Consider the following 72089-nt stretch of genomic DNA (forward strand, 5'->3'; position numbering starts at 1 on the left):
TCCATGTGAAAGGACCGCATTCCTAGGCGGGGAGCGCGGCCCTCCCCATTCACACCGGGGACCACACAGAGCGCCTCTCGCGCCGAATGCTGGAAGGTTCGTTTCAGCTTTTCTTTTGACCCGGGCGATGCATACGAAATGTAGATATTTCCCTAAACGCAGGCTTTGACATTTAATGCGTTCCTAAGTAGTCTGAAATGTGGACAGGATTAGGAGGAGGCTGGGGGCCCACCGGGACACTCTGGCAAATCCCCCTAAATCCTCCAAGACAATTGTGTGTCACCACACGGATTCGCTTTGCCCCAAATGAGGGAGCTAATGAACTTCACTGCATCCTCCCGTGGCAGCCCACTCGTACCCGGCCCGGGACGTTGCTCCCCTCCAGCTTTGTGTCAGCTTGTTTACCTTAGGCCGGGCCAGCTGGCCTCGCAGGATCCAGTCCCACCACTAACGAACCTATCCTGGGCCTTTGTTCAACCCTCACTCACAAGATCCTGAGGCCCCTTGAACCTTGGGGCTCTTATAGGCCACCCCATTTCAGGCTCCTTGTAAAACTGCCAGGCGCAGAAAGAAAAATACCATATTATTTTATTTTATAGGTCTGAGTGTTTTGCCTGTGTGTTGTGTCCATGGAGGCCAGAAGAGGGCGCTGGATCCGGGAAACGAGCTACAGGTGATGTTGAGCCACCATGTGACTTCTGGGACTCGAACCCGGGTACTCTGAATGGACAAAGGCTCTAAGCCATATAGCCATCCTTACAAACCTCCCCCCCTCCTCCCACTTTCTCACCCCACCCCCTATTTGAGACAGAGTTTCATTATGAATACCTGGCTGACCTGGAACTTGGCATGTAGACCAGGCTGGCTTCAATCTCCCAGATTTCAATCTCACTCAGATTTCAAGGCTTGTGCACCACACAGCAAATTTTTCTTAAAAGAAAAAAAAAAGTTATTTCAGCAAGGTGGTACACACCTTTAATCCCAGAACCTGGGAGGCAGAGATAGGTGTATCTGTCAGTTTGAAGCTATTCTGGTCTACATGATGAGTTCCAGGACAGCTGGAATACAGAGAGACCCTGTTTCAAAGAAAACACCACCACTGTTCTGGTTTAAGTAAAATGCTGCGGATCCCCAAGAGGCTGCAGTGGGCCATGAGAACATGCTGCAAGTCCCCAAAGTGGTGTCAGGCAGCGGGTCCCGAGAGCAGCCAGTCCCAGGCAGGGATGGCACAGAGTGGCTGAAGCAGGCCACGAGTCCCAGGCAGTGAGCTGCGTGGTGGGTGAGAGACCTCAATGGGGCAGCGAGTCCCACGAGGAGAGACAGATAGGCACTCCAGGAGACCACACCACAGGTCTCCCAAGGTGGTTGGTCCTGGGCCTGGAGCCATGCGGCAGGCAAGAGACAGACAACAGACAGGCACGCCATAGAGGGTGAAGTTAGAGATTTATTTAGTGGGTTATGGAAGGGAAGAAGAGAAGGGGAAGAGAGGAGAGAGAGAGAGAGAGAGAGAGAGAGAGAGAGAGAGAGAGAGAGAGAGAGAGAGAGAGAGAGAGAGAATAAGGGGAAGGAGAGAAGTGGGAAGAAGGGAGAGACAGAAGCTGACTCTTCCAGAGAGATGGACTCAGGCTGGAAGCTGAAAATCAACTGGATGGGGAGGGAGTGGGCGTGGCTTGTCTTAAAGGGACAGAGCAGACCATTACAACCACCACCACCCAAAAAAACAAAAACAAAAAACAAAGCAAAATTTCCTTGGGGAGGTGAGATGTCTGGGGTTTGATTCCCAATACTGTGAAAAACAAAATGTGCTATAGACTTCTGTAGTCCCAACAGAAAACCTTACTGAATGAAAATGGGTGAAAAGAGAAAAATTTATTCCAAACTGCCAAGACAGTCTCTATTGTGAGCTGGGGTGGGGCTTGTGAGCAGGGACTGGTGGAGCCAAGAGGCTAGCATTGACCTTGATGAGCTAAAAGGCACCACAGCCCTGTTAATGAAGGGCCACAGGTTCCTCTTGCCAGAGATAAAGAGAATGACTTCCTTTTTAGCAAGCAGAAACATTCTTCAAGGCCCTGAGGGAATGGTGGTTTTTGTTTTAGGGGACCAGACACTTTCCAGCACTGGATGTCCTCAGGGAGAACCCCCAAGAGAAAGAGGCTTTGGGGGCTGGAAGGGTGAATGAAGAACACTATATACCGAAACTGTAAGGGTCAATTCTAGCAACTGAGTGGCCCAAGGCATCACCCTTAAAGGGAAATGAGAAACTCTTTCTGGGGGGAGGAAGAAAAGTGGGGGGACTGAAGCTGGAAGCTTATAAGCTCAGCATTTAGGAGGTGGAGACCAAAGGGTCACAGCTCAGTGGTACCCTCTAACTGGAAGATGCAAGGGATAGTTTCAATCTCCACTGCTGTGGTGTTTTGCAAAAGAATGGCCGCCATAGGCTCATATATTTGAATGCTTGGCTATCAGAAATGGCACTCTTTGAGAGGGATTAGGAGGTGTGGCCTTGTTGGAAGAAGTGTCACTGGAGGTGGGCTTTTGAGTCCCCAAGGGCCAAAGCCAGGCCCAGTCTCTCTCTTTGCCTAAGGATCAGGATGTAGCTATCAGCCACATCCTGTCCCCAGCACCACCTCTGCCTGCCTGCCATTGTGTTCCCCTACCATAAAGATAATGATAAAAACTCTGAAACTAAGCCAGCCCCAGTTAAATGCTTGCATGTATAACAGTTTCTGTGCTCATGGTGTCTCTTTACAGTCACAGAACAGTGGCTAAGCAGCTATCACAACATAGCTAAGAAAATGAGGTTTGCTTGCTGAACTTCCAGTGAACCATAGTTGCCAGCACTAAGGGATAACTCTGCTCCGAGGGATTCAATGTTGTCTTCTGGCTTCCCTGGCCACTTCTATGCGTGTGCACATATACACAAAAATAAAGGATTACAGACCCTGTGAAAGCTGGGGCACAAAAAATAGGAACAGTAACAACAGCCAGGCCTGCAGCCTCTTTCCAACCTCTGGACTAGTTTGTCTGCTCTTGCTGTGACCAACACCATGACAAACACCAAAACCAAAGCAACTTGGGGAAGAAAGGGCCTGTTTTGTCTTTGGATTCCTAGTCAGTCCATCACTGAATGATGTCAGGGCGGGAGTTCAAGCAGGAACAGGGGCAGGAGACATGGAGAAACAGTTTTGTGCTTGCTCCCAGACTCAAGTTGACTCAAGTTTTTCTGTTGTTTTTTTTTTTCCAAGACAGGTTTCTCTGTGCAGCCCTGACTGTGCTGGAACTCACTCTGTAGACCAGGCTGGCCTCGGACTCACAGAGATCTGCCTGCCTCTGCCTTCCGAGTGCTGGGATGAAAAGTGTGTGCCACCGCTGTCTGGCCTATATTCCTTGCCCAGCAGTGGTAACAGCCACAATGGGCTGGCTCCTCTCACATCAATCAACAATCAAAAGATGGGGACATTTCCTCAAGCAAGGTTCCCTCTTCCCAGAGGACTGGTTTGTGTGGAGTTGACAAACACCAACCAGCACAGGTCATTTTCTTCCACGGTGTGGAAAGACCAAGGTACCCATGCCACAGTCACCAAAACTCAGGCACAAAACCAAAATTGCCTGAGAAGTGGTGGCGCATGCCTTTAATCCCAGTACTCAGGAGGCAGAGGCAGAGGATTTTTGTGAGTTCTAGGCCAGCAGCCAGGGCTACACAAAGATATACCCTGTCTTGAAAAACAAAACAAAGGGGCTGGAGAGCTGACTCAGTGGTTAAGAGCACTGGCTGCTCTTCCAGTGGACCCAGGTTCAATTCCCAGCACCCACATGACAGCTCGTTGCTGTCTGCAACTCCAGTTCCAGGAGGCTCGACACTCTCACAGAGACATACAAGCAGGCAAAACACCAATGCACATAAAATAAAAATAAATGTAAAAAAGGAAAACAAAACAAAAAAGACAGCCAGGCTATAGAGAGAAACCCCACCCTGGATGGGGAGTGGAGATGGTAGGGAGAACCTGGTTCCAGGTAAAGCCTGTCTCACCAAGAGAATCAAGACCTCAAGCCAAAGACTGACTCGGAGGTCCATGACATCATCAGTTGCTTTTTTTCTGGTGGCTTCTAAGAACAAGGGTTCAGAGGCAGCAGAGGGTGAATGGATTCATCTAGTCTGTGGGCCAGACTTCCCTGCACTGTGATGTCATTGTATTTTAATTATTTATTTTTATTTTTTTACTTACATTTTTTTTTTTTTTACATTTATTTGTGTGCTGTACTTATGCCACAGCACAGGTGTCCACAGAACAGTCTGCAGCACTTGGTTCTCTCCTCCCACTACATAGGACCTCAGGGCTAACATCAGGGTCTCTGGTTTGTTGGTAAATGCCTTTTACCACTGAACCATTTCATCTGCCCCTTTTTTTGTTTTGTTTTGTTTTTTTTCTCAAGACAGGGTTTCTCTGTGTAGCTTTGGAGCCAGCCCATCCTGGCACTTGCTCTGTAGACCAGGCTGGCCTTGAATTTACAGAGATCTGCCTACCTCTGCCTCCAGAGTGCTGGAATTAAATGCCTGCCCCACCACTGCCTGGCTCATCAGCCTTTTCAAAGACATGGGGGCTCATGTAGCCCAGTTTGGCTTGTAATTCCTTAGCTTCATGTCTCTACCTCCTGCATGCTGGCATTATATACCATTATAGTGGGTTTTCCCGGGGGGCATGAGGAGCGAGAGCATTCTCTACCCCCTGAGTCACAACACTGCCCAAGGATTGAACTTTAATCCTCACACTGGGTGCTAAGAGAAGGCCCTTCCGCTTTACAAATAGTGGTAGACACCTGTAATCTTAGAGGCTGAGGAAGGAGGAATACCTATCGTTTTAGGCCAGCCTGGAGTTCACAGTGAGACCCTGTCTCAAAAAGACAAAAAACATGGGGGTGGGGCTGGAGAGCTGGCTCAGAGGTTAAGAACATTGTTGGAGTAGGGTGTAGGGGCACAAGCCTTTAATCCCAGGACAAAACAAATTGTTAAATCAGGTTTCTCTTTCCCCACCTTCCGAGTAGTGGATTAACCCCAGGGCTCCATCCATGCTTGACAAGAGCGACATTAGTGTTTTATCCATAGAGAGGTGACGCGCACTCACTATTTCAGGGCATCTGTACATGGGAAGTGAACCCGAAGTGCCCAAGAGAAGTGAGGTTGTCTGGAAGCCACTTCTTGAGGTGTGCTGTCAAAGGAGTGCATAAAAATTTATCTTTTCAGTGCAGCTTTTATTGTTTCTATGGTGTCTGTGTGGGTGTACACACACGTGTGTTAACCCACGCCACAGAGCCCATGTGGAGAGCAGAGGACAACAACTTTCAGAAATCCATTTCCTTTCCCCCATGGGTTCTGGGGGTCAACCCCAGATCACCAGGCTTGCACACGGCAAGTTCTTTATCCCAGTGACCACACATAGCATTTTATTTTAGACTTTCACATGGCTGTCCCTCATCTCTGTTTTCACATCCATCCTCTAGGACACCAGTCATAGCTAAGCCCAGAACACAGAGGCTCAAGCCCTCTGCTGAGGCTGTGGCATGGAGAAGACCCCAGATTGAGTGGGGCAGGCTCAGGAGGGCAGTGGTGGCACACGCCTTTAATCCCAGCACTCAGGAGGCAGAGGCAGGCGGATCTCTGTGAGTTTGAGGCCAGCCTGGTCTACAAGAGCTAGTTCCAGGACAGGCTCCAAAGCTACAGAGAAACCCTGTATCAAAAAACAAACAAACAAACAAAAAAACCCCAACCCCCCCAAAACAAAACAAAACAAAACAAAAAACCCCCAAAACCCCCCAAACCCAAAAAACAAAACAACAAAAAAAAAAACAATCTCCTGGAACTGGAGCTTCAGAGGCCCTCTTCTAGGCTTCTGTAGACACCCCCCCCAGTCACATAAAAAACAACACACACACAAAACTAAATCCCAGCCCACAATCCCTAGGGCAGTCTAGCTCTGTAGTGCTCCCTACCTGCAGGAGACCCACTCAGAGAAAGCTGTAGGCACCCTGTGTTTGCCCACTAGCCTTTGCAGGATGACAGTGAGACACATCTGCTCCTGGTGGCACCAGTCTACTTCAGAGATGATGGGCATTGAAAACTCTATATGGAGTTTGTTTCCTTTATGACAAAAGCTAGCCATATGGGCAAAGAAACTGCCCTTGCCTCAGCTGTTGATAGTATACTGTCCAAATTGGACAAGCAGAACGCAAAAGAAAGTGACTGCCAAACTTTGTTAAGCCAAGAAGAGACAGTCCTTCAAAATGCCCTGCTTTTCAGAAAAGTCTCTCAGATAGACCAGGCCTGTAGGCCAAAGTTGGATGCCCCAATGTTACAGAACTCTGGGTGACTGTCCAGGCAGACAGATGGCCCTGTCCTTAGGTAACATTTCATGCTTCTGGGATCTTTGATGGAGTTAAGACTAAACAGTTATAGTGAAAGTTTTCCTTAGTTATGATTAAAGGCAAATTAGGTATAAAACTTTAGAGTCGGGTGCTGGAGAGATGGGTCAGCAGTTAAGAACACTGACTGCTCTTCCAGAGGTCCTGAGTTCAATTCCCAGCAACCACATGGTGGCTCACAGCCATCTGTAATGAGATCTGGTGCCCTCTTCTGGCATACAGGCAGGATATTGTATAAGTAAGTAAATAAATCTTATTAAAAAATAAAACTTTAGAGTCACAAAGATAAAATGCATAAAAGAATTTTTCCTCTTATTTTGCCAAATACAAATGAACTAGATATTGTAACTGTAATTCTTACTTGATAACGGTTTTTGTTGTACATAATCTTACTATGTTAAAGTTAAAATGTGGGGGAGGTAAATGTGGAATATTCCTTTACACTGTGTGAATATACGTTGCTGTGACTTGTTTAATAGAGAAGCTGACCGGCCAATAGCTAATAGTTCAGGTGGAAGAGCCAAACAGATTGATGGGAAAAAGAAGAGCAGAGTCAGAGACACAAGCAGACACAGAGAGAAGCAAGACAGGCATGCTGTACTGAGAAAAGGTATTAAGCCACATTACAAAGCAGGTAAGAAATACAGGTTAATTTAAATGTAAGAGTTAGCTAGTTAACAAGCCTGAGCTATTGGCAAAGCATCTACAATTAATATATGCCTCTGTGTTTATTTGGGAGATGCTTGTGGGATTGAAGCTTCCACCTACCAGCCTCTGACTGGACCTGAGAAGCCAGCAAGCATGGCTGTGGTGACTTGCACGAGAACAATCCCTCAGGTTCATACTAAGTAGAGCTGCTTGGGAAGAACCAGGTGTGGCCATGGTGGATGATTTGTGGGCAGAGGTTTCAGATGCTCTCTGCCTTTGCTTGTGGATTAAGACATGAGCTCTCAGCTGTTGCTTCAGCACCATGGCCACCACCATGATGACCATGAACTCTAACCCTCTGAAACTGTAAGCCTCAAATACGTTGACAGCAGCTGGTATATCTACCGCCCATGCCAAGCTGGTCTCCACCCAGGGCCTGAGGAGAGGGAAGACACCAAGAAAGAACCCTAGAAGAAAAACACTGAGAAACAACTTGTCAACGGTTGGGGCAACTCACTTTCTCTAAAGCATATCTACATTTTCCAGTTTAGTGTGTGGCCTATCAAATTCTTGGGACAGCAATCTTACAACATGCACACCTGATATTGTGTGAAAAAACTTTTAAATTCTTCTTCTTTTTCCAAGTAGCCCTGGCTGTCCTGGAAACTGGAACTGACTCTGTAAACCAGGTGGTCCTCGAACTCACTTCCCTGAGTGCTGGGAAAGGCAGGTGACACTATGCCCAGGTATTTCTTTCTTTATGTGCACGTGAGTTCTGAATGAATGTGGACTCTGTCTATGCAGATGCCTGTAGAGGCTACAAGATGGTGTTAGATACTCCTGGAACTGGAGAGCTCCTGGAAGCTGAGTGTGTGGGTGTGAAGAACAGAACCCTGATTCCTGGAAGACCAGTGAGTGCTCTTAACCACTGAACCATCTCTCCAACCCCACTGCCATTAATTTTTCAGTGAATGATTCCAAGTGTATTAGTCATCTCCTTTAAACCCAATTATACCCTGTGGTGGTTTGGATGAGATTAGCCCCCAAAGGCTCATAGATTTCAATGCTTAGTCACTAGGGAGTGGAACTATTTGAAAGGATTAGGAGGTATGGCTTTGTGGAAGGAAGTGTGACACTGGGGGTGGACTTTGAGGTTTTAAAAGCCTATACCAAGACCAGAGTTTCTCTCTTGGTCTATTGACCCAGATGTAGCTCTCAGCTCCAGCGTCACAAGTGCCCCCTGCTCCCTGCCATGACAATAACAGAATTACCTCTGAAACTGTAAGAGAGCACCCAAGTAAGCACTTTTTCTTTTCTAAAAAAAAAAAATTATTTATTTGTTATGATACAATATTCTGTCTGTGTGTATGCCTGCAGGTCAGAAGAGGGCACCAGACCCCATTACAGATGGTTGTGAGCCACCATGTGATTGCTGGGAATTGAACTCAGGACATTTGGAAGAGTAAGCAATGCTCTTAACCTCTGAGCCATCTCTCCAGCCCAACACTTTCTTAAGCTGCCTTGGTCATGGCATCTCTTCACAACAACAGAACAGTGACTAAGACAGACCCTGCAGGTGAGCATGAATTTACTCTATCTCCTTCACCCCAGGGTCAGTTTCTGGACTGACTAGAGCTGATGTTCTGTTCTGTTGGTCTTTTTTTTTTTTTTTTTTTTTTTTTTTTTTTTTTACACAGTTCTGACATTACCTCTCACTAGATAATTTCAACGGCGGAAAGAAAGATGACAACAGCGTTCTGAGAAGAACATTTTTAATGCCTGGACACAGATATACCACAGAATGGGACACAAGTAAAAGTCTCGCAAATAAAAACAGAAAGTAGGTTTATTAGTCCTTAATTTTAAGTAAACCTCTGGCAAAAATTCCAGTGGGTGTACAACAGTCTCAAACTGTTTTCAAAGCCAGCACCTTTCCCACCTGTTTTCTTTATTGGCTTTCCTGTAGGACAACCGAGAGGCCACTGACCACGCCCCGGGCCTCAGGTAACAGTTCCCCCAAAGCAAGCTCTCACTTCCTCTGCACGGTGGTGAATGAGGGCATCTGGATGGGTTGGATGGGGTGCACAGGCTGGAACACGGGCTTCTTCCTCACGTCGGAGTGGGCCTTCACTGTGGGGAGCAGCTGGTTCCGCTTGATCATCTGCAGGGCCAGCTGTGTGTTGCCTAGAAAAACACTGCCCATTAAAGAAAACCAAGCACACACACTACCAACGCACAGACTAGACCACTAGCACCCTGCAAAGGAGGCGAAGGAGGCCTAGACAAGGAGGTCTCCCTGTGCACATGACAAAGAGCCACTGCGCAGGCCGCACATTCCCACTTAAGTGATGTGCAGTGTGTCTCTTGTGCTGGGGTTTAAACACAGATCCTGAGTGTGTTTACTGCTCTACTACAGCACTAGGCCAGCAACAGGATTTCAAAAAAGTTCCCCAAGGATTCTAAGGCATACCCAGGCAGACAACTTGCTATAATACAGGTGGGCTGTATAAAGAAGGGGTTCAAGGGATTCAGGACCACAAACTCATTCAAGGCTTGGCTTTTAGTCAGTCAAGACTATTGGAGTGCCAAGGACTTAATGTCTCTTCAGCTACAAAAACAAGATGTTAGAGAAATGCCTCAGAGGTTAAGAGCACTGGTTGTTCTTCCAGAGAACCTACCTAGGTTTGATTCCTAAGAGATTTGCTTTGATTTGTTTTGACAGTTCTAGTAAAAGTGGGCCAGAAGTGGTGGCATTTATCTTTACCCAGTAGTCAGAGGTAGAGAGGCAAGAGGATTTTGGAGTTTGAGGCCAGCCTGGTCTACATAGTGAATTCCAGACCAACCAGGGTAACAAAGTGAGACCCTGCTTCTAAAAACAAAAGAATAAAAATACAAACAAAACTATGCAGCCCAAGAATGCAGCATTGTGATTCCTGTTCTCAAGAGTTAGTCAGCTGTCCAAGAAAGCTGAATGTTCAGACACCGATTTTAAGGGATAGAAGTTAAAACTTCATTTTCAGACGAAAAGGAGTATTTTAATTTGTGGGCAGGAATCTGTAAGACACCAAAACCTTGCTAACTAACTACTCTTTCCATCTCCCCCGTCCTCTGCGCAGTGCCATGAACAGAACCCAGGCCAGCACTCTATTGCTAAGCTCCAGTTTAGGCCCTTGGTGTGTGTGTGTGCTGGCATGTATATGGAGGTCAGAGGACAATTTTGTGATTCAAGCTCAGGTCAGCAGGCGCAAATGCCCTTTACCTGCTGAGCCACGGTGCTGTCCCCTTAGTTGCATTTTCTACTTAGAAAACCGGGTGGGTCATGTTCTCAAGGACTGTGCAGCTTTAACCTTTATTGTTTTGGGGGATACACCAGTCTGGATCACATGACCCTCCTTCCTCTGCCTCACAAATGCTTTAATTAGAGACACAAACCAACATGCCTGGTACCAAAAGTCGTGAGCATTTTGACGGACAGCACCCTAATGAGAATCACTATCACTCACCGTTCTGCAGTTCAAGGTAGACTGCCAGCAGGATGGCTTCAGGGGGCACCTCTTTAGGATGGATCATTGAAGCCGCCTGTGTGAGAGAGAGAGACAGAGAGAGGAGAGAAAGAGAGAGAGAGAGAGAGATTCATGAAAGCAAAGTCCTCAGTGAGTCTCCATGAGAAGCTGGCACTGACTCAGGGTGTAGATGGAATGGCGGGCTGCGTCCCGCCACCCGGCTAGCTTTACACAAAATAATTTCATGGAAACTGTATTCATTTAAACACTGCCTGGCCCATTAGCTCTAGCCTCTTACTGGCTAATTCTCACATCTTGCTTTAACCCATATTTAGTAATCTGTGTAGCACCACGAGGGGTGGCTTACCAGGAAGGATCTTAGCCTGCGTCCATCTTGGAGAGGAGAGGCATGGCGTCTGCCTGAAGCGTCTGCCTGACTCGGCTTTCTTTCTCCCACAATTCTGTTCTGTCTACTCTGCCTACCTAATTTTCTGTCCTATTAAAGGGCCAAGGCAGTTTCTTTATTAACCAATGAAAGTAACACAGACAGATGACTCCCCTCCATCACCAGGGCTCACGGTCACAGCGCCCCTCAGCGCCTCTGCTGTTTCCTCCTGTAGCCCAGGACAGCCTCACTGAGTGCCCAGTGCTGGGAGCTATTATGCTTGGTTATCCGTGGCAAATGAGGATGCCAGGCCTTGAACACATGGTGCTGTCCTGCCTCATCCTCTGAGCATAGGGTAGAGAATATGCTACCTCACCCAACATTCCCTTATCTTGATACCTATTAAACTCAATATGATTATTTTTCCTCATGTATGGCATAAAATGTAGTTTTCCCAGCTTCTACCCATATTTCCTCAACCCTAATTCTGGCTTTCTTTCTCCTTTTTTATTTTTTGAGACAGCAACCCCAAGGATTACCTTGAATTTCTAACCCTGACCTCTACCTCCCTCCTCAGTGGTGGAGAGTATAGGACTGTATGACTATACATGTTTTCAAAATAAAAAAAAAATTTGTAGATGGATTTATTTTTATGTACATTTTCCCTGTATTTATCTATGTGAACCACACATGCCTGAGGAGGTCAGAGCCCTTGGAACTAGAGTTGTAAATGCTTGTGAGCCAGCAAGTGGGGGCTGGGAACCAAACCTGGGTCCTCTACAAGAACAAGTGCTTTTTTTTTTCTTTTTTTGGGTTTCTTAAGACAGGGTTTTGCTGTGTAGCCCTGGATGTCCTGAACTTGTTCTGTAGACCAGGCTGGCCTTTAACTCAGAGATCCACCCGCCTCTGCCTCCCAAGGGCTGGTATTAAGGTGTGTGTCACCACTGCCCACTGGACAAGTGCTCTTAGTAGCTGAGCCATCACTGAGTGTGGTGGCACACCCTTTTGATCCCAGCAGGTGCATCTGTGTTTGAAGCCAGCCTGGTCTACAGAGTGAGTTCTAGGACAGCTGGGGCTATACAGAGAAACCTTGTTTCATAAAACCAAACCAACAGTTGAGCCATCTCTCTAGTCACTAATATTATTTATTCACTTATATTTGTGTGTGTACGTGGGAAAAGAGGGGTGTGTGCATGCCACAGTGCACATGTGGAAATCAGAGGACAACTTTTTTTTTTTTTTTTTTTTTTTTTTTTTTGAGACAGGGCTCCTCTGTAGTTTTGGAGCCTGTCCTGGAACTAGCTCTTATAAACCAGGCTGGCCTTGAACTCACAGAGATCCACCTGCCTCTGCCTCCCAAGTGCTGGAATTAAAGGCGTGCGCGTGCGCCACCACCGCCCAGCCCAGAGGACAACTTCTACATGTTGCTTTAACCATGTGGTCCTTAGGGACTTGAATTCAGGCCATCAGGCTTTATAGCAAGTACTATCAGCTGAATCATCTTACTGGTCCTGTGTTCCTGCAGACCCCCAGAGCTGGAGCCACAGATGACTGACAGCCACCTAACATGGATGATGGGAACTGAACTTAGGTGTTCCAGATGTTCCTAGCTGCTCAGCTATATCTGTAGTTCCATGAGTTTTACTTTTTATTTTACCTTTCCTTTTTTTTTTTTTTTTTTTTTTGGTTTTTCGAGACAGGGTTTCTCTGTGGCTTTGGAGCCTGTCCTGGAACTAGCTCTTGTAGACCAGGCTGGTCTCGAACTCAAAGAGATCCGCCTGCCTCTGCCTCCCGAGTGCTGGGATTAAAGGCGTGCGCCACCACCGCCCAGCCTTTCCTTTTTTCTTTTTCCTTTTTTAAAGAAAGGGTCTCTGTGTAGGCCTGGATTGTCTGGAACTTGCTATATCGACTATGCTGTTCTTAAATTCAGAGAGCTATCCACCTCCGCCTCGCATTAAAGGCGTTGTGACACCACATCTGGCTTCTTGCTGTTCTGAGATGCTTGGTCATGAAGTTGTCCAAGCTAACCCTAACGTTTCAATCCCCTTGCTTCAGTTTCCCCAAGGGAGGGATTGGATTACAGGGCTATACCACCAGACCCATCTTTCTCCTCTCCAGGGAGTTCTGTATCTGCCTTCCTGGACAACACTGAGTCTACACTCCAGTCATAGGACCAAGTCCAGTGTTGTCACTTCAGGACCGGTAACAGTTGTATTTACAATACCATTTATGTGATGATGGACAAGCCAGGTGGAGGTTCCACCCCAGAACAAAGGAGGCAACACCAGGAAGATCACAAGTTTGAGGTTAGTCTTGGCTACAAAGTCAGACTCTGTTTCAACAAACACACCACACGCTTTCTTTCTTAAGTGAAGCCATTTAAGCAAAAGCAGCCACTGAATGTGGGTCAGGGCCGAACGCCCAGCAGTCTCTTCTGATGTTACTATAAAGGGAAGTCTGGTGGCTAAGATGATAGGTGTGTTTCCTGTCTGTCCCCAGGCGTCAATCCTCAGGCGCTTTCTCTCTCTGCCTCACCCTTTGCTTCGTAAGCAAACGGGGGAGAACGTTCCTGCGCAAACACTTGCACTCTCCTCAGCTTTTTGAGGTAAGTAGCCCACGCTGCTCTGGAACTCACTATGAGTTCACCAAGCTGCCCTTAAAACTTAAAAGGTGTGCCGGGTGGTGGCGCAGGCCTTTAATCCCAGCACTCGGGAGGCAGAGGCAGGCGGATCTCTGAGTTTGAGGCCAGCCTGGTCTACAAGAGCTAGTTCCAGGACAGGCTCTAGAAACTACAGGGAAACCCTGTCTCGAAAAAAACAAAACAAAACAAAAATCAAAAAACAACTTAAAAGGTGTGCCCCACCACCCCCAAGCCTGGCCTTAAAACTTCTGGAAAGACTACCTGAGATTACTGGTGTGTGCCACTATGCCCAAATAGGACAGGAGCCTCCCTGAGGATAAACAAGTGAGCACATAATTTATTCAGGTTTACTGAAGTGGAAGAGAGGCAGGCGAACATATGTGAAAATGGGCTAAAAAGTTTCTCTGAGAGCTCTGCAGGGTAGACACCTAACTGATGGGCAGAAAATGGGCACAATGATACGGAAGGCTGAGAGGGAGGGAATGCAGATTCTGGGGCCTCTCACCCAGAGCCTGTGTAGCCCTGGCTATCTGCATCTCACTTTTTAGAGAAGGTTGGCCTCAAACTCAGAGATCTGCCTGCCTCTGCCTCCAAGTGCTGGAATTAAGGGTATGTGCCACCACTGCCCTGCACAGCTCACGCTCTCAAGATATGCCCCATGAGCAGGGTGGGCAGCTTTTCCCTCTCACATCACAGAGGTCTAACAACAGCTAGGCCTAGAAACTGAAAATTCTGTACTTACAGGTCTACCTTCATGTGGGGAAGGGCATCACTCTACTACTTTGTAGACATTAAGATTTTTTGGGTGTGTGTGTTAAGATGGATCAGTGGGTAAAGGAAATAACTAACTCCCCCAGTCACTCACACACACACACACACACACACACACACACACACACACACACACACACCCGCTGTTGTTCTTTGCATCAACCACAGTCTACACAGCTTTTTATAAAATACAGAATTTCTGAGACTTAATGGCATTTGGCTGCTAACTACTCAGAATCATGGTTGGGGGGGTGATTTGGAAACATCAGCTCAGAGCCCTTTCTGACTCTCCAAATCATTGTTCTGCCCTCCTAGACAGGGTGGGCCTCCCAATTAACAAAGACCCACCACTGGATTAACCCAAAGAACAGAGACCAAAACAAACCAGAGACCCCGAACCAGGACTGACCTCATCTGTCTCTTCTCGCATGGCTCAGCCGCGGCCATCTGCAGCACGAGAACCTGAGCTGGGCTGGCCCAGGCCATCAGAAGGGCTGCTGACTACAGTTCCATCACTGAAAGCACTAAAACATGTCACCTCCTGCAGTTCAGCTCACAGCTCACGTGCGTGCTCTGGTTCCCCAGAGAGCTCAGTATCGATTTTCTGATTTTGCACTAGAAGTGTCCAGTGCAGACGCTAAGGTGACTACAGCTTATGGATGGTTATTTTCCAGGATAGAAGCCCCAACACTTTAGACCCATCAAGGTCACCTGCGTAAGCAGACAGTATATGGAGGCTGTGATGTCCCCAGAGTCCAATCAGTTTCAGTGCCAGTCTCCCCAACAGGTGAGAACACAGGTGGTTCTCTCAGGATGTCCTTTTCTTGGGTTTAGTTTGCCTTTTCTTTTCTTTTTGAGATAGGCTGTCTTAGTTAGTGTTTCTATTGCTGTGACAAACACCATGAACAAAATCAGTTTGGGGAGGAAAAGTTTTCTTCCCACTTACAGTTTACAATCCATAACTCAGGGATGTCAGGATAGGAATTCATGGACAGAGCAGGAAGCTGGAGGCAAGAGTTGATGCAGAGGCCATGAAGAATGCTGCTTACTGGCTTGCTTCCACCTGCTTTTTACAGCACCCTCCCCCATCAATCACTAATTAAGAAAATGCACCAGGCTGTGGTAGTGGTGGTGGTGGCTGCGGCAGGCAGATTTCTGAGTTTGAGGTCAGCCTGGCCTACAGAGAAAATTCCAGGATAACCAAGGCTACACAGAGAAACCATGTCAAACAACATCAACAACAGAAAGAAGGAAATGCACCATAGACATGCCTACAGGCCAATTTTAGGGAGGCATTTTCTCAACTGAAGAGTCCCTTTTCCCAAGGACTCTATAGCTTCTTTAAAGCTAACATAAAACTAGCCAGCACACAGGACCTTACTATGTAGCTCAGGGTAGCCTGGAACTCTCTTTGTAGGCCATGCTGGCCTCAAACTTACAGAGAACCACTTGTCTCTACCTCTTGAATGCTGGAACAAAAGGTATGCCCTGCCATGTTCTCAAGAACATTCAATCCAATTTAATTATTTATTTTTTGGTTTTTTTTTTTTTGAGACAGGATTTTTTTTTCTTTTTTTAAATATTTATTTGTTTATTATGTATACAGTATTCTTCCTGCAGGCCTCATTACAGATGGTTGTGAGCCACCATGTGGTTGCTTGGAATTGAACTCAGGACCTTTGGAAGAGCAGGCGATGCTCTTAACCGCTGAGCCATCTCTCCAGCCCCGAGACAGGATTTTTCTGTGTAGCTTTGGAGCCTGTCCTGAAACTAGCTCTTGTAGACCAGGCTGGCCTTGAACTCAGAGATCCGACTGCCTCTGCCTCCAGAGTGCTGGGATTAAAAGTGTGCGTCACCACCACCCAGCTCAAGAATATTTTAAATCTGGAAAAATATTTCAGGTGTTTAATAAATTGACCATAAACCTCAAATAAAATCACAAACCCTATACACTCTCAGGTCCTTTACTGTACATGGCCAGCTGCCCTTCCCATGCCCTCTTACCTGGTGCAGACACTTCCGGGCTTTGTCATACTCGCTCCTCAGGCAGTAGGCACTGCCCAGGTTGAAGAGCATCACAGTCCGGGCAGAGCTGACAGAACTGGGGTAGCACTGAGGGGCGCGCTTGCCGGCTGAGGAGAAAGTGTAGACACTGGTGAAGGGGCTGTGCAGAGGACGCGGGAGCTCCACTCCACCGCTGAGCACTTGGAACAAAGCACTGTTCCTCAGGCTGACAGATACACGAAGGACACAAGAGACGCAGGGTCTAAGTCTTTGGGATGCAGGCCAGGCTACTTAAGGATTTACAAAACTTCTTACTTACAGGATTCCATTGCTTCATTTTCACCCTTGTCTGATCCTACAAATACATGAAAATAAATCTGAGGGCAGGACAACAGCACATCTTCTAAACACCTAAGTTTCTTACCAAGTAGGAACTTAACGTATGGTAGTATTTGCTTTTGGTGTTGTGGAGGCTTTGTTAAAGGTGTCAGGATGCAACCTCACCACCACCCCACGTGAGCTAGCCACGAAGAGAGGGGACCACATAGCCTCAGAAACTTAAGCGTGACTGAAAATTGTTTGAAAACCACACTTCCACTCCCTCTTGCATGGAGGAATCAGTTAAAAGGAATAAAAAATTGTATCAGAACCAAACCAAAATGCATCCTCTTAAGGCAGGTGAGCTGGCACAATGTCTGTCATCCTAGCACTGAAAAAGTCCAGCCAGGCTGGAGGATGGCATGAGCCCAGGAGTTTGAAGCCTGCCTGGGCAAACAGTGAGGTTATGCCTCTTAAAAAAACAGGGGTGGGGGAGTGGGTGAGGTGAGCAGCGGAAAGGAAGGAAGGAGGGAGGGAAGGAAGGAAGGAAGAAAGGAAGTGAGGAGGGAATGGAAGGGAAGGGAAGAATCCTAACATATCAGCCTTTGAGTGAGAATTTAGGCCAAGTGACAATCAGTTCCCAGGCTTACTTAGCAAACAATTACTAGATTGCCATAAACATGGAGCGCTGACTTCAATCTTCCTTCCCTTCACAACCATGCCCTAAGGTCTCTACATATCCTGAATTACAAAAGGAAGGAAGTGGCAACAATGACCAGTTTTATCAAATGTGTCCTCATTAACCTTGGTCCTGCTCATTTGAGGAGATCCCTAAGGAGACATCAGTGACATTCTCTGGGTTCAGGTGTGTAATGGCATCGGATATTCTGTCAAGGGAGATGAGGGCTTCTGCAGCATATAAATGGCCCAAAAACCTGAAATGAAATTGCAGATTTTAGTCTGAGGAGCAGATCATAACAGAAATGCTTAGTGTACAGTAACACAGGGCACGTGATTCACATACTTCATGTACCTGACCTGAAACCTAAGCTTATTAGGTTGTTCTAATCCAGCAAGAATCAGTGGGTAAAGTCATTTGCTACCAAATCTTACATGCCTAGTTCAATCCCCGGGACTCATGTGCTAGAAGGACGGAACTAACTCTTGCAAGCTGTTTTCTGACGGCCACATGTATACTATGACATGTACCTTACCAATCTCCATTTGCACAAACATTACAAATAAACAAACAATTCAAAAACAAAACAAAACAAAATCCCAATAACAAAAACATTGTAGGAGGAAATGGAGAGACGGCTCCCAGATTAAGAGCACTGATTGCTTTTTCGGAGGAACTGGGTTCACTTCCCAGTGGCCCAGAACTGGCTGTTGATTCTCGTTCCAGGGTACCCAATGCCTTCTTCTGGCCTCCACAGGCACTGCACACATGTGGTGTACAGATCGACATGCAGACAAGACACCAATACACAGGAAGTCTCAGAGCCCCCACTCCCTGGCATGAAAGAAGCTGGTGAGCTGGGTTCAGTAGGTAAAAGGTGCTTGACAAGGCAAGCCTGCAGAGCTCAGCTCAGTCCCATAGGGTTGGGAACAGAGAACTAGTTCAAACAGAGCTGTCCTCTAAGCTCCATGAGCACCATGTTGCTCGACAGTGGCACAGTGCACAGTGGCAGAAGCGTCAGGAGATACTGGCTCCAGAAGGAGGAATGTCAACTGCCTCTCAAGAGTTGTCCTGACTTCCAGAGTGTGGGGCACATACTGTGGCACCTGCACAGCTACGCTCAACATATACTAATAATAAATTAAATTTACCACCCACATCATAAGCCAGACAAGGTGGAGCTACATAGTGAAGTGCCGCCGGGATTAAAGGTGTGCACCACCCCCACCTGGCTAACCCTTTACCTTCTGATCCTCTTGCTGGGATTATCTGCACAAGTGGTACATGTTATGTGGATGCTGCAACTGAGCCCAGGGCTCCACGCATGTTGAGGTGAGCACACTATCAACCTAACCACATTTGTGGCATGCTTTATACTTTGTTTTTAAAGACAGCCCTGGTTGCTTTGAACACAAAGCAACTAATCCTCCTGTCTTAACTCCTGAGTTCTGGGGTTATGGTTATGAGCTATCATTGCCTGCCTGTCTTCCCTCCCTTCTTCCCTTCCTTTAACTTGAGACAGGGTCTTAAGTAGCTCAGGATAGCCTTTAACTTGGTATGCACCTGAGAACTGGCTCTGAATTCCTGATCCTCCTGCACCCACCTCCAAGGTCCTGGGATAACAGTCATATATCATCACACCCATTTGCTTTCCTTACCAACACATATCCCACTGGAGAAGAAAAGTAAGCCAAGTCAAGAGAACCCAGCATCCTGGAAACAATCGTGAGTGCAGATGAAGTCACACTTACTTAAGAGAGCCTGACAGCTTGGGCTGCTGGAGGAGCTGGTCTGCATGATTCAAAGCCATGAGGTTATCACCTAAGGCTAGAGCCACGTAAGCACTGCAAGCAAGGATGGAGCACCTACAACAGAAGAGAGGAGGTAAGAACCCGAGTTACAGATGTGACAGTCTCAGGACAGCCAGGACTGTTTCAGAGAGAAACCTGGTATCAAAAAACAAAAAAACAAAACAAAACATCCAGATGTAACAGTATCTTGGCCAAATACCAAGTGGTTAGCCCTGAAACAAGCAACAAGAACTAAGCAGGTTATATTCCTATATTTAGGAATGCATGCACACACTTAATAGTAAAGGAAAAGTACGTGAATTTGAGAGCAAGAGGGGAATACATGGAGAGGCTATAGGAACGGAAAGGGGGAAGAATAATATAGTTATTCTGTAATCTAAAAAAATAAAATTATTAAAAAAATACAGGGAGAATAAATGAAATACAAAGGTTAGAGTGGGAAGCTACATGTAGGATATGTGTCTCCAAATAACAATTTAAAAGATGTATATATCTATTTCCATGCTTTCCAGGGATAGGAGGATCTCAAGTCTGAGGCAGTCCGGGCTGCACGGTGAGCTAGACCAGGGTCTTACCCACTTGTGAAAAATGGCTCCTCTTTTTTTTTTTTTTTTTTTTTTAGTTTTTCAAGACAGGGTTTCTCTGTGTAACAGCCCTGGCTGTCCTGGAACTAGCTCTTGTAGACCAGGCTGGCCTCAGACTCAGAGATACGCCTGCCTCTGCCTCCTGAGTGCTGGGATTAAAGGCGTATACCACTACCCTATTCTATATATATAAATTATTCATATATATGTATATATATATATATATATATATATATTATTCATGTATTTGAGTGTTCTGTTTTCATGTACACCAGAAGATAGAACCTGATCCCATTACAAATGGTTGTGAGCCACCATGTGGTTGCTGGGGATTGAACTCAGGACCATTGAAAAAAAACAAACAAAACCCACCCCACAACAACAAAAGCAAAAATTTCAGTAGGTACACTCAGACCACTGCTCCTTTCCTCGGCTCCCACAGCCAGAGGTTGTCCCTGCAAGCTGCAGTGCTACGAGCCCAGAACAGGACCACCTCAGGAAGGCTCACTGGGAAACACCGGCCCCAGCCTCTCCTGACGGTAGGTGGGCTATTACTACTTCAGCCCACTGTCACGCTCACTTTGGGTCCAGAAACCAGTCATGTAAGCACTGGTGCAGGGCAGTTTTCCAGCAAGCCCACATCAAACCCATGCGTAAGAAAGTGAATGTTTCCCTAACTTTTACCCTAAGGTTCTATTAGTAAAATCAGCCCCACTAAAATATTAAATATGTCAATATAAAACTTGGGCCACGGATGGCTCAGCAGTCAGAGACCTTGGCTAACACGACTTGGTTCAGTCCTCAGCAAAGCACAACAACATATGTGGCTGGGATCCTGATCAAGGGCCACGGAATTAAGGCAGTTTCACTGCCCTGAACCGCCACACTCCTCCTGAAGCCTGATAATTCACCCCAGGTCACTTCTCAGTGCCCTCTCCACTCAGTTTCCTGTTAGAAAACGCGATCTCCCGCAGGCTCTGCACAGCACAAAGAGACAAGCATGGCTCTACCTACCAGGCCCTTGCAGAAAAATCATTCTACTTTTGATCCTTAAAGCACCCGTCCCCAACACACACTGCACCCTGGAGCCACTGTCCGATCCGTTTTACCTGACGCTCAGTGGATCTGACAGCTCACTGAACTAGAAGATGAAGAGGCAAGGGCAGAGACACTCTAGCTTCTGCCCCCTGTGGAGAATCTGACAAAACCCTCACTCCATCCACATCCTGAGGAGCTAGCTAAGTCCTCAGACAACCACAGAAAGGGAAGAAAGGAAGGAGAGGCGAAGGGGGATCCTCCTTAAACATTAAAATCAGCCGCAGAAGACAGGCATTGAAAACAGTTGAAGAGATATCCTGGGGACTAAGGAATGCAGTTCAGATACCTCAAACTTTAACCACCAGCAAAGAAGCTGACACGGCCAAAATCAATGAGTCACCATTTATCAAAATGAAACACATTTACAGTGAAATTCCACAACAAATATCATTTGAAAAATTGGCTAACAAAATCAACGCACAACAAATTGGAAAAGGTAAAATTTCAAAGAAATATATATGTATGTATGTATATGTATGTATGTGTATATATATATATATGTGTGTGTGTGTATATATATATATATATCAAGAGCCCCCAAAACACCAAGCTTATTCCACTTCTCTACAAGTAATTTAGAAAAAAATGAAACCTGTCCACTACCAGCTGACCCCTGATTCTCCTGCCTCCATCTCCAAAGTCTAAGGCTTACAGGCATGCACCATATCCTCTATGCTGTGGTGGGGAACAAACTTGAGGGCTTTGTACTTGCTAGGCAGCCACTCTACCAAATGAGCTACATATGCAGCCCTAGGAGGCTCCTCCCATATTGAGATAGAGCTCTGCTAAAGTAGCCTCAGCTAGCCTCTCAATTCTTGTCCCTCACTCTCCTAGATTATAGATTACAGAGGTGGGCCTTATGCCTGGATAATCCCCACCCCTACTCTCATAGGAGACTATGTAGCCCTGGCTGGCCTGAGACCTGTTAAGTAGTCCAGGCTAGTCTTGAACTCACAGAATCCGCCTGCCTCTGCTGAGATAAAAGGCAAATACCACCACATTCTTTCTTTCTTTTTGCCTGTTTTGCTTTTTCTTTAAAACAACAACAAGAACAAACTATGGGTGTTCTGCTGCTTGTGTAGGAACCACTTGTGTGTCTAAGGAGGCCAGAAGAGGGTGAAAATCTGAAACTAGAGTTACTGATAGATGGGAGTGAGCCATATGTGGTGCTGGGAACCAAACCCAGGTCCTCTAAACCATGAGCCATCTCTCCGGCGCATTCTGCTTTATGTAAAAAGCTCCTTTTATCTTTAGTAAATGTAGTATCACCAGAGCTGGTCATACCCTAGGCAGCAAATCAAACGAATACTGTCTGGCTGGAGAGATGGCTCAATAGCTGAAAGCAAGTACCGCTTTTGTGGAGGATGAGTCTGAGCCCCAGCACGATCCACAGCTCCAGGGGATCCTGTGCCTCCAGCTTCCAGTCACAAGCCCTCACATACACACGCCCTCCCCAGTCACAGCTCTCACATACACACGCCCTCCCCAGTCACAGCTCTCACATACACACGCCCTCCCTAGTCACAGCTCTCACATACACATGCCCTCCCCAGTCACATCACTTGTCCTCACACCCCCTCCCACAACACAACTAAAAGTAAAATGAATCTTTTTTATAAAGCTGAAAGTCCTGGAGATCCAGCATTTTATATAAACAGAACTGCGACGTTACATAACCCAATTCTAACCCGCGACCTGACAGAGAGTGAGGTGCAGAGGAGCAGAGCAGTGAGAAATCACTGTGACAGCGTGGGGACAGTCGTCAGGCCTAAGGGCGCTCTGGGGAGGCACACGGGACCCTGCTGACGTGGACACAGTGCAGATGCCATGTAGGTCCTGGGCACGATCCTCTGGAGAACTGACAGCATAGGCAGGCTTCAGCAGGACCACACTCAAGTCGTAAGATGCCTGAACCTCAGCACTGGGGATGCTGAGGCAGGAGGATCACTGTGGTTTACATAGGATGACTATGTATCATGTAGCTATGCCTCAAATAGGAACAAAACAAAACAAAAAACCCCCAAACTCAACGGAAATGGGGACAGGTATGGGCCTTGAGGAGGCAGTACAAAGGGCGAAGATCAGCTGAGGTACGCCAAGCGGCAGGTCTCACCTACTCCAACTCTGCCCCAGGACAAGACTCAAACAAGCAGAACCCTTACACAAGCTGAGTCTTCTGCGGTATGCATGTGATCAGTCCATTGTTGGACTCCTTAAAACCAACCCTTGGGGATCCTCTGAATCCACGGAGGAAGAACTCAAAGGTGCCAGGTTAGGATCTAAGGAATTACCTCACCTGTACAACACTGGGCCTAATTATCTTTGTCCTAAACATGTCCTGTTATCCATTTTGAGGCCTCCTAACAAAAAAGACAAATTAAAATTCATTTTCACTTTGTGTGCTTTAATTTCCCATACAGAAAGAAGTCCCCCATACTGGTCCCGATGTTTTTTCCTACACCTCCCTAGTACTGCTCTAATCTTTCCAGATTCTGGAATCCTCTAGCTTATCCAAGATTTATGCAACCTTAAATTATGTGTATGTATGTACCTAAGTACCCATGCACATGCAAATAAAAAAGGATCTTGGGTTCAAAGTTTTGTTTTGTTTTTAAAGACAGGGTTTCCTGTATTCTAGGTTAGCTTCAAATTCACTACGTAACTGAGGGTAACCTTGACTTCTGACATCCCAGTCTCTCCCTTCAGTGCTGAAACTACAGGAATATATCACCACATCTCACCTTTTTTTTGGAGACAGGGTTTCTCTGTGTAGCCCTGGTTGTGCGGGAACTCACTCTGTGTACCAGGTTGGCTTCGAATTCACAGAGATCTGCCAGCCTTTGCCTTCTGAGTGCTGGGATTAAAGGTGTGTGCCACCATTGCCCGACTCTCTTATTCATTTTTAACATCGAATAAATTTTTAGAGGTGCTAGGATAGAACACAAGGCCTAGGACAACCAAAGCTGGAAGATGGTGCTATGGAGAGGTCTCCTACAGTGGTGCAGGCATGTGGTCCTGCATGTGACAGTGTTGTAACACTGGTGAAAGCCAGTGTGCTCACCTCAGAGGATGCTCACCGCGTCAGATACTCACTTTAGGCTTTCTAATTCCTGCTTCCTCAGCGGAGAAGAAGGTGGAGCTGGAATGAACTTATCTCCATCATGGCTTTTACTGCTGAAATACAGAAAGACTCAGATATAAAAAGAAACAAACCAGTGTGAAATTTGTTCTCTTATACCTACCACCCCAATGCAGTTTCTTCAAGTGTGTGAGTCGGAGCAACTAATGAACAGAGGCCTGCAGTATGTTCACACTCACTCGGTACTGCGCACTACTGCAGTGTCCCGAGCACACAAGAGCACCTCTACGAAATCTCCAGCTGCAAACATCACTACTATAGAAGTATCTTCTCACATTGTACTGCTTCAAAATTTCTCTAGTATAAAAGCTAGGGCTGTGGTTCAGTTGATAGAGTGATTGTCTAACACAGAGGAAGCCCTGGGATCCAGTCCCAGCATTGCATAAGCTAGGCATGATGATATGTGTCTTTAATCCAAGTATATAGGAGGTAGCAGACTAAGGGTTAGAAGTTCAAGGTCATCTCAAGGTGAGTCTGCCAGGTCTATATGATGAGGCTGTGTCTCAAAATTTATGTAACAAATACTCAAAAAGTTATAATCAAGAAAGGAGGGGTTGGAACAGAGACAAAAGTTTAAAGGTAACGCATAGGGACCAGACCTTCAAGTTGGGCATGGTAGCTAAACCTCTCCTCCAGCACTCAGGAGGCCGAGGCAGAAGGATCACTGGAAATTCAAAGTTGATTTGGGCTTGAGATATAGACCTAGATCAACACAAAAAATGAAAACAAAAAGAATAAGGGGGGAAAAAAGCAAGTAGGTTTCCTTTTCTTTTCTCTCTCTTTCTTTTTCTTTTTCTTTTTTCTGAGACAGGGTTTCTCTGTGTAGCCCTGGCCATCCTGAACTCACTTATAGCCCAGGCTGGCTTCTAACTCACAGAGACTCAAAAGTCTTTACTTCATGAGTGCTGGGGTTAAAGGCATGCGCCACCATGTGCAGCTGGCACTTTAAAAAAAAATATATGTATTTTTAAATGTTTGCATGTATATGTGTGTGGCTATAAATGAGCCATAGTGCACACATGGAGGTCAGAGGATAACTTGTAGAAGAGTTGATTCTATCCTTCTACCATGTGACTCTTAGAGAATGTCCAGCTGAACTTAACAGAGATCGGTCTGCCTCTACCCCCCAAGTGCTGGGATTAAAGGTGTGTGCCACCTTGGCCTAGATTGGCTCCTACTGTTTAATAAATAAATAAATGTGTGTATTATATATATATATATTTTATATATATATTTATATATATGTATATATATATATGTATGTAAAATGTTGTTTCTGATACCCACAAGATTTTTTTAAATATTTATTTATTTATTATGTATACAATATTCTGTCTGTGTGTATGTCTGCAGGCCAGAAGAGGGCACCAGACCCCATTACAGATGGTTGTGAGCCACCATGTGGTTGCTGGGAATTGAACTCAGGACCTTTGGGAGAGCAGGCAATGCTCTTAACCGCTGAGCCATCTCTCCAGCCCCCCACAAGATTTTTGAATCCCCCCGTGTTAACAGGTATTTCTTTTCTTTGCTATTTCTTCACAGGGTTTTGTTATATATACCAGACTGGTACCCAACTTGTCGCCCTCCTGCCTCCCAGAACTGGAACACAGATGTGTGCATCCTACCTGGCTCTGGTCTTGAAGCTGCTCCTTTGAAAAAACAAAAAAGCCCACACCCCAAGTTCGTTTTCTATCTTTTCTCAGAGTCCTCTTCTCACTTAGCTTTTCCTTTGTTTCTCTTTAGAAACATCCTTGCCTCCTTTGTTGTGAAAGAATAGGAACTGCTGGATGCAGCTGAGGAAGACATCGGAAGGGCAGAGGACTTGCAAAAGTCCTGAAGGGCTTCTGCCAAGGGAGCTGCGTTGGTATATTTTGTTTTTTGTTTTGTCAATTTGACACAAACTAGACTAATCTGGGAAGAGGGGACCTCAATTAAGAAAAGGCCTCCATCAGACTGGCCTACAAGCAACTCTTGACTGCTGATTGATAAGCAAGAACCCAGCCCACTGTGGGTGGTACAAGCATAGTGAGCTATGGAAGAGGAGACATGGGTTAACAGCTCAAAAGCAGAGTTCCTCCTAGGCTTCTGCTTTGGTTCTTGCCACCCCTCAATGATGGAATACCACCAAGACCAAACAAACCCTTTCCTTCTTGTGGGGGTTCCAATAAGAATGGCTCCCTTAGACTCATCTACTTGAAAGCGTAGTTAACAGGGAGTGGCACTATTTAAAAGGACTAGGAGGTGTGGTATTGTGGAGGAAGTATGTCACTGGGGATGGGCTTTGAGGGTTAAAAAGCTCAAGCCAGGTCCCAATGTCTGCCTTCCTGCTATCTGTGTATCTAGATATAAAACTCTCAGCTAGTTTCTCCATGTCTGCCTGCGTGCCATGATAATAATGGACTAAATCTCTGAAACTGAAAGCAAGTCCCAAATAAATACTTTATAACCGTCGATGGCCATGGCGTCTCTCTGTAGCAACAGAACACTAAGACTCTTTCCAAGCTGCTCTTGGTCTAGTGTTGAGCACAGCAGTAGAGAGCACAAGACAGGAAGAGTGGGATGGGTACCTGCACAGCTCGCTGCTCTCGCTGCTTTCGGTGTTTCCTCCTAGCTGGCTGCTGTTCTTGGAGCCATTTTCCTGCTTTGGGTCTTGCTGTTCTTCGGGTAATAGCAACAAGGCATTTCTGAGACAGATGGCTGCAAACTCCACACTTGCTACAGGAATAGCTGAAGACTGCCCATCACTTCAAAGAATGAGACAAACAAGCTGAACAGACAGCAGAAAAAGAAACTGGACGTCGCTGCTATAAGAAATCATTAACTGTTATACAGTGGTGGTGGCGTACACCTTTAATCCCAACACCAGGGAGACAAAGGCAGGTGGATCTCTGTGAGTTCGAGGCCAGCCTAGTCTACAGAGCAAGTTCCAAACCTACACAGAAAAACCTTGCCTTGGAAAACAAAAACAAAAAATGAACTAAATCAGTGTATGTTCAATATGTTTTTTTTTTTTTTTTTTTTTTTTTTTTTTGCTTGTGGATGTTTTCAACCAGGCTGGTTGACTCCATGGATGGGGACTAACAAGACAAGGGTGAGGAGGGTAGGCAATTGTTCCAGAAGCAGTGTGATCTAAAAAGGAGACACCAAAATGCCCTCTTCTGGACATTCTGATTCATGGCAATCAATAGGCTGCTTGCTTAGGACACAGACTGTTTCAGCACCCCAGATGCATTAAATCATAGCTACAGCAGACAGATCAACTCACTGTGGAGCTATTCAGTGTGGGCCTCGGTTTGTGGGTCTGGTTACTGATGCTGCAATAAAACGTCATCACAAAGCAATTCTCCTATGAAACGATAAAGTCCAAGCTCTTTTCCACTAAGACCACAGTGTGAACAGGGTTATTACAGAGACACATTGGCTCATGGCAAAATACTTACCTGTAGACAGTGTTCTGAACAGACTGTGACGCCAGGACGATTTTACGGTGATATCCTTGACCAACAATAGATTGTACAATTCCCTTTTTGGTGGGAAGACCTTTAGTTTCTTGCTCAGAAGTCTACAAAACAAAATATACTTCAAATAAAATTTAAAGGAACTATAAGACATGACATAAAAGCCAGGAGGTAGTAGCACACACCTTTAATCCCAGCACTTAGGGAGTCAGAGGCAGGCGAATCTCTATGAGTTTGAGGCCAGCCTGGTCTTTAGAGTGAGTTCCAGGGCAGCCAGAGATGCACAGAGAAACCCTGTCTCGACAAAACAAAACAAAACAAAACAAAACAAAACAAAACAAAACAAACCACAAAACACAGAACAATTTAGCTGGGTGGTGGTGGCACTTTTAATCCCAGCACTCAGGAAAAAAAAAGACATGACATAAAATATGATAAAATAATTTACAATTATTATTACATTTCATAAATTTATTTCATGTACATAAGTGCTTGCTTACTTGTTAGTATGTATGTATACCATGTGTATGCCTGGTGCCCGCGAAAGCTTAAGAGGGCACTGAGTTCCCTGAACTACTGGTAGCTGTGTTCCACCATGTGAGTACTCGGAACCTAACCTGGGTTTCTGGCAAGTGTCCACCTCTAGCACCACATTTTACAATTATTAAATAAGTATGTGAGTGTGTACTTAGGAGATAGGGTTTGTTATATAGCTCAAGTTGGTCTCAAACTTGCAATCCTACTGCTTCAACCTCCTATGGCCACTGTGAGGCTACATTTTTTCCGCCCTGTGTATCTATCACACATGTGTCCCTGTGCATTGAGTCTGGAAACCTGAGGGGAACATGTGGAGTTGTCCTTGGGTGTCTCCTGTGTTTTTACTGAGCAGAGTCTCTCAACAGACCCAGGCTGGCTGGGAAGGCTAGTGCAGCAAGCCAGCTAGGGATTCCATCCCTTACTTTCCAGTTCTGGAATTATGCTCACCACAGTCACGGTGCTGGAAAGCCAAACTCTATCCTTCATGTTTATTATGACAACCATTTCATACTGGAGCCATCTCTTCAGCTACACCCTACCCCTGTGTTTCTGTTATATAAGGTCTCACTATGAAGCCCTTGCTGTCCTGGAACTTGCCATGTAGACCAGGCTAGCTTTTAGATGGCCCTCACTGCTCTTGCCTCCCAAGTGCTTAGATTATAGGCACCACCTTGCCCATCATATTTTTCCTCTAAAGTAGTAATGACATTACCAGAAACAATCTAATAAGCTACATACAGAGTTCAGACAGGTATAATTCTTGCCTTCTAGGCAACTTAAAGCCCCAATCCATAAAACCAACAAATATTTAAACTTAAAGGGACAACACTTCACCAAGGAGCTTGGTGACAGCAGTGGACACACCTCTCCTTCCACCTTACTAATTACCGTGAGGTGAAATCCTAGTCATCATTGTATGAGACACCCCAGATCTCCTCTGCGGCAACACCCTAGAGCTAGGCAGCAAGAAATCGGAACTAAGCGTGGCCTGGAGCCTTTTCTCTAAACACAAATACCTCTGCAACCACTCTCTCCTGGTAACTACAAAGGTCCTCACAATGCAAGTTCATGAAAGGATCAGGAAGATAAATAAGTGATTCCTAGAGTCATTCTTACTTAAACTTACTTCTCTGGTTATGTGCATGTGTGTGCCTCAGTGGGGGTTTATGCAGTGGAGTCTAAGGAGGCCAGAAGAAGGCATTAAATCCAGTCTAGATTCTAAAGTCTAGGACTTGAATTGCAGACAGTGTACATGCTGGGCATCAAATCCAGACCCTCTGGAAAAGCAGCAAGTACTCTTAATTGATTAACCATCTCTCCAGTCCATAGGCCCAGTTAACAAGTTTCCTTTATTTTGTTTTCTTAAGGTTTTTGAGACAGGGTTTCTTTTTTTTTTTTTTTTTTTGGTTTTTCGAGACAGGGTTTCTCTGTAGCTTTGGAGCCTGTCCTGGAACTAGCTCTTGTAGACCAGGCTGGTCTCGAACTCACAGAGATCCGCCTGCCTTTGCCTCCCGAGTGCTGGGATTAAAGGCGTGCGCCACCACCGCCCGGCTTTTGAGACAGGGTTTCTGTGTGCAGCATTGGGTGTTCTAGAACTCACTCTGTAGACCAGGCTGGCCTCAAACTCAGAGATCTACCTGCCTCTGCCTCCCAAGTGCTGGGATTAAAAGCATGTGCCACCACTGCCTGCCTTCAAACAAGTTTTTTTTTTAAAACAAGAATAAATCTGCCTCGAATTTATCAATTAATTTAAAAATGATTTAAATAAGAAAGCTGTCTTTTGTTTTTGAGACAGGGCTTTAAACAGCTCAGGATGATCTCACCATGAACTGCTGACTCTCCTGTCCTACTCTTCAGTCTTTATTTTCCCCCGAGACAGGGTTTCTGGCTGTCCTGGAACTCGCTCTGTAAACCAGGCTGGCCTCACACTCAAAGAGATTCACCTGCCTCTCCCTCCCAAGTGCTGGGATTAAAGGTGTGTGCCACCACCACCTGGCACTAAAGTCTTTTTTAAAACACCAAACTACAGGAGAGACAGTTCAGTGGTAGGAACACTTGCTGCTCTTGCTGGGGACCCAGGTTGTTTCCAGCACTCACATGGCAACTCCAGTTCCAGGGGCTCCAAAGCCCTCTCTTCCAGCCTCTGTGGCTCTGCACACACATGCGGTGCACAGATATATATGTAGGTGAAACACTCACATAAATAAAAATAAATCTTAGAAATGAAAACCCCACCAGGCGGTGGTGGTGCATGCCTTTAATCTCAGCACTTGGGAGGCAGAGGCAGGTGGACCAGGCCAGCTTCGTCTACAAGAGCTAGTTCCAGGACAGGATCCAAAGCTACAGAGAAACCCTGACTCGAATAAAAACAAAACAAAACAAAACAACCCCCCCAAAAGAAATGAAAACCCCCAAAGAAGCTCAGTGATATAGAACTTTCCTACTATGCACAAGGCTCTTTTTTGAGTTTGAATGTGCATGCGTGCGCACACACATACACACCCACCCACCACAAAAGGTAAAGCACAATTAACTACATGGTTAAAGCCTTTCAGGAGCATCCTTAGTCTCTTCTCTGCTATATTCAAGTATCAACTACTTAAATACTAAATGAAAAACTGCCCAGCAGGTATGTTTCTTTTAAACTCCTTGGTTCTTTTGCCTGATTTTCAGAAAATGCTGCTCAGTAAAGAACTTCAAAATCCTACATATCCTATGACAGGCAGGCATGCCAGGCAAGACCGTAGACGTCAACTGCTTCTACCTTCACACACCCAGGGAACACAGGCAGAGGGTTAGGGGACTTGGGAGTTCTTATTTTCCCCACTTTTCACTGACCCTTCTCCAGCAGAGATCCAGAAGACAGCTACTAACCTAGAGAAAATGATGCAGGGCAGCCTATTTCTAAACACTGTGGACAAATGTGTCGGCGAAGATAGTTGACTGTATGTGCTTCCCTGAAGGGAATGCTGTTTAATGTCGTCCTGCCCATTCTGGATCAGAATCAACTGTTCTCTTCTCTTAGCACTGTGTATACACACTATCATCATGCTTGCAGACGGCACAGGGCAGACCCAGCAGGAGGCACTGTTCAGACAGGCAGTTTTCTCATTGGCATCAACCTTTTCCCAAGAATCAGAGTTAAGCAAGTGACATTCTGAAACTAAATCCAACCCCAACTGCTAACAGAAGACTCCTCTGTAAATTCAATGAGGGTGAAAAAAAGAAACAAGGTCTTAGATTCCCAAGAATGCTTTGCTCTCTGTGTAACAAGTATTGGAGAGGAGAAATAGAGGTTCAAAGAGATACCCAAGGAGCACTCACCCCTTTATTGGCAGCAATGCAGCATTCAGCCAGTCGGAGCCAAAGCCGGGGATTTGCATGATAAACCTGAACAGCTTCAATCAGACACTCGAAGGCAGCAAGGGGCCTCCCGATGTGCAGCAGCTGGATCCCACAGTTATAGAGCAGCTCATACCTTTTGTTGCTTAGCAGTGTACACATGGGTCTTCCAGAAAACTTTTTGCCTAGCAATCAGAATTGGAGACTAGCTCATTAAAGTTCAGTTGCACTGAAGGCATTTGTTTTTCCAAGTAAACACTTGTATGTTCAGTACCAACAACCACAATTTCAACTGTAATCAGTGGCTCTCTCCAATGTGGTCTCTCCATGCTTAACCCTACAAGAATCTGTCAGTCCTATCAGATGTCTGTGCTAGTTGGGACAGAGATGGCCTTGCTTGTGTCACTTCTTCTGGTAATGTTGCTTCAGGGAGTGAAAGAACTGAAGTGAGAGTCACTGACTCCCTGAACCGTCTAGCACCTTCAGCTTGGCCAATTTGTTACCACTGCTACACGCTTCCAGTGATTCATACCCCCAACAGGACCACTTGCCATATAGAATGTATTTTCATCTTTCTGTCTTCCTTCCTTTCTTTCTTTTATTTTTTGAGGCAGTGTTTCTTTGAGTAGCCCTGGCTGTCCTTAGAACTAACTCTCTTTGTAGACCAGGCTAACCTCAAATTCAGAGATCTGCCTGCCTCTGCCTCCCAAGGGCTAGAATTAATGGTGTGTGTTAACACGCCCATCAGAGAATATATTTTTCATCAACTAAGTGCTTATGATTTTAAAAATTAGAAAATTGCTTGATTTAAAGCATTTTTGATCAAGGATCCATATAATCTGATTGTTCAATAACAAACTTCAGCAATGCTTTAAAGCTGTCAGATGCCACCAATACATCACTTTGGAAGTTCTGCCAACAATTTAATAATGCCGGCCTGACAGTCAAGAAGTCCTAATGACTTAATTAAAACTGACTGACATATCATGTAGGATTACTGATTCAAATACAAAACAAAACAAACGGAAGTAACTGAATTCTTTTTGCCTTTTCTTTTCTCCCATGCCTGTGTGTTTTCGTGTGTGTTTGTGAGTCTAAACTAGAAGTCAACAATCTCCCTCAATCTCTCGTCTTCTTTAGGCAGGCAGTGTCTTTCAATCAAACTGAAGCTTCCTGATAGAGGGGCCTCACTAGCTGGCTTGTACCAGGACTTCACCTTTGCTTTCTAAGGCTGGAATTACAGGTGAACTGCCCTGGGCATACAGCATTTATGCAGATCCAGGGGTCGAAAGTCTGCTCCTCTTGTGTAATTGCTGAGACATTTCCTCAGAGCTCGCTTTTTCATAATTCAAAATTTTCTTAGCTTCTTAATACCAAGGTGCAAGAACTACTGAAAGTATCCAGAGCCAAGTCTGTACACATGCCTGCACCCTTGACAGGATGGCTGCCACTCCTTTTACTATGACATCTTACAAAAACCTGTCTCATCCTCTGAGCCCTGACTGTATCTCCCACACCGAGGTCTCCTCCCTAATGCTTGCTATCTCACTCACGTGTTTCTCAAGGAGGACACTGCAGTTCCCAGCGCTGCTTACCTGGATCAGTGCTACTTGTACTGAGCTGAGCACAGACATTGTCATTTTCTTGCAGAGCCTTCTTAAAGTAGAAAATCCCCAAATTGTGCTTGCTCATGGCAAAATGGATGCAACCAAGGTTATTCCAGAACATGCACCTCAAGCATTCACCTGAAAACAACACAAACCACTTTATCTACAGGATTTTGTTTTTGCAGTCCCTCATATAAAAATCAGGTCTAACTGCTGTCAGTTACCTAACCTGTTTGGAATGTCACTTAGTCACTAGAGGACAGTTCACGAGGCATGGTGTAAGTGCGAGGACTGGACAGGGCGACATGACACCCTCTCTGGCAGATAATATCATTCTTAAAAAACCCTGCATACTTTTCTTCTGACTTCATTTTCAACAAGTGACAAAAAATTAAAAATACATACGCCACCTGTCCACAGTGAAATACATACAAACTGCAAACAGTGGAGCAATCTAAACACGGAGGCTGGAGCTTAGTGCACTGCGAGAACTGGCTTAGCATGTAGAAGGTCTTAAGTAGAACACATGCATGCACATGGAAAGAGCTAAAATACATTAAGAGAAGAATAACAACAAGGAGAATGTATGCAACAGAATATACAGTACTTGGGAGGTGGAGGCAGGTGGATCTCAGTGAGTTCAAGGTCACCATGGTCTACAAAGCAAGTTCCAAGACACATAGGACTGTTGCACAGAGAAACAAAACAAAACAACAAAAACAAAAAAGAGTATAGAAACCCTGTTCCATCTGAAGCTTAGTTCCCATTCTACTTACTCTATCCACCCATCCACCCATCATACTACCTACCACCTGAGACAGGATCCTGTGTATAAAAGGCTGCCTCACTGGAACTCTCCATGCAGTTGAGAGTGACCTAATTCTCTTGCCTCTACCTCCTCAAGTGTAAACATCACAGTCATGTACCAGCACTTGGTGTGCGGTACTATCGATGAAGTCTGGTGCTCTGTGCATGACAGGTGGGTGCTCTACCACCTGAACTACACTCAAGCACGGTTTTCATTATTTTGAGAGAGGGCCTCACACTGTCGCCTTGGTGGCCTAGAATTTACTAGGTAGCTGAGGCTGGCTTTGAACTTTGGAAGTCCTTCTGCCTCATCCTCCCGAGTGCAGGGACTGCAGTATCTTCTGTCACACCTGACTGGGCACGATTTCTTAGCTTAGGTATTATCTAATCTGGTTTGTCAGTTACCCCTCGACGTGTATGTCAGAGAGGCCTTCTGCCTGCTTCAAACACTCATGCCCACCAATATTTCTCATTTGTTCTGTGACTCGAACTTGAATGTATGTGTGTATTTGTGTTTTTAATCACAAAAAACATTTTTTTTTTTTTTGTGGTCAAAATCTTTAGCTATTTCTCCAAACTCTACAGCACTAGGATTTTGGATAATGTTCAAACAAGCCTTCTTCACCACAGAGCAGAATATTCCTCCCAGTTTCCTTCTGTGCTTTTGTTTTATTTTCACATTTCAATCCTTTACCTGGATAGATTTTCATTTTGGTATAATGAAAATAACCCAAACTTAGCTTTCACTTTCACTATTTATGGACGCTTGTGTAGTGGCAAAGGAGTAGTGCATGCCTATAATCTTAGCATCTGAGAGATAGAGGCAGTAATACAGAGTTCAGGGTTATCCTTGGTCACACAGCAAGTTCAAAGGTAGCCTGGTCTATGTGAAACTGGGTGTGGTGGCTCATGCCTTTAATCTCAGTACTAGGGAGCCAGAGTCAGGCAGCTCTCTGAGTGTGAGGCTGGCCAAGGTTGCATAGTAAGACCCTGTCTTGAAATGAAATTACAGAAAAGTGTACTGGTTAGCATACCATACTTTAAACTTGTAATACACAATGCCAGATTATGACAAGTTGGTTAACAGGATATTCACTGCTAAATACCAAGGTTGTATGCTTTGAATGTTTATATATTTTGGTTTTCTTGAGGCAGGGTTTCTCTGTTATTCCTAGCTGTACTGGAACTTGCTTTGTAGATCAGGCCGACTTCATGTCCAGCTCTAGACCTGTTGCAGTTTTCTCAGAGTATACTTGTGATCTGAGAGATCATTTTATACCACAACAATAAAAACATTAGAAACAGAATTGAGGAGAACAAGCTAGGGATGTAGTATAACAGGCTGGGTGCTTACTAGCGTTCATAAGCCCTTGCACATCAACAAGCCCCCAGCACCACATCACCAGGGGCAGAGGCACAAGCCTGTTCTTCTACCTTTGCAGAGCTAAGAGAGGTAAGATTGAAAAAAAAAATCACGGTCAATCTTGACACACTAAGTTAAATAAACAAGATTAGCCCAGGCACAGGAGATACACAAGACCCAAAGCTAAACAAACCCAGGACGGTTAGGGGTGTGTGTTTAAAGAATGTCCAAGAGGAACCAAGAATACAACTGACTTTCTCCACTCTCCAGTGAACTCAGACACCAAACTGGAGGAAGGTGGAAGGCCCACAAGTTTGTAGATAGAGGCTATGTGTACATCAGAACAGAATCCAAAACAAAGAATACAAACATTCAAATACATACACACACACACACACACACCAGGAACAGGTAACGAACAGGTAAGGTTAACGTAAAGGAAAGATGTGATGAGCCCTCTTTCAACGTGAAAACAGATTATATGCTAAAAATTTTATTTTTGCATGAAGAAATAGGAAAACCCTGTTTTAAGACAGAGCTCTGAAAGGCAGCTTGGCTAGCCTCAAATTTGAGACACCCTTACTTCAAAAGTCTACCCAGAAATGGGATTAGACTGTGCCACCATACTAGACTTAGAACATTTCCACCCAAAGATGAACAAACACCACTCCGAAAAAGACTGGTGTGTGGGGTGGTGGGGGGACCCCAAGCAATAAGGAGTAGACCACCCAAAACTTTACAGTTTCCTTTTACCTGTCTTCATGAAGCCTGGGTGCTCGGCGATGTTTGAACTGTTCAACAGCTTCACTGCTTTTCGGTAATTGCCCCTTAAGTACTCAAAATTGCTCTTAAGAAACAGGGAGGGTGCAGACTGTAAAGAAAATATAAAAGTCATTTAAAATTTGTTTTCAGTTCTTTTTTGCATGATCAAGACTACACTGCTGTGCATGAAAGTGTTTAAGACATAAATCAATCAGCTGAATCATGCCACAGGAAACAATCTCTAAATGCTGCATAGATCTTGCTATTTAAAATCCTGAAACTTACAGAGAACAGCCTGTGATGTGTCCACCTAAAAACACCACGACATGTGTGCATAAGAACAGAGCTCGCTCACAGAGTATTAACTGACTGTTCCCATGCACTGCAGTCTCCCAGTGCCCAGCACGGTCTATGTTCAGGTGATCTTCTGCCCTAGCCCCTTACACAGTTGGGGATAAAAACACACAAGGCTGGGTCTGGCTTATCTGGAAGTCAACTGTACAGCACAAACTAAGACTTTTGTTTTAATGGTTATTGCAAAATTGATGCTAATGTCAGTTTGAATGAGAATGGCCCCCTAGACTCATATATTTGAAAACTTGTTCCCTGGTTGGTAGAACCATGTGGAAGAATAAGAAGGTGTGGTCTTGTGAAGGAGGCGTGTCACTGGAGTCAGGCTTTGAGGTTTCAAAAGTCCATACATTCACAGATAACTATTGATGCCTTGTGCTTGTGGATCAGAGAGAAGCTCTCAACTACTGCTCCAGTACCATGCCTGCCTAACTGACATGCTTCCTGCCATGATGGTCACGTACTCTAATCCTCTGGAACTACAAGCCCCCAAATTAAAAAATTCATTTCATAAGTTGCTTTGGCCACGGTGTCTCCTCACAGCAGGAAAACGGTAATTTAGAGAGTGATCTTCCTTATTTCTTTTTGATTTTAAAAAAGATTGTGGTGGTTTGAATAAGAATGGCCTCTATAAATCAGACAGTGGTGGCACATGCCTTTAATGCCAGGATTTTGGAGACAGAGGCAGGCATATCTCTCTTGAGTTCCAGGACAGTTAGGGCTACACAAAGAAATCCTGTGGGGACGGGGGATTAGCCCCCATAGGCTCATATATTTGAATGCTTGGTCATTAGGGAGTGTACTACTTGAAAGGTCTTCTTGTTAGAGTAGGTGTGGCCTTGTTGAAGAAAAGTGTCACCAGGGGTGGCCTTTTAGGCTTCAAAAGCTCAAACCAGTTCAGCGCTCTCTCTGCTACCTGGGGATTCTGATGTAAACTCAAAGCTACTTCTCCAGTGCCAGTCTGCTCATGTACACCATTCTCCCCACCATATTGATAACGGACTAAACTTCTGAAATTGTAAGCCAGTCCCATTTAAATGCTTTCTTTTATAAAAGTTGCCTCTGGTCACGGTGTCTCTTCACAGCAAAAGAACATTGACTAAGACAAAGACGAGTTATTTTTTAAGTTATGTGTGTGGTGGCGAGGGGTGGAGGGGAAGAACAGACAGACTGAGTACGGATGCTACAGAAACCAGGGTAGAGTGTCAGATATCCTGGAGCTGGGGTTCATGGTCTTGAACTTCTGACCCTCCTGCCTCTATCACCCAAATGTTGGTACTGTAAGACTGAGCCCCCACACCCAGGCTTTTTATTTACATATGTACTATGGAGAAATGCCTTGTTATTGTCATCTCAAGATCTTATTTTAATTATTCTATGTGGATGTGAGTGATAGTGTGTGCACTGGAGTGCAGAGCTCTGTGAGGTCAGAAAGGGCTTTAGATTCCCTGGCGTTGGAGTTACAGGCATCTGTGATCTGCCTTATGTGGGTGCTGGGAACCAAACTTATTTTGCAAGAGTAGTGAGAGATCCTAACTGCTGAGTCATCTCCAGTTCGGGGAGGGGGGGGTGGGGTTAAAATGGTTTCACTGTGGCGCAGGCTGCCCTCGAATTCCTTATCCTCCTGCCTTCACTTCTGAAGCGATAGAACTGTATCCTCTGTGTGTGTGTGTGTGTGTGTGTGTGTGTGTGTGTGTGCGCGCGCACAAGCACATGTGAGAGTATGAACTTAAGACTAAACCCAGAGATAATTGTTGTGGAATATTAGTGTTACATTCATTCATGCTGTGGAATATTTGTTTAATGATGCAAAGATATGCTGCATTCTTTTATGTTGCATTTGTTTAACTCTGTAAAGCTGTTTACTTCGCCTGCCTAAAATGCCTGATTGGTCTAATAAAGAGTTGAATGGCCAGTAGTTAGGCAGGAAAGAGGGATAGGCAGGGCTGCCAGGCAGAGAGAATAAATATGAGAAATCTAGGCTCAGGAGAAGGAGGAGGAGCAAGAAAAGAAGGAGAGGAGGGTACGGGGGCTCAGCCAGCCCTGGAGTAAGAAGGAAAGAAGATATATAGAATAAAGAAAGATAAAAAGCCCAGAGGCTAAATGTAGTTAAAGAGAAACGGAATAATATAAATTAAAAAGCTAGCTAGAAACAATCCAAACTAAGGTTGGGCATTCATAAGTAAGAATTTCAAGTCTCCATATAATCACCTGGGAGCAGGTGATGGGCCACCAAAGAGCAAAGAGTGAAAAGCCAACTACAGAGGACTGCTTGCTAGGCTAGTGCTCAGTGCCCTGCCACTGAGCTATCCCCAACAGTTCTCATTACTTAGGATTCAAGTTTACCTTTCACTTAATAACCAATAACCAGTTATAAAGGGAAACCGTATTACTGTATAAAAGGAAGAACGTTCAAACAGCAAGTTTGTTTGTAGGCACTACTCTTTCTACCCCGCAATTGTTTCTTTGGATTTCAAACCACTGTCACTAAATCTTCACACTGTCTGGCCTCCAGAGAGTGCTGATTCACAATGCAATCACACACAGAGGTCTGGACACTGGAGGTTGAAAACCTCCATCCCAGCATTTACTCACTTGCTCATAAACATGCTCTCCTTCTATGGTCTAGTTCTCCCCCTCTCTCAGCCTTCTGTTGGCCCAGAGATGATCTGGACACTAAGAAATCATAATCTCAGGATTATGATCTAGGCGGAGCCACTTCCAAGTCAAGTATTCATGGCCTTGGGTATAAGCAGTAAACTATACAACAATCACCAACTATTTTATATATCTATTTAGGGTTTTTTCCAAGACAGTTTCTCTGTGTTGGAATTAAAGGTGTGATGGAGGAGTGTCTATGTGTTACTTTCATTATTAATAAAGATACTGCCTTGGCCCTTTAAGAGAACAGAAAATTAGGTAGGCGGAATAGACAGAACAGAATGCTGGGTAGCAGGCAGTGGGGAGACGCTTCAGGCACTCGCCATAGTGAGTCACCATGATTCTCCTCTCCGAGATGGACGCAGGTTAAGATCTCTCCTGGTAAGCCACACCTCGTGGTGCTACACAGATTACTAAATATGGGTTAAAGGAAGATGTGAGAATTAGCCAATAAGAGGCTGAAACTATGGGCCAGGCAGTGTTTTAAAAGAATACAGTTTCCGTGTAATTATTTTGGGCAAAGCTAGCCGGGTGGCAGGACACAGCCCGCCGTTCCTTCTACAAAGGTGTGTGCTGCCACAATCAATTTTTAAAAACAAATATATATATAGTTGCACAGACTTGTGTGCTGAGGCCACAAGAGAACGCGTAGCCTACCCTCTCTCCCTGTTCTGTTGAGACAGGCTCTCCCTGAACCTGAAGTCTGTGTTTTCAACGGTAGGCTGGAAGCCAGCAAGCCAGGAATCCTCCTGGACCCCTCAGAACTTGGGTTAGAGGCATGTGCTTTACCACTAAGCCACCCCTCACTGAAAGAAAACTAACAAATCCTTAGTCCAAATAGAAAAGTCAGAAACTGACACCACAAGAAAAAGTCCAGAAGGAACTTACATTTCCAGCTGTGTTCATGACAGACTTGATTTCCCGTTTGCATGCCTTCAGGGACTTCATTTGGATGTATGCTCTGACTTTATACTGTCAAGGAGGAAGGAAAGGGTGTAAGATGGTGGGCCATTTACACATGTTCAAATTCGAGTTTCCAGCCGGGCGGTGGTGGCGCACGCCTTTAATCCCAGCACTCGGGAGGCAGAGGCAGGCGGATCTCTGTGAGTTCGAGACCAGCCTGGTCTACAAGAGCTAGTTCCAGGACAGGTTCCAAAGCCACAGAGAAACCCTGTCTCGAAAAACCAAAAAAAAAAAAAAATTTGAGTTTCCAGTGCAGGACACTAGCTCTCATCTGCTTACAACACAATCAAATTCCAGTCACATGCAAATGCATCTTATAAATTATCTTAAATATTTGTTTTCTTTTTTGTGGTGCTGGGGACAGAATCTAAGGTGTTGTGCATTGTAGACAATAATTCTACTGAGCAAAAAAAAAAACCCTACAAATCTACATCTGCATAATTTACCTTATATGTATAATTTTAAATTTTCATATATTGACTTATATTTTATGTTATTTCAAAGTCCTATAAAGTAAATTAAAGAAGTTTTATATATATATAAAGTAAATGTATTTGGAGGGAAAACTATACTTCTAAACTACAAGTCTTCCAACCTGAGTAAACACACTGCCTTGAATTAGTGTTCCTCTCACACTGCTTCAGGGCATGTCCACCCTTTGAATATACACTACCTGGTGTATCTTGGACTTTGCAGCCTCTATTAGCACTCCACTCTCAGCCTTAGGATTAGATCCATCTTTGCTGCTGTTATTGCCAGTCTGTATAATAGGGAAACAAAGTCAATCAAATAGTTATAACCATAACTGATTTTCAAGTGAGCTATGTACAAAGTGCCCAAGTCAAGTAGCCCTAGGCCATTTTCAAACTGAACCTGCTGCAGAGCCCACTCCGAGGGACTATGGGTCAGGCCAGCATGGCATTCCTAACAGGAAACTCACCGATGAACATAACTATGGACCCATTTAATGTCACGGCTGTCACTCAGACTATCTCTCTAGAACCCAAGACACATTCTGCCTTCTTACACCCTCCTCTGTCAGAATCCTGCCGGCACCACTGAGCCCTGACTTCCTGAGGAAGTACTCCATTTCCCACCCTCCTCCTGCTCGGACCCACTTCCCCTCTAATGAGCTCACCCCGGCCGCTCTCCACACTCAGACCCTGCTCATTTCAGTACCACCATTCATCCCGTTTGTGCTGTTTCCTCCACTAGGGCAGTTACTCTGCTCCATCCCTCCTTTTCTGACTGGTCAGTCTGCATATTCAAATCAAACACTCAATCCCTGGAGATTCTCTAATTTTCTTCCTCTCTCCCCATGACCTCACTGTGCTGCATCCATCCCTTCCCTACAGAGGGCCCCAAGGACAAGGGCTCAGTGTTCCTACTGTCAGATTAGAACCTACCACACATAGACATGCTGTGGTATACTGTTCTTGTATCCTGTAAAGATTTGTCTCTCATATTGGTTTAATAAAATGCTGATTGGCTGGGCGGTGGTGATGCACACCTTTAATCCCAGCACTTGCACTGGAGGCAGAGGCAGGCGGATCTCTGTGAGTTCAAGGCTAGCCTGGTCTATAAGAGCTAGTTCCAGGAAAGGCTCCAAAGCTACAGAGAAACCCTGTCTTAAAAAACCCAAAAATAAGTAAGTAAATCAGTAAATAAAACAAAACACTGATTGGCCATTAGCCAGGCAGGAAGTATAGGCGGGGCAACCAGATTAGAAGAATTCTGGGAAGAAGAAAGGCTCAGTCTGCAGCTGCTACCCAGAGGCAGAGGAAGCAAGATGAAAATTCTGCACTGAGAAAAGATACCAAGCCATGTGGCTAAACATAGATAAGAATTATGGGTTAATTTAAGTTCTAAGAGCTAATTAATAATAAGCCTGAGCTAATAGGCCAGTCAGTCTATAATTAATGTAGGCCTCTGTGTTTCTTTGGGACTGAATGGCTGTGGGACCAGGTGGGACATAAACTTCCATCTACATATATATATATATATATTTATTTCAACAAATACTACAAGTACCAAATATGAAAATGAAATATTATACAACACAAAGTTTAGGAAGATTGCTATGAGCATTCAGTTGGAATCTCTTAACCCACCTGTTGGGGTTGAAAATGTAGACCATGCAGATGTTAGTAAAAGAAAAGTTTTTAAAAGGCAGTTTACAAGGGTTAGACAGATAGCACAGCTTCTGTGAATCACACTCCATAAAGCTGCTAGGATACTACCTCACATGATAGACATGGGAAACACTTTTTAAGTCTCAATCTGATGCTTGGGAACTCACCTCGTTCTTCCCGTTTTTGTTGCTGCTGCCCTGTGATATCATTTTTTCTAAGACAGCAAGAAGATGTAGAGCTTTCTCAGCTTGGTGGGTTAATATATACAAGTCTACAAGCAGAAAGCACACTGCTTGGGCAAATTTCTCTTCTGACAAAACAAACACACAAATAGGAAACGTTACAACCCAAGGTTGAGCATACACCTCTGCTTCCTCCTAAACAGGACACAGAGCTCTGAAAACAAAGCACATCTTCATTCAAACAAAGAATGTCACTAAAGCCATGAAAGAAAGCAGCATCCTTTCCTGGTGCTGTCATTGTTCTAGTGGGTTCTCCAGGCCTCATTCAGGTAGTCAGCGAGTATTCTTTTATAGTCTTCCTAGAGGCAGCCATGTAGTGGGAAGAAGCCTTAATTCAAGCATTTGCTTCATTACTTACTAATACACAATACCTCTGCATACCACTTAACTTCCAATTTTTATTTTCGTATGACTGCATACGTGTGTGCATTTTTTCCCCACACATAAGTGTATACAGAGTATGTGTGGAAGGTCAGAGGCTTTGCTTGACTACTGCATCTAAAAGTCTCTATTTAATCAACCTCTATCTTCTTACCTGATTTTAGCACTATTCCATAGCATTCAACTACTCCCGTGAGTGACAAGGATAACGATTTCCTCTGCTAAGCTCACTGCAATGCCCCCTACACTGCAAAGCCATGCCTGGCTCATAGTATTGGTGTGTGCACTCAATAAATGTGCTATGTGAAGAGCATGCACAACAGGGCTCCAACCTGCATAGATACTCTAGAAGCACAGCTACAAAGATGGCAGAAAGTTCAATGTCTGTGGGAGAGGAGAGGAGACAGCCACAAAGCATTTATTTTAGAACAGTGACTGTACTCTATATACCCAGATGCACAAAGTACACCAGGAGTAAATCCTGACGTAAGCTATGGACCCTGCGGGACTGTGATGTGTCACTGTGACTCATCCACTGTAACATGCACACTGAGACTTACCAATGGGGCAGCTGCTATTGGAGTTACAAATGTTGATGAGGAAGGCAATAGAAAAGAGCTGCGCTTTCCTCTCAGTTTTGCTATGAATCCAAAACTGCTCAGAATATAACCAAAACCAAAAAACAAACTCCAACTATTAAAAAGTAAACAATTTAGCTGAACATGATGCTGCATGCCTTTCAGCCCAGCACTCAGGGGAGGCAGGTAGACCTCGAACTGTTCTAGGTCAGGCTGGTCCACGTAGCAAGTTCCAGGTCAGTCAGGGCTACACAGTGAGATACTGTCTCAAAAATTAAAGGCGAGAGAGGTGGCTCAAAGGTTAAGAAAGCTTGCTGCTCTTCCAGAGGATCTGAGTTCCTAGCACCCACATCAGGCAGCTTACAATTGCCTGTAACTCCAGCTCTAACTTCCTGATATCCATATTCATGTGCACACACCCATACACAGACACACCTCCAACACATATCATTTAAAAAGTACTTAAGCTGGGCAATGGTGGTGCGATGGTGGCGCACGCCTTTAATCCTAGCGCTTGGGAGGCAGAGGCAGGTGGATCTCTGTGAGTTCAAGGCCAGCCTGGCCTACAAGAGCTAGTTCCAGGACAGGCTCCAAAGCTAACAGAGAAACTTTGTCTCGAATAACCGAATAAAAATAAAATAAAAATTAAAACTACTTAAAATATAAATAAACGAAAACTTTTAAATAGAAAAATTAAAGTAATTTACAATAATTTTCAAAAAAATAAATAGATCCATATGACTTACACTGAATTTTATGTTCTCTTAGCCACAGTAGAGCTCAACAGCATTTTGTGAGCTGTTGGCAGAATTCAGAAAAGCTCTGCCAATGCTTTCTAGCACACAGTGGGAAGCAATTCTGACAGATAGCTTCACGAAGGGACTTAGTCCCTAATACACAGTCCTTACCACTGCCTCTCTCCTGGCCAGCCTACCAGTCACCAAACTGTCAGAAAGACAGGTAACTCAAAATGGTTCCCTAGAGTCATTCACCAACTGCTCACCGAGCTGTCAGAGGGCCCTACATAGCCTCTTCCCAAGTGCCACAGGGGCAGAAGCACACTCCACCACCTGCTGTATAGGAACCACCAATAGACCGGGGTTCGCAGCTTCTGAGTCCCCTTAATGGTCTGATCTAACAGAAAGCACAGACTCCCTGTGGACTGGAGAACACTGGTGCTCTCTAACCATACACCAGCAGCTGTTTATCTGCTACTCCTTCCTGCTCATCAGCACCCACCTTTCCCAATTCTTACGACTAGCATCAGAATGCAAAAACAAACCCCTATTTGCTCTCTGCATGCACAAATTTCAGCAGGGCAACAGAGAAATAAAAATACTACACTGTCCTTCTGCTTTTTTGAGACAGGGTTTCTCTGTAGCTTTGGAGCCTGTCCTGGAACTAGCTCTTGTAGACCAGGCTGGCCTTGAACTCACAGTGATCAGCCTGCCTCTGCCTCCCGAGTGCTGGGATTAAAGGTGTGTGTCACCACTGCCTGGCTCCAAAATGGCCTTTTAAAAATGTTTACTTTAGACACATGAGTGTTTTGACTGTGTGTATGTATGCGTATGCCTAGTGCATGCTGAGGCCAAATGTAGGGCTGGGAGGCAAACCCAGATTCTCTACAAGAGCAGTAAGTACAAAACACTGAGCCATCTCTCCAACCCCCCCAATCTCCTTTTCATGTACATTATGGTACAAAGGGCTCTGAAATAAGGTAGTATTTAAGAGGAAAGAAAAGATAAACATCTTTCTACTATCTAACAGTTCATTCTTTCCCTTCCCCTCTTCCTACCTTCCTTCCTTTTTTGATAGGGTCTCAGTATGTGTCAGAGGATGACCCTGAACACCTGGTCCACAAGATGCTAGGATCACAGGCATGTGACAGCATATGGGGGCACCTTTAAAACTCAGGTGAGGAGGAGTGCTAAAGGAAACTGGACTTCTCTAAGTGTCATAGAAGCTTATCTGGTCTAAACTCAAATGGAGAAAGGTCATTTTATATGTGTGTGCTCAGGTATGCAGTTGAATGTGAGTACATGTGTGTAAAAGACAGGAATCTTTGCAGTTGTTCCTTAGTGTACCTTCATGAATGTCTATGCACCAAATGCATGCCTGGTGCCTGAGGAGGCCAGAAGAGGGCATCAGATCTTCTGAGAGTGACAGATGATTGTGAGCAGCTATGTGGGTGCTGGGAATTAAACTCATATCCTAGGAGAATAGCCAGTGCTCTTAACTACTGTCTCTCTCCAGCCATCTCTCCAGCCCCTGATTCCAGTATTCTGAGACAGGTATTTCAATAGCCTAGAGCTTCTTAAGCAGCAAACTCAAGGGATCCACCTGTATATTAAAAAGCACACACTACCACACTCGGCTGTTTTCATTTGGGCTCTAGGCAGTGAACTTAGGTCCTTACACTTGCAAAGCAAGCAGTCTACTGACTAAGCTATTCCCTTTAAATGTTGACATATAGCTTTAATTTAGGTCATCTAGATAAAAAAACCACTAGAGAATTTTGCAAGTAAGAGTGGATGAGATTTCTGGCTTGACAAGATAACATACCAAAAGGTTCTATGAACTGATAAAGCTTTTCACCAACAGATATGGCCTCTGTATACTGCCGCAGATGATAAAGAATGACTGCTTGATTATAATACAACATGCTGTTTTCAACGTCATCTAATCCATCCATCTCTTCAACAGCTGAGTGAACCTACAAAACAATCCAGACAGAATGTGTTCTAACAACAGTAGAACAGACTGCAAAGGTGAAAGACCTTAGCTGGATGTGTGGCACACCCCTATAATTTCAGCACCCAAAAAGCTGAGGCAGTACTAGTGTAAATCCAAGATCAGCCCAGGCAATAGTGAGTTCCAGGCTAGCTTCCAAATAGCGTGTGCGCAGATGTGCACCGCCACGCCCAGCTCTAGCACATCTTACTTTCCTATATCTCAACAGTACCTTCACCAGGCTGGGGGCACACACTCAACACTGGGAGGAAGGGACAAGCAGATTCCTGAGTTCAAGGACAGCCTGGTCTATAGAATGAGTTCCAGGACAGTCATGGAGAAACCCTGTCTCAAAAACAAAATACAAAACAACAAAAAATAGTATCTTCAGGTTTTTAATTTTTTTAATTTTTTTTTTTTTTAAATTTTTTTTTTTTTAGTTTTTCGAAACATGATTTCACTGTAGCTTTGGAGCCTGTCCTGGAACTAGCTCTTGTAGACCAGGCTGGCCTCGAACTCAGAGATCCGCCTACCTCTGCTTCCTGAGTGCTGGAATTAAAGGCGTGTGCCACCATTGCCTGGCTCATGTTTTTAATTTTTAAAAAAATTTACTTATTTATATTTTATATACGAGTGCTCTGCATGTATACCTGCAGGCCAGAAGAGGGCATCAGGTGTTATTAAGATGGTTGTGGTGCTGGGAATTGAACTCAGGTCCTCTAGAAGGGCAGCCAGGGCTCTTAACTGCTGGGCCATTTCTCTAGCCCATATTTCCACTTTTTAAAACAAGATTTCTGAGATGGGTCTCATTCTATAGCCCAGGAGGACCTCAAACACACAGCAATCCTCCTGCCTCATCTTAATAAGTGAAGGGATTACAAACTAGGTTTGCATTTTATTTCCATTGTTTTTCTTGTCTGTTTGGAACAGGATCTCACTATATAGCTGTGGCTGTCCTTGAAATCACAGAGTACTGTCTCCTGAGTGTTGAGGTTAAAGGCATGCACACCTGGCTTACTTGTGGGCTTTTTTTTTTTGAGAAAGGGTCTCCTGTAGCCCTCCTGGCTTGGTCTAGAACTAATTTTGTGAACAGGCTGCCTTGAATTTCTTTACATTTCAAAACAAATCTCTAATTATGTATACCACACATAACTAAAATTCTAGTCACACTAAAACTAACATCTCTTTGCCATCATAAAAATTAAAATGAATAATCATATAATGTTATAAGATTAATTCTGACATCTCCCCAAATCATGCAGTAGTTTAGTAAACACGGATCCAACAACTTTGGTATGGCTGATGGCATGGAACCTAAAACTTCACAGAACAGAGTGGTTCACAATCAGACTTCAGCTACACATACGGTTGAGCATGACATGGCAGGGGAGTTCACAGGCTGGGAAAGACCCTGGCTGACCAGCAGCTCAAGGGAGCTCATCATTACTTATCCAGCCACTACCTTCATATTAAAAGGTGTCTTAATAGCGAAAACTTCATTTCTATAGACAGGCAGCCTTTTGTAATGTTAGTTTATTTTTTGAGAATTTCTATTGTTGTGTGACCGAGTGTGGAAAGCCACTATGAGAACTAGAAGGCGACATCGCGCATCTCCTCTGCTGCTCTCCGTCCTTTTCTTGAGACAGGGTTTCTCACTGGCTTTGCTGGTCGCTGCCTCCCCGGTGCTGGGACTAGAGTAATAGCTAAGTCCAAACAAAACTAATGGCAACAAAGGATTCAGAGAAGCAGAAGTTCTGTCTTTAATATCAAGCAAGAAATCACATTTATTTTCCTTAACTTTTTGTATTTCACAACTTAACACAACAAATTTTTACAGTTAAATTCATTTATCACCTGATTCTTCAGCTGGTTAAGTGTTTGTCTCAAATTATCTGTTGTTGTTTGATTATTTTTAAAAAATTCAGCTACTGCTGTATTCAAAATTATTTTGTAATCATCTTTGTTTATATCTTGGAGACAGGCAAGGTGTTGCAGACAGGCATCATAATTTCCAGACTAAAAAGAAAAGACAAACAAAACCACATATATGTACACAAAATTCCATATTAGCTTTAAGAACAGTACAGCTTTTCCAAGCACATTTCCCTCATCTCACTTGTTTTAACGTGGGGTCCCCCTAGCATTCTAATGAACGCCCTGGGTAGAGCACCAGGCCCTCCAGAGGACACTGCGCTACGTTTTCCTAAGACTCCAACTCTCACACCAGCAGGCAGAGCTGACACATGTGTGCAGACATGACAGACAGTGCACACATGCTGCTGCAGGGTGTGGGTCGGAGGCCAGCCAGGAAAGGTCAGATCCTAGTAAATATACTTTGAATGCAAATGAAATTCTTTTGTTTAACTTGCATGTATATCGTAAGACTTTTTCATATTGTTTATGTCAGATAAGTTGCAATTCTGACAACAAATATTTGGTGGTCCACTTTAAAGTACACTCAAGACAAGAAATGGACAAAGTATGGAAATGTAAAGACTGACCCACACATTTATCAATCCAAATTTAAAAGACTCAAACAACACTGGAGTTAAAACATGTTTATGAAAACAAAAATTTGGGGGTAGCTCAAAGTATTTCCATCTTTTTAGCATGTTTATATAAAATGAAACCCACTTCTCCCTAAAGTTAATTCCTGAATTATGACAGAATACAATTTATAAAAATTAAATTTGTTTTGAAGTGAGTTCTACTCAGCAGACCCACTCTGAGCAACTGAAGAGAGAGACCGTGTCTTACTGTGAAGGCCTGGAAAGCACTGGTAGACAGCTCCTTCTCCTGGTCAGTGACCCCAGACGACTGGCCTGCCCCTTCATGTTTCTCGGCTCCCTGATCTGCAAACACAAAGTTTCTTTAGAAATGGAAGCTGGGACTGGCAAAAGGGCTCAGCAAGGGAAAATACTGTTTGTACACAAGACTGACAACCCGAGTTTGATCCCCAGATCTTAAAAGATGAAGAAAACTAACTTCTACAAGTTACCCTGACCTCCACATGGGTCCACAGCTCATCGCATGTCCATGCACACACAGAATCAATCTGCACAATCTCTTTTGTTGTTGGGGGGGAGGGGTGTTGAGGAGTAGATTACATACAGTCTCACGTACTCAACAGCCTCAAACTCAGCATTTCATTCCCAGTGCTGGGCATGTGCCCCTATACCTGTCACGTGTGTGTGTCTCTGTATGCCTGGAGATTTAGGATCTTGAGCACTTGCTCTGGTTACCAGACCTGAGGTGACATCCTATTCCCCAACAAAATATGGCCACTTATCCTTGATAAACTAAACAAAATAGCCAAATTAATAGTAAAAAGCAGATGTGTCCTAATAATGTCCTCAGGTCTACCTTCAGGGTTCTGAAGTTAGGTTGAGGATCGAGTAGAGCCAGAGTTATATCTAAGCAGACCCTATTCAAAGCGTGCACGCGCGCACGCACGCACACACACACACACACACACACACACACACACCATGTATGTTTCCTGTGAACTGAGATGATAGTAGCGAGTTGAGATTATAGTGACTTAGAGGAAGAGCTCTTACCTAAAATACCCAAGGTCTTGGGTTCGATTCCCAGCAACACAAAAAATTAACAAATGAACAGGATGTAAATCAGTTGGTAGGCTTTTTGCCTAGCACCTATGGTTCAGTCCTTTGCACTGCATAAACCAACTATGGTTGGTGATGCCTAGCACTCAAGAGGCAAAGTCAGGAGACTCAGGAGTTCAAGGAGTTCTTCATTTAGCTATCTAAAGGTCAGATTAAGACAGGAGACCCTAACTCAAAAAACATTGGGGGCTGGAGAGATGGCACATAGTTAAGAGCACTGGCTGTTCTTCCAGAGGTCCTAAGTTCAGTTCCCAGTAATCACATGGTGGTTCACAACCATCTGTGAGATCTAGTGCCCTATTCTGGTATTCAGGCAAACATGCAGAAAGAACATTGCACATGTAATAAACAAACAAACAAACAAACAAATCTTTAAAAATAAATTAAACCAAAAACAATGTTGGTTTAGAAAGCAGAGGCAGGAAGACTGTTAGAAATCCAAGAGTTCAAGACCAGCCCAAGGAAGATAGTGGGATCCTGTTTCAAAACTAAAATACAGAGTGCTGAGGAGTTTCATCCAGGCAGGTGAGTGTGTGCTATCCCGGGGCAGACTGTCCAGGAAGAGAGCACAGCCCCCCACCCCAGCTCCTGCTGCAGGATTTCTCTGTTCCACTTGACCCTGCCCTGCCCTGCCCCCATGTCTGCCCTTGTGTCTGAGGTGGCCCTGGAATACCAGGTATCCCTGTTTCAGTGCTGAGGAGTTTCATCCAGAGAGTCAGGAACAGTTCCTGCTCCTGCACTGAGGAGATCCACCCAGAGAGTCAGTCACAGCAGACTGGACCAAGACACCAAGACTCTCCTGGCTCCATTTGAAGGAAGAGATGGGCAGGCGCCAATGCAAGAATTCCTCCAACAACCTGAAAGGCAACATGACATCACCAGAAACAAGGGATCATGAAACAAGAAGAATTGAACACCCTACTCCAGAAGAAATAGAAGAAATCGACTTTAAACGGAACATTATGAAAATATTAGAGGACCTTAAACAGGAGGTGAAAAACTGCCATAAAGAAATAGAGTTGACAAACAAAAAGATCGAGGAAATGGATAAATCTCTCAAAGATACCCAAGAAAAACAAGAAAAAGCAATCAAACAGGTTAGGGCAACAGTTCAAGACTTGAGAAATGAAATGGAGATGATGAAGAAAACACAAACCGAGGGAAGGCTGGATAGGGAAAATCTGGGTAAATGAACAGGAACTGCAGAGACAAGTATTACCAACAGAATACAAGAGATAGAATAAAGAATCTCAGACACTGAAGATACTACAGAGGAAATAAACTCACTGATTAAAGAACAAAAAAAATCCAACAAATTCTTAACACAAAACATCCAGGAAATCTGGGACACTGTGAAAATACCAAACCTAAGAATAATAGAAGTAGAAGAAGAAGAAGAGTTACAACTCAAAGGCCCAGAAAATATATTCAACAAAATTATAGAAGAAAATTTCCCCAACCTAAAGAAGGATATTCCTATGAAGAACCTTTATCTGGTGATGGATGGAGATAGAGACAGAGACCCACATTGGAGCACTGGACTGAGCTCCCAAGGTCCTGATGAGGAGCAGAAGGAGGAAGAACATGAGCAAGAAAGTCAGGACCGTGAGGGATGCGTTCACCCACTGAGACAGTGGGACAGATCTAACAGGAGATCACCAAGACCAGTTGGAATGGGACTGATGGAGCATGTGATCAAACTGGACTCTTTGAATGTGGCTGATGGTGGAGGCTGACTGAGAAGCCAAGGACAATGGCATTGGGCTTTGATTCTAAGGCATGGATGGGCTCTGTGTGAGCCTTGTCAGTTTGGATGCTCACCTTCCTGGACCTGGGGGGAGTTGGGAGGACCTTGGACTTCCCATAGTGTAGGGAACCCTGACTGCTCTTTGGCCTGGAGAGGGAGGGAGTGGGGGTATGGGTGGAGGGGAGGGGAGTGGGAAGAAGGGAGGAGATGGAAATTTTTAATAAAAATAAAAGAGGAAAAAAACCCTAAAATACAGTAAAGTGCTCATGTTGGCAGCACATTTACTATAACTGGAATGGCAGCAGATCAAGAAGGCCCAGCTGCAGGGATGACTTGAAGATCTGTAAAGTGTTCCATACTTAATACCAAAACCAAATCAAAGTAAGGCAGTAGTGATGTTGGCTGTGTGGTAGAGGTGCTTGCCTAGGAGTTAGGGCCTTGTTTGAGCCCCAGCTCGCTCTCTCTCTCTCTCTCTCTCTCTCTCTCTCTCTCTCTCTCTCTCTCTCTCTCTCTCTCTCTCTCTCTCTCTGTGTGTGTGTGTGTGTGTGTGTGTGTGTGTGTGGTGGTGGTGGTGGTAGTGGTGTGTGGGGGGAGATCCTAACTATTCAGTAAGGTACTGAAGATTTCAGATTTCTTTTTCTTTGAGACACTAGCTCAGACTAGTCTCGAATTTACTATATATCTCAGGGCTAGCCTCAAAAATCATGGCAATCCTCCCATCTCAGCCTCCCAAGTGCTGGGCTTACAGGATAAGCCATGGTGCCCATCTATGATACTGAAGATTTTAAGCATCTATCATCCACTAAAATCAGACTCACATAGCCACAGATGTCATCATCCCTAGAAAATAGAAAAAGACTGGGGCTGACAGACTCTGGAACTCATTTCCATGTCTAGAGAACTGAGTTGCATATTCTCAAATATTAATCAACCATAGTTCACCTACATCTTTTACTTCAGAGTAACAATTAAAAAAATACTTCAATGAGATCACTGTTGTTTTGCTTCTTCTCTATGTGCAGGACTGTAATCAGTTTTCCAGTGTTTTAAAAGCCATGCACTATTTGTAGTTGCTGACTGCTTACCAGACAGCGTCTGCACATAATCCCACAGTGTGTCTTTACTTGTCCAAAAGTATTCTCCGTTGCCAATGGAAAGCGGGGACGATCGCTCCTCCAGAAGCTTCACCTTCCTTCTGCCCTGGCCTAAGGAGCACGGCTGACGCAGGCTTACAGAGCTCTTGGATGCACAAACCTTAACATTCTTTAAGCTGAAAGACTTCATTTCTAACCACACACACACCTTTAGGTTTCAACCACAGAACAGAAACGTAACACCTCTTCCAAATGGAAAGAGGTCAGTTAACTGACAGCACAGACATATTCCAACACAGAATGTTAACACTTCAAAGCAGACTGGAGGATGACTACAAACTGTGCCGTCCACACGCAGTCCCGGGCAGTCAAGGAACCACTGGAACACAATGCTAAGGCTAAGACAGACAGTATGGTCACAAAACATCAGCAATGCCTGGCAAGGCAAAGTTTTAAATGATGTCCTTTCATTTCCTTTTATTTTGTTTTTGAGACAAGCTCTCATGTAGTCCAGGCTAGCCTCAAACTCACTATGTGAGTTTCAACGATTCATCTCCACTTTCTGAGTGCTGGGATGTAACCCTCACTGAAGTCATCAGAGAGCTGTTAGGACAGCTCAGATGTGGTTTCTACCACCCAAAGGAAAAACTGAATTCATCCAAACTCTGATATTGGCTTCAACACAATGCAAAGAAGTTACATGGTCATAGCGTGATGTGGGCTGAGATGGCTCTGTGGGTGAGAGTGTCTGCTCTGCAGCAAGGCGATATGAGTTTGAATCCTCAGTCCCCACGTAAAGAGCTGGAAATGGCTGTACACCCTTCTTCACAGAGACAGGAGGGTCCTGTCTCAAGAGAATGAGATAGTGGAAGACATGTGTTCTCTGGCCTCCACTTGCTAGCTCATACACTCATGTATATGTAACACACAGAGAACAAGGGGGTTATATTTTACAGTTCCAGCCCCACAAACTATGTTCCTTCTATTTTAAGATAAGCGCAGCTGGAAAAAAATGGGAGGACACACATTCCAGAGACCAAAGTAAGGTACTGGAAGTCGCAGCACTGTGGTTTTACACATCCTAATTGTCGGGTGGTGGTGGTACACGCCTTCATCCCAGTACTCGGGAGGCACTGGTGGATCTCTGTGAGTTCAAGGCCAGCCTGGTCTACAGAGTTAGTTCCAGGACAACCAGAGCTGTTACACAAAGAAACTCTGTCTCAACAAAACCAAAATCAAAAAGAAAACAAACAAACAAAATCAAAAAACATCCTGATCAAATCTGTTCTCGGGGTAGCTGGGTGCCATGGTTCATTGTTCAGAGGCAGGAACATTGTGGGCTTAAGGACATCTTAGAATACTAAGCAAATTGGAGGAAGACAAGCGTGATCTCCATCTGCTCTTTGCCTTTTTTGTGTTTTGTTTTGTTGAGACAGAGTCCCAATCTGTAACTCAGAAAGGCCTAAAACTTATCACATTTCTCAGGCTGACCTCAAACCTGTGTGTAGTTCTTCTGCTGGGATTAGGCTGTGTCAACACGCCTGGCTGACTTGCTATTTTATCACAAAATCTCTTACACATTCAGGCACCCTGCCACCCATCATATAACACAGTCATAGGGCCTCACCAGACAGAGGCTGGAATGCTGCCATTTCATCTTGGACATTTAGCATCCAACACTGAGGCAAATGGGGCATGATGACACACATCTGTAATCCCTGCACTTTAGGAGGTTGAGGCAGGAAGACTTTGAGCCTGAGGCTAGCGTAGAATCTACTGGTTCATCAACTGCCAAGGAGCCACATAATCCAGAAACAAATGAAAATCTGTTCTTCTCTGTTAAACAATCCTCAGAACCAATTTAAAGGCAGACAGGATGGCGTGTCTGTAATTCCAGCACTCCCACAGTGAGATAGATGGGCAGTGAAGACATCCGAATCTCTTGGGAACCTGGAAGGCAACTGTCTTGGAGTATATAGCACAGTGGCAAACAACCAGAGAGATCTTGTCCCAGATACAAAGTGAGCAGCTAGAAGATGACTCAGTGGTTAAGAGCAGTATATTGTCCTTCCAGAGTTTCGTTCCCAGTACCCATGTCAGAGGGCTCACAATTGCTTGTAACTCTAGTTCTAGGGGACCGACACCCTCTTCTGAATTCTGCAGACACTGCACTCACAGGCATATAACCACATGCAGACATACAAATGTACATATTTAACTCAAAATAAATCTTTTTCAAAAAAGGGGAAGATGAAGACACCCAAGGCTTTTCCATGACTTCCACACACGTCATGGCACATGTGTATCCCTCACACTTTACAGACCATATACACACATACCATATACATAAATTTACAAGATGAAAAGTAAAACAGATCAGTGAAGCAAACAGGATGGATGCAAAGAGACTGACAACCCTTTCTGCAGGCTGATGTGAACAGAGACAACCTTAAAGAGTATGTACTATTCATCAGAGGACCAGGGTGTGGATCCTAGCACCCACATGGGGCAGCTCATAACTGCATGTAACCCAAGCTCCAGGGCATCAAAACACCTTCGGGTATCCTCCAATATCTCTCCAAATATGCATATACCCACATGAAGACATGCACACATATACATAACCTGGGCAGTGGTGGTAGGTAGCCTTTAATTCCAGCACTTGGGTGGCAGAGGCGGATCCCTGTGAGTCCAAAGTCAGCCTGGTCTAAAGAAGCAGTTCCAGAACAGCCAGGGCTATACAGAAAAACCTCACCACGAGATACCAGAAATAAAATAAAAATAAGTCTTATTTAAAACAAAAAAAAAAGACTAGTATGAAAGAGGAAATATGGAGACCCAAAGGTCAGAACCATGTCACTGAAAACAGCGGGTTCACGAGAACTTTGCCAAACTCATCTCCTTCATACAAATCCAACACCTCACCAGGAACAGGGTCCTCCTCCAAGAAGGTCAAGGCTGCTCTGGATCTTTCTTTTTCAGTTAGACATGTCACACAGCTCTTAGCAAACCGGGGTCAGGTCCTCAGGGCAGGCTGTGCTACAGCCACGCCAACACCTGCAGCAGTGCCTTTGCAAAGGAACAAGTGACCAGGGAAGCAACGCTGCATGACTGAGCTAGGACTCAAACTGGGTAGCCCTACGGATCTAGAAAGATGATTCCAGAAAATGAATGTGTGGCCTTAATCAGCAGGAATGTCTTAATTAACAAGGACGAAGTTGGTTCCTCATCTGGACTTGGACAGGCACTGCATCCCCTTCAGCCGTCCTACAACATATGGATCATCCCTGCACTATGTTCAGATCTCTGCTCAAACATTACCCCGGCAGGGGTTGGTTCAGCTGGGGGCTCAGAGGGTAAAGATGCTTGCAGCCTGAAGATACAAGCCTGATCATTTGAGTTCAATCCTTGGAAGTCAAAGCATGCACGACACATGCATTCACACACACTCACAGATAAAACATTAAAAAAAAATCACCTGGGGGCTCAGGGATTAAGAGCACATACTGCTTTTCAGAGGACCCGAGTTTGATTCCCAGCACCCACTACCACATGTACCTACAGCTTCGGGGAATCCAATGCCTCTGACAGTCTCTGCAGGTATCTGTGTTAAAGTGCACGCACTCACAATTAAAAATAATTATAAAAAAACAAAACCACAATAAAACCAAAATCTCACAAGAAGCCGTCCCTGACCAACCTATCTAAAATTCTATAGCAGCAGGCACGGCGGCACACACCCATTTAATTAACCCAGCCCTCTTGAGACAGAGATCGTAAGTCTTTGTGCATTTGGGAACAGCATGGTCTACAAAGCAAGCGCCAGGCCATCCTGTGACCCTGTCTCGATCACTAATCAATTTTATCAACCAATTCCACGGTACACTCTGTTAGCTCAACACCTGACATCTTTATTGTTTTCTTCCGGGACCACTGAGAGGATTCTCCAGCGGTTCTGTGTATCTGCACCTGAATTGGGACAAGCTTACTTTAACAAGTTCATTTGTCAGTTGTGGAGATGGGAACCCCCTAAAACCTATGTCACCTGACATCCCCCCTTTCTGATTACATTTCACTGTAAAAAGTGTGCTGGCCACTTTAAATTCTTGTCACTTCAGTTTCTTTCACTAAAACCCGAATACCACAAATATTACTTCCTTGAAAGAAACAGAGCCGACTTTCCAGGTGACAGGCTGATATTCCCTAGTGGAATAGCAGAGAGACACTACAGAAAACCATAGAGTAAGAACTTAATCTTAGGGCCGGGCAGACGGCTCAGCAGCACTTACAGAATTCTGGACTAAGACTGAGCTCCCAGCAGCCACACAAGGCGGCTCACAACGGCACAGACCAGAACGTCACGTCTATTTAAACAGTTTTCAGAAAGAGGATTTCACAGGACACAGGAAAATTGCCGACCCGAGCCCACTTTCAGTGTCTGAACCTGGGGACCTTTGGACAACCGTGTATGCTCGAGAAGACCTTTCCTTGAAGCATCTGGAAAGCGGGGTGACACAGCTGAGCTTCCTGGGCCAGAACGATCTTGAAGCACAAGGCAAGGGATGGTCTGCAGTGGATTCAAGAGAAGTCACTGCAGAAAACCACTGGACGTGGGACCCGAGGGCTCCCAGCGGAGACAGCTGAAAAGAGGGACGCGCGGGGGCACAGGGGCGAAGACAAAAGGCCTCGAGTCCCCCACGCGGGCCCCGCCGTCCCCGCGCGCAGTGTGTCAGTCAGCCCCCGGGTCGCGGCGCGGGCGCCTCACCTGCAGGCTTGTCTGCAGCCATCTTCCCGCCTCGACTCGAGTTCTTCCCTGCAGGTGGCGTGGCCCCGACTCCCGCCGCCGGGCTGGCCGCTGGTTCTGCAAGGCGGGGGACAGCTCTAAGCTCAACCCGGCTCCGCTCGCCTCTGGTTCGGGACCACGGGCTGAGGAAGTGACGAAGCTACGGTTGGTCGTCTAGCAACAGCACCAACATAGCCGCCTGTGCAGGGCTGTTTTCCCCGCCATCCACAGCTTCCGCCCGGTAGCGGCCGAGGAACACACTACTTCCGGGGCGGGGCCAGTTGCGCCGACAGCTGGGCGTGGGAACAGTGGCTGGTCTCAGCCCCGGAAGCTCGTGCCTCTCCTAAGCCGGAAGTGAGCTAGGGCAGGTCCTGAGTGAAACAGGAAAAGGCAGGGATTTTTGTTCCGCGTCTCACCAAAAGATAGGCATCACACCTGACGTTTATGTGCCAAGCGCTGGGCCTGACATGGCCTATACTGACTCACTGGTTTCCCACAACAACCCTATGTTGCGTTCCCTCCCCAGATAAAAGACTTTTTTTTTCTGAGACAGGATTTCACTGTGTAACAGTCCTGACTGTCCTGAAACTCTATGTGTAGACCAAGCTGGCTTCAAACACATAAAGATCCTCCTGCCTTTGCCTCTCGGGTACTGGGATTTAAGGCGTGTGCCACCACTGCCCGACCCAAGCCCTGTATCTTTCTTTCTTCTTTTCTTTTGCAATATTTCTCAGTGTAGCCCTGAAACTCTCTCTACAAAAGAGGGTAACCTTGAATCAAAGATCTGCTTGCCTCTGTCGAAGAAGTGTTAGGATTAAAGGCATATACTCCTGGCCAGCCCCACATACTTCTTTTCCCGCAAATTGCATTCTGAAGTGTTTGGACTTGCTTTAACATTCTTTAGCCACAAAACAGAAAATGCATAAGAACATAGAAGAAACTAATAAAAAGCAAAAACGCACTGTGGACATGGGAGTTGTGATAATCACTGCATTTGCATATATTTGGAATGCTTTACAATAAAATTTTAATGACAACACGAGGCTAAACCCTCTTCATTGTTTGTATCCTAGAGTAACTCTTAGCTCTGCACATGCTTAAGGATGATCTTTGTAGCAACAACGTCTTTAAAGTGTAAAATTAAAAATAGCTTCAAGGAGGCACCATCAGTAGAGTCAAAGTTTTCTTTTGCATCTTTCTTAAAATCTGAGATAAGATCTTGTTGTTCAGTCCAAGTTACCCTCAAACTCAAAATCCTCCTGCGTTGGCCACCCATGTGCTAGAATATTATGTATGTGCCATCACATCTAACCTCTAAGTCTTTTGCCCAAGATTTATACCAGCCAAGGACTAGCTTGAAAAATAGGAACCACTCTAAACATTTTTTAAAAAGAATTTATTTATTCATTATGTATACAGTGTTCTGCAGGCCAGAAAAGAGCCCCAGATCTTACTACAGATGGTTGTGAGCCACCATGCGGTTGCTGGGAATTGAATTCAGGACCTCTGGAACAGCGGGCAATGCTCTTAACTGCTGAGCCATCTCTCCAGCCCCACTCTAAACATTTTAATAAAATATTTTATTACTTTCTTCTTGAGGCAGGGTCTGGTCTTGTTTATAGCCCGGACAGGCCTTACACTAGACTTCTTCCTTCTGCTGCATGTTGAGTCCTGTGGTTGCATGCCACCATGAACTGCTTAATTAATTTTTTTAATTTATTTGTTTATTTGTTTATTATGTATACAATATTCTTTCTGTGTGTATGCCTGAAGGCCAGAAGAGGTGCACCAGACCTCATTACAGATGGTTGTGAGCCACCATGTGGTTGCTGGGAATTGAACTCAGGACCTCTGGAAGAGCAGGCAATGCTCTTAACCGCTGAGCCATCTCTCCAGACCATTAATTAATTTTTTTTCACATTTACTTATTCATTCATTTGTGTATGTGTGTACAGGTGTGCCACAGTATGTATGGCATTCAGAGGACAATTTGTGGGAGTCATTTCTCTCCTTCTACCATGAAGGTTTTGGGAATCAAACTCATGCCATCAAGCATGGTGGCAAGTGTTTATGCTCTGATCTATCCTGCTGTATCTGCTTAATTTTAAAAAACCAAAAGAAAATTTAAAAGCTCCTATGAGAAGCACCTGGTGTGTTCTTTTAATCCCAACACCCAGGAGGCAGCAGCAGGCAGATAGATCTCTGAGTTTGGCTATGTATGAAATATAAAAATGTAACTAAAATAAATAGGTTAATGCATTTTATTTGTTTATCTATTTATTACCTTCACTTCTTTCTCAGGTTTTCTATTGCTGTAAAGACACACCATGACCACAGAGACTCATATAAAGGAAAAACAGTTAATTGAGGTGGTTTACATTTTCAGAGGTTTAGTCTATCATCATAATGGTGCAATATGGTGGTGTGCAGGCAGACATGGGGCTGGAGAAGTATTTAAGTGTTTTACATCTTGACTTGCAGGCAACAGGAAGTGGTCTGAGATACTTGGCAAGGCTTGAGCAAATAGAAGACCTCAAAGCCTGTCTCCACAGTGACACACTTCCTTCAATGAGGCCATACCTACTCCAACAAAGCCACACCTCCCAATAGTGTCACTCTCTTTGGGGGCCATTTTCTTTCAAACTATCATACCATCAAAGCACCACTCTGGATCACTTTATGATTCAGTGCTGTTTTTGTTTAGATAGGAAGCACCCACTCCCTCAAAAGGCTCCTAAATGGAGGCCTGGACTGGGGGTGGAGATAGGATTCCAAGGTTTTGGAACTACTCAATGGATTTATTCATTAGCATATTTATAATTTGATGCATTATTGAGAAGTAATGTAAATGAAGGAGGTGGAGTTTAGTTAGAGTAAGTATCTCAGTGGGATGCGTCCTTCAAGGTTATTGCCTCTCCCAGCCTTCTCTGCTTCCAGCCACCAAGAAGTCAGCAACTTCACTTTGCCACATGTGCCCTTGCCCAATGCACTGCTTCATCAAGGGCCCAGAAACAATGGAACCAAGTAACTGTGGACTGAAAACTCTGACACCATGAGCAACATCAATCCTTCCTCATTTAAATTCTCTTCCAGGGTATTTTTCACAGAAGCAAAAAGTCTGATACATGTTTCCATCCATGACACAAACCTCTGTAACCATAAGCACTGGTTGTTCCTCTGGGAAAGGAAGGATGGAGTAGATGTTTCTGGAGCCCAAGGCTGTGGTCATTAAACAAAATCAGAACCAGTTGTTGCATAAAACCTTTGCGACAAAGATTGCCAGCCAGGGATACATAGTGAGATCCTGTCTCAAAATTAAACAAAGACTGTCAAGACACAAGTTGGAGATGGCTCTGTGGTTAAGAATGGGTATTGTTCTTGCAGAGAATCTGAACTTGAATCTAGATAATTGTGCTTTGTAATAGTGATGCTCCAAGCTGATGTCTTAGATGTGACTGATGTACCATAGTAAGTTAATGATGCAGGGTTCACAGTCAGGAAAATGGGATACATAATGCAGGAACTCTGTGAATGATTTTTGCAACTTGGCTACAAATAACAAAATGGCTCTAAAACTTAAAAATATCTTTTATTGCAGGGGAGATGGCCTGGGGAGATGGTTCAGTGCTCTCACCCACCATGGAACCTTGCTGTGGGACAATGGTCTGTATCCTGTCAGTATATTTTAAATAAACGCTGATTGGCCAGTAGCCAGGCAGGAAGTATAGGCAGGACAACCAGACAGGAAGTAAAGGCGGGTCAATGAGAACAGGAGAATTCTGGGAAGATGGAAGCTCCTTCTGCAGTTCTGACCCGGCCACAGAGGAAGCAAGATGTGACTGCCTCACTGAAAAAAGGTACCCAGCCATGTGGCTAACAAAGACAAGAATAATGGGCTAATATAAGTTATAAGAGTTAATAAGAAGCCCGAGCTAATGGGCCAATCAGTTTATAGTTAATATAGATCTCTCTGTGATTTCTTTGGGACTTAATGATTGTGGGAACCGGGCAGTACAGAAACCCTGACAACAGAACCTGATGTTTGATCCCTGGGATCTACATGGTAGAGAGGACTCCTGAAAGTTGTTCTCTAACCTACACATGGGCACTGTGGCATGTATGCTATGGCAGGAGCATAAACAACATGTACACACTCTAAAATACAAATACAAACTGGCAGAGTGTTGTTTGGTGGTACATGTCTTTAGTTCCAGTGTTTGGGACATAGTGGTCCAGAGGATTACAATGAATTCCAGGACAGCCTGGGTAAAGAATGACACCCTGCTCAAAAAACCCAAGCCAAGTGTGGTGGCACATGCTTATCATCACAATACTGGAAGGGAAGAAGCAGGAGAGCCAGGCATTTAAAGTCATCCGTGGCCACATAGCCAACTGGAGGCCAGCATGGTAAGATGCATGGGACCCTGTCACAAACAGCAACAATAAAAACAAAAAGCCAAATAAATGAGAGAAAAAAAACACAACAAGAACAAACAATGAAAACAGAACAGGTACTGGAGAGGTGGCTCAGTGGTCAAGGGTAGCTGCTGCTCTTTCAGAGGACATGAATTTGGTTCCCAGAACCCATGTCAAGTTGTGCACACTACCTGTGATTTTAGCTCCAGCAGATTCAGCTTCCTTTACTGACATCCATAAGCACCTACTCACTGACATTATCATATACACATAGAGAAAAAGGAAAAAAAAGCAAAAAAAAATTCAACTAAACAGGTCATCTCCACTTTCCAAATTTTGGCATTACAAGTGTGCACCATCACACCTGGTTTATGTGGTGCTGGGGATCAAATCCAGGCCTTGGTTTCTGCTATGGAAGCATTCTACCAGAAAGGCTTTATCACCAGCTACAAATAGGATCTTTAGACTTGTAATTTGTCTCTTTTTACACACTGTGTAGGTAAGTCAGTGGAGGATCTGGTGGAAGAAAAGACAGATGCAGATGACTTTCTGCTTTGGGATATTCATGTACACTATGTAAATTATGCTCTGATTGGTTTAATAAAGAAGCTGACTGACCAATAGTTGGGCAGGATAAAGTTAGTCAGAATGATCAGAAGAAGGGCAGAGTCAGAGGGAATGCCAGCCAACCCCTGAACAAGCAGTATGTGTAGAAAATGAGGTAACAAGTTTGAGCCACATGGCAAAACATAGAAACATGGGTTAATTTAAAGGTAAGAGTTATCTAGTAATAAGCCTGAGCTAAACTGGGTGGTGGTGGTACACACCTTTAATCCCAGCACTTGGGAGGCAGAGACAGACGCATCTCTGTGAGTCTGAGACCAGCCTGGTCTACAGAGCAAGTTGCAGGACTAGCTCCAAAGCTACTGAGAAACCCTGTCTCAAAAAAAAAAAAAACAGCCGGGCGGTGGTGGCGCACGCCTTTAATCCCAGCACTCGGGAGGCAGAGGCAGGCGGATCTCTGTGAGTTCGAGACCAGCCTGGTCTATAAGAGCTAGCTCCAGGACAGGCTCTAAAGCTGCAGAGAAACCCTGTCTCGAAAAACCAAAAAAAAAAAAAAAAAAAAACAAAAAAAAAAAAAAAAAAAACAAAAACAAAAAACAAACAAAAAACATAAAAAAGTCCCTGAATTGTTGGTGTGTGCTCCAACTTTTCCTGAACCTTCCATGCCAAGAAGAGACCTTTCACTGGCAACTATATTGACAAATGTCAACAGCTGACTACAAGTGAAGAAAAGCTAGTTTGGATAAATTACATCTTTGGGTTAATCATACAAGTTTTTTTCCTACCTAATGGAGACAGAAAGAAATGTGCAGAGTCAGAAACAACAACAACCAAATAAACAAACCAAGTGGATTTCCAGTATTCTTTGGAGGGAGGAGGGGTGCAGAGCTTCAGAAGTGATATAAATCCTATTATGGAGCTACTGTAACAGGGAGAATGGTGACAGACTAGCGCATTAGGTACTTTTTTCCCTCTGGGTCAAACAGATGCTAAGACACTACCTGGAGGAGGAAGTGTTCATTTTGGCTTTCAGTTTGAGGGGATACCATTTGCTGTAGTGGGAAGGAAGGTCTTGCTTGGCTCCAGGTGACTCCACAGCTTTAGTGACAGGCTGCTTGCTCACATCTCTATGGATCAGGAGACAAAGAGAAGGCAATTCTAGCCCTCAGCTGGCTTTCTACTTTTAAAGAAAAGAGGTGTGGTTGGAGAGACAGCTCAGAGGTCTTCCAGAGGACAGGGGGTGAGGGGTGGGGGGGTTGGGGTGGGAGGGTTCTTTCTAGTCTCTCACTGGAATTGTAGGCCAAGAGTCTGTAACTGCAGTTCCAGGGGATCTAGTGCCCTCTTCCGGCCTCCACAGGCACCAGACATGCACGTGGTACACTGACATGCAGGTAAAATGCTCATACACAATTAAAAAAGTGTGTGTGTGTGTGTGTGTGTGTGTGTGTGTGTGTGTGTGTGTAGGTCAGAAGACTGCTTTTGGAGTAAATTCTCTCTCTTTAGTCACCACATGGGTTCCAGGAGTTGAAATCAAGTTGTTGGACTTGGTGGCAAGTGCCTATACCCACTGAGTCATCTCATTGACACCTGCCATTTTCATACAAATGTGTCAGTATACTCTTTAAAAACATGTTTTGGGGTAGGGTCTCATCATATATCTCTGGCTGCCCCTGGAATTTGATTTGTAATCCAGGCTGGCTTGAACTCACGGATAATCCACATGCCTTAAGTGTGCTGGGAGTAAAGGCATGTACCATCATGTGGGGACTATGTCTGTATGCTCTTTCCGTCTCCCTAGTTATTCAGTCTGATAGTACAGCCATAGGATGGGTGTACTGGCTACTTTTATGTCAACTTGATACAAGCTAGAGTCATGGAGAGGAAAGAGCCTCAGCTGAGAAAATACCTTCATAAGATACAGCTGTAAAGCATTTTCTTAGTTCAGTGATCAATGGGTACCCAATCCTGGGTGAAGTCATTCCTGGGCTGGTGGTCCTGTGTTCTATAAGGAAGCAGACTGGGTAGGCCATGTGAAGCAAGACAGTAAGCAGCACCCCTCCATGGCATCTGCATCAGCTCCTGCCTTCAGGTTCCTGCCCTGCTTGAGTTCCTGTCCTGACTTCTTTGGTGATGAACAGCAATGTGGAAGTGTAAGCTAAATAAACCCTTTCCTCCCCAACTTGCTTTTTGGTCTAGGTGTTTTGTTGTAGCAATAGAAAGCCTAACTAAGAGAGATGGTATCACCCACATTCAGCCTGGAAACCCCCTCAGAGAAACAACCAGAGATGTATCTCCTAGGTGACTCCAAATCAAAGGCAAGTTAGTAGTAAAAACTAAGTAGACAGGATGAGGTTACATTAGGCCTTCAGGAAACTCCACTGCCAGCCTTCTTCTCTGTGTATGTAGCAACCTGGGTGTGAGGTAAGCCAGGTGATCTTTATCATACTCGGAGTTACATAACATACAAAGGTAGATTTCAGGGCACCCTTCCACCACCCTCAGCTGAAAAGGCTTTATCTTTCCCCCTTCCTGATCAGATAAACACAGTTTGGCCCCAAACACTCCTGCACTCAGAAAAGTGATCTTGGCAAATCTCTAAGGTTTTTTTGTTTTGTTTTGTTTTCTTTCTTTCTTTCTTTCTTTCTTTCTTTCTTTCTTTCTTTCTTTCTTTCCCTTCCTTCCTTTCTTTCTTTCTTTCTTTCTTTCTCTCTTTTTTTTTTTTTTTTTAAGACAGGGTTTCTCTGTAGCTTTGGAGCTTGTCCTGGAACTCACTCTGTAGACCAGGCTGGCCTTGAACTTACAGAGATCCCCCTGTCTCTGCCTCCCGAGTGCTGGGATTAAAAGTGTGCACCACCACTGCCTGGCAAGTCTCTATGGTTTTGGAGACCAACCCCAAACTCATTAGACTAGGGAGCTAGATAGATGATGGTTCAATGGTTAAGAGCATTTGTTGCTCTTGCAGAGGACCTGGATTTGGTTTTCAGAAACCACATGTTGGTTTACAGCCATCTGTAACTCCAGTTTCAGGGAATCAGATCACCTCTCTGACTTCTGTAGGCATCAGGCATGCACATGGTACACAGACAGACAGACATGCAGGCAAAACACCCATATGCATGAAGTAATTTGAAAAATACGTTTTAAGAGAAAGATCTTTAGACGCTGCTATCTGTTTTAGGACCTCACATTCTGACCTCGGAGATGGCCTTCCTAGTCCCAGGTTCTCTCTATCCCTATCTCATGTGTGCCTACAGCACACGCATCCAACGGCACCACTCTCAAACCTGTGCTTAAACACTAACAGAAAACTCCAGTTTTACCATTGGCCACTAGATGGTACCATCTCACAGACTATGCGACAGTTAGCATGGGTGTTCTGAGACTGCGTTGAGAGTGTTTGACTTGATCAAGACATCTTCCTGGAAAGTGTCAAGTGTAAACATTGTGGACCTTGTCCCCATATGAATCTAAAGAACTTGACAGGAGCCATCATGGTGGCCTGTAATCCCAGCACTTGAGAGGCAGTGGAAACCTGTGAGTCTGAGGCCAGCCTAGCCTGAATTGTGTGTTCCAGGACAGACAGGGCTATGGAGACCTTATCTAAATGATGATGATGATGATGATGATGATGATGATGATGATGATGATGATGATGATGATGATGATGATATCTACATAATAACAATAACAACAACAACACTAGTAGTAAAATTACTTATTTTGGTTTTGTATATATTTGCTAGAAGAGGAGCATTCAGACTAAGAAAAAGCTTGCCAGGAAGAATTAAAAAAACAGCAGTGTGCCTTTTCCTGTCTGCGTCCTTCTATCTGTAAATGCAGGCTGCGTCTTGACAGGGGAATAAACAAAACTGTTCAGTGTAATTATTTCTATTGTCTATGGAGCTGAGTCAGTGTGGGGAGGACTGACTAATGGAGAGTTTAAACCATATTTACTTCTTCCCACGCAAATGCAGATTGGAGCAGATAGCTTGGATTGGGACAAACACAGCTTTGCAAACGTAAAATAATGTTTTGGATGCCTTCCTTAGGCCCATTCATTGATTTCCCTTTGCTCTAGTCCCAGAGGTGCTGGGTGTGCTGGGTAGGTGTTGATGTTGTTATTGTTTGCTTTTTTGTTGTTGTTCTATTAGGGCTTTTACTGCTGCACTAAAACACCATGACCGAAAAGCAAGTTCGGGACAAAAGGGTTTATTTGACTTACACTTCCACATCGCTGCTTGCTGAAGGAAGTCAGGACAGGAACTCACACAGGGCAGGAACCTGGAGGCAGGAGCTGATGCTGTGGTCGTATGTGTGAGGTAGGGGAGGCTGTGCACGAGTGCAGTGCCTGCCACAGTCAGAAAAGGGCATCAGCACCACTGGGACTGGAGTCACAGCAATTGGGAGCCTCCTGAGTGAATACTGGGAACTGAACTTGGGTCTTCAGAAAGAGTAATATGTGCCCTTAATCACCAAATAATCTCTCCAGCCCCCAAATAATTTTTTAAGTGGCATCTATGGTATCAATAAAGACCCTTGGTAGTGTTTCCCTATGGCAGTGGTTCTCAACCTGTGGGTTACAACTCCTGGGGACTGAGCACTCCTTTCACTGGGATTGCCTAAGACCATCTGCATATCAGATATCAATAAAATAATTTATAGTCGGGGGTCACCACAACATAAGGAACTGAAATAAAGGGTCACATCATTAGGAGGGTTGAGAACCACTGCTGTATGGTCTTTCTCACTGCTATTATATCATAGATGCTCTATGTGTATCAGGGTTATAAAGATTTAACCTTGTTTTTTTAAGATGAAAAAGATTAAACAGCCCTTTCAATTTTTAAATGTTAAAAGAAATATTTTCCCCTTTTCCTTCTTTGCCAAAGCGACACTGATCAGCAAATATCTTGGAAATTTTCATGTGAATAAAAACAAAAAGTATTGTTGCCAAGCAACAAATAAAAGGAGAGCATTATTTTTATGCTTTTTGGGAGGTGTACCAACTCACTGCAGTTTCCATGGAGAATCCCAATTATCAAGATTAATCAGACACTGCGATATTGAAATTTTATGCGAAGAGACTTGTTTTAGTAAGTAATTACAAACGCCAGGGGACAAGAAAGGGAAATTTTAGATGAAGCTCCTCGATGGGCAGAGCAGCAGAGCAAGCGCTCCGGAGCAGGAAACCGTGTCCTTGTGGACGGATAGATACACAGAGGGTGTCTGGAAGAAAAAGGGGTTGATTTCCTTGTGCTAACCTGGGGGAGCTTACCAAGGCTGTTTGTTCCAGCTCTGGCTGGCATCTGGAGATGTTCTTTCTCTCCTGGGATGGAGAAGAATACCTGCCACATGAGCATCTGCAGGGCAGAAGGAAGAGAGATTGGAGAGTGACATTTTTGGGTTAGGAAGGAGGACCAGGAAATTCTGGAGATGTGATCAGAGATCAGAGGGTAAGAGCACTCACTGCTCTTCCAGAGGACCCTAATTCGGTTTCCAGCACCTACCTGACAGCTCACAACCTCCTATACCTCCAGCTCTAGGGTATTGATTCTAGACACCTTGGGAACCTGCAGTCACATGGCATGCACATACAGATACACACAGAGAGACACGCAAAAAGTAAATCTTAAAAAAGAAAGGAAGAGAGAAACAAATAAATAAAGGAAAGAAGGAAGGAAGGAAGGAAGGAAGGAAAGAAGGAAGGAAGGAGGGAAGGAAGACCCATCATTAAGGACCAGGAAGCCTGACTTACGGTAACCTTGTGAAATATGTAATATGAGCCCAGAAGGGCAAAAGCAGGGGATGCATTTGACAGTAACCAGGCAAATACCCACTATTTTCATCATGGAAGATGAAGAGCAAAATCTATGCAGCTGAAATAGCTCTGGGAATAAAATCACTTGCTGAGCAAGCCTGACAACCCAAGTTTGATCTTCAGAACCCACGTAAGGTGGAAGGAGAGAACAGATTCCACAGTTTAATCATTGTCCTTGTTCCTTATGAACCACCTAGTTGTGTGTCACTTAACGATGGAGATATATTCTAAGAAATGCATTGTTAGGTGTTTCTGTCATTGTGCCATATCATTTACTGTCCTCACAAGACTAGGGAGTGGTGCTCTTCACCTGGGCTATAGAATGTATAGACTATTGCTCGTTAGCTACATACTAGATAAAAGGTGGCTGTACTGAATATGGCAGGCAGTTATGACACTGGTAAGTATTTGAGTATCTAAACATGTTTAAACATAGAAAGGTACAATAAAGAGCTGGGGAGATGGCTCAATGGTTAAAAGCACTGACTGCTCTCCCAGAAGACCTGGGTTCAATTCCTAGCACTTCACAACCATCTGTAACTCCAGTCCTAGAGGATCCAACTCCCTCTTCTGACCTCTAAGGGCACTGCATGCACAGATGCACATACATATATGCATACAGGCGAAACACCCATACATATAAAATAAAAAAAAACTTAAAAAAAATAAGGATACAACAAAAATAGTAGACAATGGGGCTATTTGTCCCATTATAATCTCAGGGGACTGGTATCATATCTATTGTTTGCTGTTGACTAGAATATCATTAGGAGATGTGTAACTATTTAATGTTAATCTTGGTTCTATTTATTTATTTATGAGACAGGTTTTTTTTTATAACAGTCCTAACTATCTCACTCTGTAGACCAAGCTGACTTCCAACTAACTGAGATCCATCCCCCTGCTTCTGCCTCCCAAGTGCTGGGATTAAAGGTGTGTGCCACCACTCTGGCTTGTTTTGCTTTTTTGAGACAGGGTTTCTCTGTGCCTCTGTGTAGCCCTGGCTGTCCTGAAACTCACTTTGTAGACCAGGCTGGCCTCGAGCTCACAGAGATCCATCTGCCTCTGCCTCTAACTCCCGAGTTCTGAGACTAAAGGCGTTTGCCACCACACCTGGCGTAATGTTAGCTTGACTGTAATAAATAACATTGTTATAAATGTTGTTAATCAAAATTACAGCTATCTTCCTGTATACTTCTCTGCTTTTTCTAGAGTTAATAGTAGCTTTCTTTGAGGGGTGCCTCAGCACTCAAGTGCTGTTTGTTGTTCTTCCAGAGAACCTGAGTTCAGTTCTCAGAACCCATGCTGGGCAGCTTACAATTGCCTGTAACTCCAGTACGGGCGGGGAGGGGGGGGAGGATTTGATGCCCTCTTCTGGTTGCTTTGGACACTTGCACTCACACGAGCATATATCCCACACAGATGTAGTCAGAGACTGCTTGTTAGTTTACCAGCCATCCAGGCTTGAATAATCACACAGAAACTATACTAATTCCAACACTGTTTGGCCAATGGTTCATATATATTTCTACCTAGCTCTTGTATCTTAAATTAACCCATTTCTATTAATTTGTGTATCACCACAATGCTGTGGCCTACTGGCAAGTTTCCAGCAGTCTTTCTCGTTCGGCAGCTATATGGCAGCTCCCTGGCTGAAAATATGCCTAATTTCCCATGTACTTTTCCTTTAGGAAAAGTTTGGAGCTGGGGATATAACCAATGGTAGAGAGCTCTCCTAGCATATAAGCAACCCTAGGTTTGATTTCTAGCACAGGGAAAAAAAGAAAGAAATTTTATTCTCTTGTTATCTTTCAATTAATGACATGACTTTCCCTGATGAAATATTCATGCAATAAATGATCAGTCTCTTTCTTAAGCGTGTCCCAGAGTGGGTGGGTAGTCTCCAAGTGCTCATGGTCTAGAGAGGGAATGTCCTGGACTTAGTAAATTAAACTCATGTACCTTTCCTTTGTCATTGCAGCTGAGGAGACACTGTGAGCGTCCCACCCTGATCCTCTCTCTCAGTTCTCCTGGTTATTCCACCCCAGGTATTATAACTGATGTCTGCTGATGGCTCACAATCACACCCTTCTCTAAAAAACTGATCTTGGTTGGTGGGGTTCACATTACAGAGAAACACATGAGCACAACTTCAATATGCCTCTCTGGTGAGAATCCCTGCTTCTGCTTTACCTCCCGTGAGCCCACCCTAAGACAGTTACAAATACGGGACACTTCTGTCTTCTTCGACTTCATCACTTTCTTGTTGTAGGAGCAGCAGTTTCTTTTTGGGGACCCCTCTGTTCATTGTATACTGTTTTGATGTGACTGTAAATCCAGGCGCTTGTTCTTCCATGGATGCCAAAGGGACCCCTCTCAGCTCAGCCATTCTCACACTCCTACCACCACTCTGTCTCCAAGGTCTCAAGGCCTGGGATGGCCTTGAATTTGTTATGTGGCTGAGAATGACCTTGAATGTATGATCCTCATCACCACATCAGGTTCATGGGGTTGTGTTAGTTACTTGTTTGGTATAGTAGCCACTGTAACTAAGCTATTAATCCCAACACTCCAGAGGCAGAGACAAAGAGACCTCTGTGCAATCGAGGCCAGCCTAGTCTCCATAGTAAGTTCCAGGACAGCCAGGGCTACATAGTAAGACCTGTAAAAAAAAAAAAAAGCAAAAAAAAAAAAAAATCAAAACTAACAAAAATCCCGGAAGACGAAAACCAAAACTCACCACCTCCAAATGTGGTTTCTAGAGGGAAGAGCTTATTTGGATTCCCAGTTCCTAAAGGATAAGTCATGGTGGGGAGGCATGGCAGCCTCCCATGTCAGCAACCATGTCAGCAGCAGGACCAGGAAGCTGAAAACTCATATCTCAACCACATGAAGCAGAAAGCGAACCGGAAAGCTCTGAAAGCTTGCAACCAGTGATGTGTTTCCTCCAGGCAGGCTGCACCTCTCCACAGCCTCTCCAAGCAGCACCACCGAGGACCCGAGTTCAAATGCCTGGGACTATGGGGTCATTCTCATCCAACCAATTCACCACAGGAGTGCAGGGGACTCCCCCCAGGGTGCTGGGTGCTGGGCACATGTGTGGGTGTGTGGGAGAGTCCCTCGCACCTTCAAGGATATTTTACCCCAAAGGACACGGCTGCCAAAATGGGCACTTCCCTCAGTTACCTCCTGGCTAACTCCTGGTCCACCCAGCACGATTAGAGTACAAAGAGCCATAAATTATGTGGCTAATTAGGCTTCTGTCTGTGTGCAGATTGTGGGCTACATGACACACTCTGGCCAGGAAGGACCTACCTGGGCAGCTCTCTTTGTTCCTGCGGAAAGGCTACGCGGTCTCTCAGGTCTGTGCGACTGATTGTGAGGGATCCTGTGTGGCACACTCAGTCAGTGGTTTTTCTTAGAAAGCCTATGTCTGGCTGGAGGGCAAAATGCAGGGCTCCACCGGAAACTGCTCTCTGTTCCTTTGGCTTTATTCTCCGCCGGCCCCTCCTTTTCCCTCCCCCCTCATTCGCCCTGCTCTTTCTTTTCTGAGACAAAAATCTCTGTAGCCCAGGCTGGCTCAAACTGGCTGTGTATCTGAGTGTGACCTTAAACTCCTAATCCTCTTTGCGGCTACCTCCTGAGTGCTGGGATCACAGGCCTGTGCCACCATCGTGGCCAGTTTCTGCTGGGGATCAATCCCAGGTAATCTGTCTCCCAGCTGAGCTGTATCTCCTGCCCTCTTTCCTTCCACGTCCTCGCAACGATACTGCATATCGAGCTCTTCAGCTGCGGAGAGGCTGCCGTACTTCCAAACAAAAACACCTACTTGAGAGTCAGGCGGTGGTGGTGCTCGCCTTTGATCCCAGCACTTGGGAGGGAGGCAGAGGGAGGTGCATCTCTGTGAGTTCGAGGCCAGCCTGGTTCCAGGACAGACGAGATGGCTCAGAGGTTAAGAGCATTGCCTGCTCTTCCAAAGGTCCTGAGTTCAATTCCCAGCAACCACATAGTGGCTCACAACCATCTGTAATGGGGTCTGGTGCCCTCTTCTGGCCTGCAGGCAGACACACAAACAGAATATTGTATACATAATAAATAAATAAATATTTTTAAAAAAAAAAAAAAAAAG

At 44.7% G+C, this 72089-nt stretch overlaps 1 protein-coding gene across 5 annotated transcripts; it reads right to left on the reverse strand.

The window, feature by feature from the left end:
- Positions 1-8820: 8820 nt before the first annotated feature.
- Cnot10 (CCR4-NOT transcription complex subunit 10) lies at positions 8821-57406 on the reverse strand. 5 transcript variants are annotated; one of them, XM_038322878.2, is made up of 19 exons: positions 57145-57406; positions 48670-48764; positions 47767-47928; positions 45745-45895; positions 42149-42291; positions 40523-40609; positions 39775-39858; positions 35866-35983; positions 32931-33080; positions 31318-31520; positions 27439-27560; positions 26566-26742; positions 23953-24030; positions 19118-19231; positions 17492-17622; positions 16689-16724; positions 16370-16497; positions 10569-10644; positions 8821-9249 (listed from the first exon to the last, which is right to left on the reverse strand). In XM_038322878.2, exons 1-19 carry the CDS (start codon positions 57164-57166, stop codon positions 9095-9097), a joined length of 2232 nt encoding a protein of 743 aa, XP_038178806.1. In that variant the 5' UTR covers positions 57167-57406; the 3' UTR covers positions 8821-9094. The 5 variants fall into 5 exon arrangements, with proteins under 5 accessions (XP_038178806.1, XP_038178805.1, XP_038178808.1 ...); XM_038322877.2 differs by having other exon boundaries at positions 23953-24033; XM_038322880.2 differs by lacking the exon at positions 47767-47928 and having other exon boundaries at positions 23953-24033.
- Positions 57407-72089: the final 14683 nt, after the last annotated feature.

This window comes from Arvicola amphibius, chromosome 3 (assembly GCF_903992535.2).
Source record: "Arvicola amphibius chromosome 3, mArvAmp1.2, whole genome shotgun sequence".
Classification (NCBI taxonomy): domain Eukaryota; kingdom Metazoa; phylum Chordata; class Mammalia; order Rodentia; family Cricetidae; genus Arvicola; species Arvicola amphibius.

Excerpts from the sequence above, each read along its gene's own strand:
- Cnot10 (XM_038322877.2), bottom strand. The coding sequence starts at position 57,166 with ATGGCTGCAGACAAGCCTGCAG. Across the intron at positions 33,081-35,865 it reads CCCAGGCTTCATGAAGACAG|GTGAATGCTTGAGGTGCATG; the intron begins GTAAAAGGAAAC and ends TGTTGTTTTCAG. Across the intron at positions 19,232-23,952 it reads CAGGAATTAGAAAGCCTAAA|GTGCTCCATCCTTGCTTGCA; the intron begins GTGAGTATCTGA and ends CTTCTGTTGTAG.